This window comes from Lithobates pipiens, unplaced genomic scaffold, assembly GCF_037356315.1.
Source record: "Lithobates pipiens isolate NorthernLeopardFrog02 unplaced genomic scaffold, aLitPip1_a1.2 Scaffold_10, whole genome shotgun sequence".
In the NCBI taxonomy this organism is placed as follows: domain Eukaryota; kingdom Metazoa; phylum Chordata; class Amphibia; order Anura; family Ranidae; genus Lithobates; species Lithobates pipiens.
Window position 1 is genome coordinate 226,208,882 of NW_027507686.1, and position 72,089 is coordinate 226,280,970.

General features: G+C 46.0%; 1 protein-coding gene and 1 pseudogene across 1 annotated transcript; both read right to left on the minus strand.

Moving 5' to 3' along the window:
• Positions 1-16,701: 16,701 nt before the first annotated feature.
• On the minus strand, positions 16,702-57,944 carry LTO1 (LTO1 maturation factor of ABCE1). Its single transcript, XM_077462218.1, has 5 exons — positions 57,661-57,944; positions 30,845-30,950; positions 25,229-25,299; positions 20,095-20,212; positions 16,702-17,630 (listed from the first exon to the last, which is right to left on the minus strand). Exons 1-5 carry the CDS (start codon positions 57,708-57,710, stop codon positions 17,562-17,564), a joined length of 414 nt encoding a protein of 137 aa, XP_077318344.1. The 5' UTR covers positions 57,711-57,944; the 3' UTR covers positions 16,702-17,561.
• Positions 30,023-30,202, minus strand: LOC143956135 (U2 spliceosomal RNA; annotated as a pseudogene).
• Positions 57,945-72,089: the final 14,145 nt, after the last annotated feature.

Genomic DNA, 72,089 nt, shown 5'->3' on the forward strand with positions numbered 1-72,089 from the left:
CTATTTTGCAAAGAAGTTGGGCAAAAAAATGTCACTCTCTAGATGTGCAAAGCTGGTAGAGACATCCCCAAAAAGACTTGTAGCTGTAATTGCAGTGAAAGGCAGTTCTACAAAGTATTGACTCCGGGGGGCGCCATACAAATTCACCCCACACTTTTCACATATTTATTTGTAAAAGATTTTGAAAACCATTTATCATTTTCCTTCTACTTCACAATTATGTGCCACTTTTGCCGCGTACACACGATCAAACAAGCGGGTGGAAAAGTCCGGCAAACTCAAGTCCGCCAGACAATCCCCCCATGTGTAGCCTCTGGCATATTTTTTGACCCGAAAGTACGGCGGACTTAGAAAGAAGTTTTGCACTCCAATCTTCCCGCCGGACTCGCATTTCGGCGGACATTCCGGCCGTGTGTATGCCAGTCCACCGTACTTTTGAAATGAGCGGACTTTTCCCGCCCGGAGAAAAGTCCGCTCATTTCGAGCGGGTCTGCAGGTAGGCGGGGCCCGCGAAGGAGACGCCGCTGGCCCCGCCACCTGGTATGGACTTAAAGGGGAACCCCAACGCCGAAAAAAATCGGCGTGGGGGTCCCCCCCAAGTCCACAACAGACCCTTGTCCGAGCACGCTACCCGGCCGGCCAGGAAAGGAGGGGCGAGCGAGCGCCCCCCCCTCCTGAGCCGTACCAGGCCACGTGCCCTCAACATGGGGGGTGCCTTGGGGAAGGGGGGGCCGTGCGCCCCCCCCACCCCAAAGCACCTTGTCCCCATGTTGATGAGGACAAGGGCCTCTTCCCGGCAACCCTGGCCGTTGGTTGTCGGGGTCTGCGGGCGGGGGGCTTATCAGAATCCGGGAGCCCCCTTTAATAAGGGGGCCCCCGGATACCGGCCCCCCACCCTATGTGAATGAGTATGGGGTACAATGTACCCCTACCCATTCCCCTGTAAACTAAAAGTACAAAAAAAAACACAACACACGAGATAAAATACTTTATTGCACAGCTCCGGGGGTCTTCCGTCTTCGGGGGTCTTCTCGCCGGACTCCTCCGCTATCTTCTTGTAGCTCTTTTGCTAGCGGAGGAGTCCGGCTTTCTTCCTCGCCGCCGGCCTCTTCCGACTTTACTTGGATTCCGATAAGCCCCCCGCCCGCAGATCCCGACAACCAACGGCCAGGGTTGCCGGGAAGAGGCCCTTGTCCTCATCAACATGGGGACAAGGTGCTTTGGGGTGGGGGGGCCGCGCGGCCCCCCCTTCCCCAAGGCACCCCCCATGTTGAGGGCACGCGGCCTGGTATGGCTCAGGAGGCGGGGGCGCTCGCTCGCCCCTCCTTTCCTGGCCGGCCGGGTAGCGTGCTCAGACAAGGGTCTGTTGTGGACTTGGGGGGAACCCCACGCCGATTTTTTTTTGGCGTTGGGGTTCCCCTTTAAGTACATACCAGGCGGCGGGGCCAGCGACGTCTCCTTCGCGGGCCCCCCCTACCTGGAGACGCGCTCGAAATGAGCGGACTTTCCTCCGCGTGTGTGGGCGAGTCCGTTAATTTCAAAAGTACGGCGGACTTAGTACGCCGTATTAGTCTGCTGAAAAAGTGCCGTGTGTGGGCAAGTAGCCCGTTCGGAAAGCCCGACGGACAGTCTGTGTACACGGCTTTAGTGTTGGTCTATCACATAAAATCTCAATAAAACACATTTATGTTTTTGGTTGCAACATGACAAAATGTGTAAAATGTCAGGGGGTATGAATACTTTTTCAAGGGCACTGTATATGTGAGAGACAGTTAGGTTTGTTCCGTCATCACAAGCAAGCACATTCCAGAGACACAAAATTATTGACAAATGGGACCAGGGAGGACCGATGAACCACAGCAATGCTTAAATGAAAAATACATGCTGCATGCATCCCAAGCTTTCATTTTATTTATGATTGAAGTGTACCTTCATTACTACAAAATTCAATACATTATTGCTCACCTGTAAACACAGAAAGGGGCAGGGTTTGTGTCAATCACATAGGGAATAATGGCCTGACACAACCCTTGAGGATTTCAATGACTCCATATTTAAAATAAGATAAATGGACAGAAAGTTACATGCCGCTTCAGTTAAGTGGCTACAAGGTGATCATTACTGTTCTGTTAATAACTAAACTGCCAGTTATTGCAAACAATGCTCAGATATTGGTGTTCATGTACTAAAGGAAAAGCTTTTATCTTTCTAAAAGTGTCTTTTCACATTCCATAGTGACTGTTCATTTATCTTACAGAAGAAGGTGAAGATGGATTCACTTCAATCATCCAATCAAGTACAAGCACATATACAGTTTATTTCAGGTTTCCTGTAGTTAATTCGGCATTCAAAGCCAACACAGCTTTACCTCTAAACGAATGTATGTGTATCGCTAGCCCTGAAGGAGGCGCTGTAAATTGCCCAGGTTCTTCTCCCAGTGGATTGCCCCACCACCAGGCCCACACTCACACTCACACTTTTCCTCAAAACCCAGTCCAGGGGTGCTCCTTTTTTTCGGAGTGATTGGGATAGGGTTGAGGGAATTGAGCAGAATGCTCCAAAAAGAGAACTATATACAGGTTGAGGACAGTGAACCCCTTTCTGAAAAGCTGAAGCAGAAGTCCTGCTTCTGTGGACTTGGCTTGTAGTAAAAGCAGTTAAAAGTAGGTTTTTTTCTTAAGAAAAACAGGAGCAGAGCCCCTTCACAAGGACTGGACCTTCACAGGCAAAGCAACATGTGTCTCTCCGAGTATTTATACAGACTCCCAGCAGCCTTCAGGGCCATCCTCCCTTGGATTGGCCAGTGCTGTATAAATATTCATGCTGTCATTTGCATTGCTTAACACCTATGTTCCAGAGAGTTCTCCAGTTCTCTGGAAGCAGAAGAAAGCAGAGAAAACAGTCAAAACTAGCAACAGCTGAAACACTGAGCGGACCTAACTAATAATATGCTACAGTACATGAACTGGCTTCTGATTAAAAAAAAAAAAGACCTAGAGGCGAGCATGTATGCGAATGCTTGTATGAAGCCGATAGGAGGATGAGACTAGATTCCTTCTGGATTACGAACCCCAACTAAACTTTTACACGTGCTATGCTGCCAAGCAAGAATTTGGCATTTATTTGAAACTATGTGTCCACAATTTTAATTGTAAGAGACTTCCCTATGCTGGCAGCTTGATGGAGATTTGGACCACTACTCTCACGCAGAACAAATTGGTCTGTGTCTCCAACAGTCCCACACTCTCCCTGCACAGTGCTCCAATCAAAAATGGTGCTCAGGGAACATGAGCTTTGTTGATTGGAGTACTGTGCAGGGGGTGTGTCAGATGCTAGAGATCCTGACCACTGTGTATGAGACTGATCCAACCATCCAGCATGTGATCTGAAAAAGGCAGCCTCTTACAATTTAAGTCGCAAACACATGATAAAGAATAATAATCATTATAATAATTAAATATTCTTTACATGTTATGCAGACAGACTGCATAACAAATATAAAAAGCAAGACTTCAGCTGGACTCTGTCAAACAACACTGTAAAATGTTTAGCTATATACAGTAAATTATGACTATTAATATACTTGTATGAAACATTAAAAGAACTGATAGAAATGTGTTTCCTAGTGTCTAGCATGCATAATCCATTGCTGGCTGCAATATCAATCAGAACCAGTAGGTGGCACACATTATTTTGCAACACTTAAAAGGATTTGTAATGATATAGTGACATCTAGTGGCTGTTTAAAAGTATTGCAGTAACAGAATTGTAGCCACTTACTCTGTAAATAAACCTGATCATACTGTAGTGTTCTCTAATGAAGATCCGTTGCTTTTTGTTTTCATACATACATGTAAAAAAAAAGATGTTAAATATAAATAACTGTAACAATGTTATAAAGTTTTAAAAAGCCGATTTTTATGTATAGCTAGTAATAAAAAAAAAAAAAAGTTAAATACCATTCTAACATAAGATCTGTTGCTTTTTGTTTTCATACATACATGTTAAAAAAAAAAAAAAAAAAAAGCATTTGTTAAACGTAAATAACTGTAACAATGTTATAAAGTTTTAAAATACCTATTTTTATGTAAAAAAGGGGTAATTGGGAAGAAGGGGGATTATTGCGGTGCCTAGGTAAATAATAGACAAGAAAATGTTTAAAAAAACAAAAATTTATTCACAAAGAAAGAAAAATATAAAATGGAGCAAGATACAAAATCACAGTAATTGTCAGAGAAATTTGTGCAACCATAGACGGTCAAAAGCACATCCAATAACATAGGGCCAAGATGTTATAAGCCTTGGTGAGCTGATGGGTCAAATCCTCCCTACATGTTTCGCCGTACAAGCGGCTTCGTCAGGGGAAATGGGATGAGACCACCATAAGACAAATTTCTATTCTATTCCTATTCTATTAATTATTTTATAGAATTTGTCTTCTTATGGTGGTCTCATCCCATTTCCCCTGACGAAGCCGTTTGTACGGCGAAACATGTAGGGAGGATTTGACCCATCAGCACACCAAGGCTTATAACATCTTGGCCCTATGTTATTGGATGTGCTTTTGACCGTCTATGATTGCACAAATTTCTCTGACAATTACTGTGATTTTGTATCTTGCTCTATTTTATATTTTTCTTTCTTTGTGAATAAATTTGTTTTTTTAAACATTTTCTTGTCTATTATTAACCTAGGCACAGCAATAATCCCCCTTCTTCCCAATTACCCTTTTTTTCTAAATACTTGGGGATGAGGTGCCATATCTGAAATGGACCCCACTGCCACACTCCTCCACAAAATTGCCTATTTTTATGTGTAGCTAGTGATTAATAAAAAAAAAAAAAAAAAAAGTTAAAATACCTAACATAATTAAAAAAAGATTTATTAAAGTTTGGCAGGTGCCCGGTTAATTCACAAGCAGTGTGGATTTAACCACCTCAATATACATTTATTTATTTTTTAAATTGTCATATGATCCGTTTATTTCTCACGCACAGCATATTCATACAACAAATTACACCCCAAAATACATTCTGCTACTCTTCCCAAGTATGGCGATACCACAAGCTAAGCTAAGCTTAAGCCCCATACACACTATCAATTTTTCTGCTGATTTTTTCCTCCAGGATTACCAAAACCATGTAGTGCAAGGCCCTGCCTGATTGCATATAAATTGAAACTCCTAAGGTTTGACCTCATATTATATGGTTTTGGTAAATCTGAAGGAAAAAAAAATCAGCAGAAAATCTGATAGTGTGTATGGAGCTTAAGACTTTTACATTACATTTTTGAAGGTCCTGGAGCACCAGGACAATGGAATTGCCCACAAAATTTTGGAAAGCTAAAACCCCAACGTATAATCTATGAGGCATAATGAGTCTTTTGAACGGTTCATTTTTTCCCCAGAAGTTTTTGGAAAATGTGGGGAAAAAAAATGAAAACGCATTTTTTTTTTTTACACAAAGTTGTCAATTTATAAGATATTTCTAACACATAGCATGTATATAGCAAAAATTACACCCCAAAATACATTCTGCTATTCTTCCCGAGTACGGCGATACCACATGTGTGAGACTTTTACACAGCCTGGTCACATACAGAGGACCAACATTGAAGTAGTACCTTCAGGCGTTCTAGGAGCATAAATTACACCTCATTTGATTCCTACCCATTACACTTTTTAAGGCCCTGGAGCAGCAGGACAGTGGAATGACCCACAAAATGACCTCATTTTGGAAAGCAAACACACCAACAACATATATTCTATGAGACATAGGCTGCAGATAGGTACTCAAGTACTCTGATAGGCTGCAGATAGGTACTCGGTAACTTGATTAGCTGCAGATGGGTACTCGGGTACTCTGATGGGCTGGTGACAGGTACTCGGTTACTCTGATGGGCTGGTGACAGGTACCCGGGTACTCTGAAGGGCGGTGACAGGTTCTCAGGTACTCAAGACTCATATAAACTGGGACAGGTACTCAGATGGACTGCGACAGGTCCTCGGGGACTCAGATGAACTATGACAGATATTCAGGTACTCAGATGAGTGTGACAGGTACTCAGATGAACCGTGACAGGTACTCTTATGGACTGTGACAGGTATTCGGGTACTCAGATGGACTGTGACAGGTACTCGGGTACTCAGATGAACTGTGACAGGTACTTTGATTGGTGTGTGAGGAGGAGAACCCAGTAACGTCTCCTTATCACTCTATTTTCAGCTTTAGTGATTGACTGTGAAAGGATCACAGCTGAACACGTGGTAAACAGCCGCTGGCCAATGGCTGTTTACCAGCGTTGGTGACGAGCAATGTTCCCGGGAACACTCTGCCACCGACGTGCACGTGCAACGCGATTGCACAGCGCATGCACCGTGCAAAGTGGGGCGGTATCATCTGTGATTGGCCGTGACTTCATCACGGCCAATCACGTGGTAAACAGCCATGCCCAATGGCTGTTTACCCCCCTCGTTGGCAAGCGGTGTGTCCGTGACACTCTGCCACCAAAGGTACAGGGCTGCATGCACACGATTGCGTGCATTCCCTGTTAAAAATGGATCACATCAAAGTTACAGCACGAGAACCTCCATGTACGCCCACCTGTCTTTTGGCTATAGTGCGGGTGTGAAGTGGTTAACGCTCCTTATTCCACTCTTTAGAGAGAAAAAAACGTCTATGTATTATTACTAAAACAGCAATGCATGGTAGTACCTTGCCATACCCTATGGTGGTTGCATTGCACGTCTGTTGGAAATGTGTGTTTGGATGCCATTGATGAATGAATGACACTGCATCATACCAACGCACATTTCAGCATGTTACATCATTAGAGCAAGTGTAGCATGGCAATTTGTAGCAACAGGGCAGCTTTAGGCTCCATGCACACTGGAGCTCATAAACGGCCGTTTTTGGAGCGCTCAGGTATCAGATATGCACAAGTAAGGAAAAGCAATCACTCACAGCGCTCAGAGGTCCTCCCCAGGGAGATGGCTACACAGGCGACATGGCCCAATGCTTGGCGGATGCAGCCCTCCTCAGATGGGGGAAGGTGCAAACACCTGGTGCATTGCCCAAGTAAAAAGTTTTCATTCAAAGACAATAAAACCAATAAAATGCACTCACAAAAGTGCAGTATAAAACAGCATGCAAGTCAGAAGATGCCATAAGGTGCAATTGCTCCAACAACTTTCCATGTACGAGCAAGCTGAGGTGTTTCGGGGGTGCACCCCCTTTCTCAGAGCTGTGCTGACCTGCACTACCATAAGCCAATGCTTAAATGCAGGCATGCACAGCAAACTCTTCCCCCTGACAGGAAGGGTGGAGCCACAGTCAAAAAAAAAAAAAAAATGGATTGACCACTTAAGCTCAGGAAAATTTACCCCCCTTCATGACCAGGTAATTTTTTGCGATACGGCACTGCGTTACTTTAACTGACCGTCAAAAGAAAGCAAGAAACAAACATCCACCCACCGCAAGACAGGTGTGACATCACAAGTCCCGCCAAAAGCTAAGCTTGTGACATCACACCTGTCAAGGGGTGGGTGGGTGGATGGATGTTTGTTTCTTGCTCTCTTTTGATTGGTTGATGGTTATTTAAATATTTTACACTGTAACCCCATATTTATCACATGCCTGACGAAGGGGTCCTAAGTGACTCCGAAATGTTACACTGTTCTTGTGATGTGATCATGCAAAAAAAAGAAAACAAACAATCCGTTTGGACGCTACTCTGTTGATCCACGCCGTGCTGGCAAATATTTCCTTTGTGACTTTCTGAACCAGTTTCCAGCTGGTTGTTGCTGCAGCACCCAAACTTTTGAGAGCTTATCCAGGAATGTGTGTGATGTCCAATCACAGCGGGAGTGGGTTGCTGGCGCAACCAAGACCCGGAAGTGCAGAATTCCGCACAGGTACGTGATTCTGCCCAGAGCGGCCGTCCTGCCGCAGTAAATGTACGTGGTGCGGTCGGCATCTGGTTAATGAAAAAGGAGAGGAATAGGTGAATAATACATGGTGCATACTGGAATGTAGTACTTGCTGGTGTAAGTGGCATGTGATGTAATGTAAACCAATGTGAGCTTACCCTCATGTGTGTGTCCCCGTAGTGCCGGCAAGTGCCTCAAGGAAGACACACTGGCAAGCCGCCAGCTGTCCCTGGAATACGTACTGCCTGGACCTGCAAACCAGAAGTATGCCAGCAGGGGGCATCCATAGCTCTCAACTGTCCCAAATTTCGAGGGACTGTCCCCGATTTGGAGCAATGTCCCTCTGTCCCTCTTTCCCCCTCATTTGTACCTCATCTTGATCTGATCTATATAGTTGTATATAAAATGCACTTTTTATCTTTCAAAAAGTGTTTCCCAGTGCTAAACCTTTCATTCATTTTACTAAATTGCTGCATTTGTACATTTTAAAAGCCAATATAAAGGAATAGTATTGGTAAAAAAAAAGGCCTTGTGGATTAAATTTTTTTGTGGGTTATTCTCCTTTAAGGGGGTGTGGCAGGGGGCATGTCCTATACCTACATACATTTGCTGGTAGGTGTCCCTCATTCCCATCTCAAAATGTTGGGAGGTATGGGCATCCTGTCTTTCCTCTGGACGCCTGCCTTGAGTAGTCAGGAGGAAATACACATTGTCACCCAAAGACTGGGGGGTGTCTTATGGGCAGGTTAAAGTGAAAATCAAGACGGAATAAAAAAAGAAAACTAACGCATTTACTGCATCTTAGGACAGTGAAGTTTTAATATTTGAATTTCCTGTTCTTGGGGTTTAAGGTCATCTAATCTCGAGAACAAGAATTCTACATACTACTTCCTGCGATTATTCTCACCTTCCAAAGACTTTCTGATAAAAGAGAAGTATGAACTTACAAAGAAACAAACATTTATACTCATCTAGGAGGGTGGACATCCATCCGCCGCACTGATTTGGGAAAAAAAAATTCTGCACTATTTTTTGCGATTTCAGGTGCTACTTGCTTAGACATCTGTGGGCGAAGTCGCACAGATGTCAGCCAAATTGCAATGATCTGCGGCTTTGAAATAGTGTGAGTTCAAGTGAAGTCGCTTCAAAGCTGCATTCAGTGTGAACGGGGGCTCCATCCATAGACAAAGTGCCCCACAAAACTCTTCCTTTATCTTGTACCTCACCAGCCTGGTGGAGACGGCGTCTCTACAGGATTAGACGCGTGTACAAGCGAGTGCTGGGATAAGGGCTGGTTCACACCAAACCTGGAGCTGAATCGCACAGGAACATGCTGTGCTTTCCTGTGTGACTGACATGCGGCTCTGTGCAGTGCGATTTCATTTGTGGTATTTGTGGATGAGGCTCTTTATCTTCTCAGATGGTAAAGCTGCCCATTCCTCTTGGCAAAAAGCCTCCAGTTCCTGTAAATTCTTGGGCTGTCTTGCATGAACTGCACATCTGAGATCTCCCCAGAGTGACTCAATGATATTGAGGTCAGGAGACTGAGATGGCCACTGCAGAACCTTCACTTTATTCTGCTGTAGCCAAAGACAGGTCGGCTTTGCCTTGTGTTTTGGATCATTGTCATGTTGGAATGTCCAAGTACGTCCCATGAGCAGCTTCCTGGCTGATGAATGCAAATGTTGCTCCAGTATTTTTTGATAACATACTGCATTCATCTTGCCATCAATTTTGACCAAATTTCCAGTGTTTTTGTAGCTCACACATCCCCAAAACATCAGCGATCCACCTAAATGTTTCACAGTAGGAATGGTGTACCTTTCATCATAGGCATTGTTGACTCCTCTCCAAATGAAGCGTTTATGGTTGTGGCCAAAAAGCTCAATTTTGGTCTCATCACTTTCAATGACTTGGTGCTAGAAGGTTTGAGGTTTGTCTCTGTGCTCTTTGGCGTATTGTAAGCGGGATACTTTGTGGCATTTGCGTAGTAATGGCTTTCTTCTGGCGACTCGACCATGCAGCCCATCTTTCTTCAAGTGCCTCCTTATTGTGCATCTTGAAACAACCACACCACATGTTTTCAGAGAGTCCTGTATTTCACCTGAAGTTATTTGTGGGTTTTTCTTTGCATCCCAAACAATTTTCCTGGCAGTTGTGGCTGAAATTTTAGTTGGTCTACCTGACCATGGTTTGGTTTCAACAGAATCCCTCATTTTCCACTTCTTGATTAGAGTTTGAACACTGCTGATTGGCTTTCTCAATTTCTCAGACATCTTTTTATATCTCTTTCCTGTTTTATACAGTCCAACTACCTTTTCCCGCAGATCCTTTGACAATGCTTTTGCTTTCCCCCTGACTCAGAATCCAGAAACGTCAGTGCAGCACTGGATGAAAGATGCAAGGGTCTGTCAGGAGTCCAGAAACTCACTGACCTTTTATACACACACACACTAATTACAAGCAAACAGATCACAGGTGAGGATGGTTACCTTTAATAACTATTCGAACCCCTTTGTGTCAACTTATGTGCATGTTATCAGGCCACAATCACCAGGGTATGTAAACTTTTAATCAGGGTAATTTGGGTAGTTTCTGTTGCCATTATGATTTTAAAAAGAGTAAAACACAGTTGATTGATAATAAATGGCTTCAGCCAAACACTAACCATGAGTGAAAGAAAAGTTTTTGTGTTATCATTCATATTCTCTGAAAAATGGCCAAGAAATCATAAATTCTGCCAGGGTATGTAAACTTATGAGCACAACTGTATATCTATAAATTTATATATATTTGTTTATAAGTATTTCACGTGATTGTATTCATATTACATTTTGCACATTCACATATAAATTTGAGCCAGGCTACCCACCAGTGACTGAGCAGGCAGGTAGGTTTCTTTGCCTGCACACAGGTTTTGAAAGTGAATCTTTAGTTACACTTTAAAGGAGTTGTAAAGTCAGAAAGTTTTTCATGTTAACCATTCTATGCATTAAGATAAGAAGCCCTCTGTGTGCAGCAGCCTCCCCAGCACCCCCTAAACCTTACATGAGCCCCATATCTGTCCAGCGATGTCAACGCGTGTCTTGGCCATCCGAGACTCCCCCTCCTGATTGGCTGAGACACAGCAGCGGCGCCATGCTTTTCCACTGCTGCCAAAGTCAGTCAGCCAGCCAGCCAGCCAGCCAATCGGGAGAGAAAGGGGGTCGGGCCGCAGCTTTGTGTCTGAATGGATACACAGAGCTCTGACTCGGCTTGGGTGCCCCATAGAAAACTGCTTGCTGTGGGGGCACCCAACAAGGAGGGAGGGGCCAGGAGAGCCAAAGAGGGACCCGAAAAGAGGAGGATCTGGGCTGCTCTGTGCAAAACCAACTGCACAGAGGAGGCAAGTGTAACTTTTTTTTTTCTTTTTCAATAAAAAATAGCAAACACAAAACTTTACAATCACTTTAAGTTGCTTTAATACAGCAGAGTTACCTCTAAGGGATAAGTATGTATGCTTTTAGTCACTGGTGCTCTCTCCCTGACAGAGCAGAAATATCATTTGAGTTTCAGGCTGTGACACCGCTATGAAAGTTGACCCGTTTCCTGTCTGAGCTCAGGACTGCTAGCTGTCAAGGCTGCCAGAGAAGTGCCAAAACGATCAACAAAGTTATTTGTTTTCTTCCACGTAAACAGCCAATTTGTTATAGTTTTGAGCGTCTTGAAAGTATTATGCCAAGTTAACAAGGGGAGAATACAAGTAAAGAATATTACACATACACGTCAAAAATATTGGGACACCTGCTTTTACACACATGAACTTTTTGGCATCCCAGTCTTAGTCAGTAGGGATTTATATTGAGTTGGCCCACCCTTTGCAGCTATAACGGCTTCAACTCTTCTGGGAAGGTTGCCCACAAGGTTTAAGGTGGCGCAGTCATGTTTTAACAGGAAGGGATCCTCCCCAAAGTGTTCCCACAAAGTTGTGAGCATGGAATTCTCCAAATTGTCTTGGTATGCTGATGCCTTAAGTTTTCCCTTCACTGGAACTAAGGGGCCAAGCCCAACCCCTGAAAAACAACCCCACACCATAATACCCCCCTCCACCAAATGATTTGGAAAGGTGGCCCAATACTTTTGACAATATGGTGTGGATGAGTGAGTTTGGGGTGGAGGAACTTGACTCAAGTCCTGAACTCAACCTGATAAAACAACTTTAGGATTAATTAGAGCGGAGACTGTGAGCCAGACCTTCTCGTCCAACATCAGTGCCTGACCTCACAAATGCTCTTCTGGAAGAATGATCAAACATTCCCATAGACACACTCCTAAACCTTGTGGACGGCCTTCCCAGAAGAGTTGAAGCTGTTATAGCTGCAAAGGGCGGCCAACTCAATATTCAACCCTATGGACTAAGACTGGGATGCCAACAAAAGGTCATGTGCTTGTAAAGGCAGGCACCCCAATACCTTTGACAATTTAGTGTGTGTGTGTACATACACACACACACACACACACACACACTTTTAATCACATAATCCCTGAAAGAGAAGTCTCCACTATTGTAACAATCAATAGTTGCCCCTTGTATGAATTTAGGAGATTACAGATAGCAATTGGTAAATACCTTGGGTATATCTATAAAAGGCCCATCCAGAAAATTCTATAGAAAGTTCATGTGATGGTGTGATGTTGAGTGTGAAAGAAGACAAAAATTACACCTTTAAAATATTATTTAAATTATAAGTTCATTTATTTCATATAAAAAAAAAGAGTCCAAAATAATGCTAATGGTTTTTCTCAATTGTCCCTCTACAGCCACATTTAAATGTATATTTTTCATTTGTATAGAACGGTGGCTCAGTGGTTGTCACTTATGCATTACAGTACTGGGGTCCTTGGCAGCGGCAGCTGGTGCTTAACATTTTTGGTGAGGGGCAAACAAGCTGAAAAATACTGAAAAAAATCCATCAATTGCAGCCTCACTGTGCCTATCAAATACAGCCACTGTGGCATCAATAACCGCCACTGTGACCCCCCCCCCCCCCAGCTCACTGTCTGACCAGCACTTACCCACTGCCTGACCTGCCACGGAGATGGGGTGACAGTGGCGAGGTGTGTCCTCCATGCGTCTCCTCCCCTCCTCCTGACAAGCGTCCAATAGCATTGCCTATCCTTTCAGCCAACCAGGTGACGGGTAACAGACACACACTTCCTGATTGGCGGAGAGGCAGTTCAGTGTTACAACGTGAATATTCATTCGCTTTTCTAACACACCTGGGTGGACTACGAGCGCAAAGCTTTGCGTTCACCTTTTTTGAAGCCTATTAGAATCTATGGCTCTAATCAGGGGCTTCAAAAATACACCCCGCCGCTGTAATTCAGGCGCTTGGCGTCCGAAAAGGGGCTGGAAGGAAGGAAGAGGGGCGAACATGGATGCGGCCTCCAGTGGGGACAGTGCGGGTTTCATTTGCAGAAGTGTCACATAATGTGCTAGTATGTGATGCATACTAGCACATTATGCTTTTACTTTGCAGGGAACAAAAAGGAAATAAAACCCATAAGGGGTTTCTTCCTTTTTAGGGACTCTAGCTGGCAGCTGTAAAAATGGATGACAAACTGATGTAAACTTCATAAGTTTTTTAAAACAGTGACTGAACTGATCAAATGAACGGTCCGCATGTGTGAAAGGGACCTCAGGGTTGGTTCACACCGGTGTGCTGCCATTAGATTCTTAAAGGATCACACTTACAATAGTGCATGCTGCCTTTTTTTAAACTTGTCACACTGCAATGCAGACATTGATGACATCTGTGTGCTGTGGTACATTACAAGGCACATGCAGTGCGTTGTGTAGTTAGTGTGTTGGGATCCTATTGAAAATATGGCACTGCAACATAACACACTGCAATATATATATTGCCATGAGTTTGTGGTAATGCGCGGTAGAACGTGTGTTTTACAGTGTGTTACCGCAATGCATCAGAGGGAAAGCAGCCCTAGATGAATGCACCATTTTAGATGGACTTAAAGGGTAAGTTAACCTTTTAATTTTTCAAAAAAAAAAAAAGGTGAACGGACACCAAATATCGTGGGCACTCCTCTGGACCCCGATGTATATAGCGGCCCTGTGTGCTGCTGAATATTCATTTGCTTTTCTAACACACCTGGATGGACTATGAGCGCAAAGTTTTGCGTTCACCTTTTTTGAAGCCTATTAGAACCTATGGCTCTAATCAGGGGCTTCAAAAATACATGCAGCTGTATGTACATCACAATACACAGTCAAGGAATGAGTATTCATCACAATGCTTGCAATGGTAAGCCCTTATTGGCCAGCACAGCCATGTGACCGTGCTGACCAATGGGAACCACATCTGTCCCAGAAGAAAGAGGTGTTCTCATTGGTCCTGCTGATCAATGAGCTTATCATTATGATGGACACTCGCTCCAGAGCTGTGTATCGCAGCTTACGGTCCGCCACACCAGAAACATGGGGCATTACACTTTCTATGTGCAGCACGGTCTGGAGGTTTTTTTAATTGAAAGGTTCACCTTTATAGAAATATTAAAAAAATAAACAAAATGTAAAAGTGAACACTGTACACCCTCCTCTTCAGTCCTCGCTGTATTTACCGCCAGGGTTGCTTTGCTGTCAGCACCTCTGCAGCTGGTGAAGCGGTCAGAGGATTTGAAATTCTTGCTCTTCTCCCTCTTCTCAGTGCAGAGCTTCTGGGAGGGACCAGATCTATTCACTGTGATGGTGCTGACCAATCATAATTGCTCTGGTCTGTCCCAGAAGTGCTGCACGGAGAAGAGCGGAGATTTCAATCCCCAGACTGATGGACGTGCTGCGGGAGTGCTCACAGCACGGCAAACCCTGGAGATAAGTGTGTGATATGTGGGGGTCTGTGTGAGTGTGTGTGATGTGGGGGGGGACGCGTGTCTGTGTGATGTGGGGGGGGACGCGTGTCTGTGTGATGTGGGGGGGGACGCGTGTCTGTGTGATGTGGGGGGGGACGCGTGTCTGTGTGATGTGGGGGGGGACGCGTGTCTGTGTGATGTGGGGGGGGACGCGTGTCTGTGTGATGTGGGGGGGGACGCGTGTCTGTGTGATGTGGGGGGGGGGGACGCGTGTCTGTGTGATGTGGGGGGGGGACGCGTGTCTGTGTGATGTGGGGGGGGGGACGCGTGTCTGTGTGATGTGGGGGGGGGGACGCGTGTCTGTGTGATGTGGGGGGGGGGACGCGTGTCTGTGTGATGTGGGTGGGGGGACGCGTGTCTGTGTGATGTGGGGGGGGGGACGCGTGTCTGTGTGATGGGGGGGGGGGACGCGTGTCTGTGTGATGTGGGGGGGACGCGTGTCTGTGTGATGTGGGGGGGGACGCGTGTCTGTGTGATGTGGGGGGGGACGCGTGTCTGTGTGATGTGGGGGGGGGACGCGTGTCTGTGTGATGTGGGGGGGGGACGCGTGTCTGTGTGATGTGGGGGGGGGACGCGTGTCTGTGTGATGTGGGGGGGGGGGACGCGTGTCTGTGTGATGTGGGGGGGGGGACGCGTGTCTGTGTGATGTGGGGGGGGGGGGACGCGTGTCTGTGTGATGTGGGGGGGGGGACGCGTGTCTGTGTGATGTGGGGGGGGGGACGCGTGTCTGTGTGATGTGGGGGGGGGGGGACGCGTGTCTGTGTGATGTGGGGGGGGGGGACGCGTGTCTGTGTGATGTGGGGGGGGGGGACGCGTGTCTGTGTGATGTGGGGGGGGGACGCGTGTCTGTGTGATGTGGGGGGGGACGCGTGTCTGTGTGATGTGGGGGGGGACGCGTGTCTGTGTGATGTGGGGGGGGACGCGTGTCTGTGTGATGTGGGGGGGGACGCGTGTCTGTGTGATGTGGGGGGGACGCGTGTCTGTGTGATGTGGGGGGGGACGCGTGTCTGTGTGATGTGGGGGGGACGCGTGTCTGTGTGATGTGGGGGGGGGGACGCGTGTCTGTGTGATGTGGGGGGGGGACGCGTGTCTGTGTGATGTGGGGGGGGGGGGACGCGTGTCTGTGTGATGTGGGGGGGGGACGCGTGTCTGTGTGATGTGGGGGGGGGGGACGCGTGTCTGTGTGATGTGGGGGGGGGGACGCGTGTCTGTGTGATGTGGGGGGGGGGGACGCGTGTCTGTGTGATGTGGGGGGGGGACGCGTGTCTGTGTGATGTGGGGGGGGGGGGGGGACGCGTGTCTGTGTGATGTGGGGGGGGGGACGCGTGTCTGTGTGATGTGGGGGGGGGGACGCGTGTCTGTGTGATGTGGGGGGGGGGACGCGTGTCTGTGTGATGTGGGGGGGACGCGTGTCTGTGTGATGTGGGGGGGGATGCGCGTGTCTGTGTGATGTGGGGGGGGACGCGCGTGTCTGTGTGATGTGGGGGGGACGCGCGTGTCTGTGTGATGTGGGGGGGACGCGCGTGTCTGTGTGATGTGGGGGGGGATGCGTGTCTGTGTGATGTGGGGGGGGGACGCGCGTGTCTGTGTGATGTGGGGGGGACGCGCGTGTCTGTGTGATGTGGGGGGGACGCGCGTGTCTGTGTGATGTGGGGGGGGCGCGCGTGTCTGTGTGATGTGGGGGGCGCGCGTCTGTGTGATGTGGGGGGCGCGCGTGTCTGTGTGATGTGGGGGGCGCGCGTGTCTGTGTGATGTGGGGGGCGCGCGTGTCTGTGTGATGTGGGGGGGGGGGGGACGCGCGTCTGTGTGATGTGGGGGGCGCGCGTCTGTGTGATGTGGGGGGCGCGCGTCTGTGTGATGTGGGGGGCGCGCGTCTGTGTGATGTGGGGGGCGCGCGTCTGTGTGATGTGGGGGGCGCGCGTCTGTGTGATGTGGGGGGCGCGCGTCTGTGTGATGTGGGAAAGATATGGGGGTGTGTGTGTGAGATATGGGGGGTGTGTGTGTGAGATATGGGGGGTGTGTGTGTGAGATATGGGGGGTGTGTGTGTGAGATGTGGGGGGTGTGTGTGTGAGATGTGGGGGGGTGTGCGAGATGTGGAGGGGTGTGCGAGATGTGGAGGGGTGTGCGAGATGTGGAGGGGTGTGCGAGATGTGGAGGGGTGTGCGAGATGTGGAGGGGTGTGCGAGATGTGGAGGGGTGTGCGAGATGTGGAGGGGTGTGCGAGATGTGGAGGGGTGTGCGAGATGTGGAGGGGTGTGCGAGATGTGGAGGTGTGTGTGAGATGTGGAGGGGTGTGTGAGATATGGAGGGGTGTGCGAGATGTGGAGGGGTGTGCGAGATGTGGAGGGGTGTGCGAGATGTGGAGGTGTGTGTGAGATGTGGAGGGGTGTGTGAGATATGGAGGGGTGTGTGAGATATGGAGGGGTGTGTGTGTGTGTGATGTGGGGTGTGATGTGGGGTGTGTGCGTGTTGGGGGGTAGGGTGGGGGGTTGTCCAGTGTTAGTTCACCTTTACATTCCATCCAGGGATTTAAGGATGGTTGTAGATGACACTGCTGTAAAGTATCACAACTTCTCATCCTAAGCCATCTTCTGTCCTTGGTACTTCTCCAATAATATCACACAGTCTGGTACTTCCTCACTAATATCACACGGATTCAGAACACCCCTGACGAGCCCTTCTTTCCACAAGGCACCGCAAGACAGTTCACAGCAGACAGCTGCCATATCAGAAGGATAGTCCAGAGCCTTCAAAATTCATTTTAAAATCAGGTTGTATGTTCAACATGGAGCAAACCTGTAAAAATATTGAAGAAGTTAAAATTACTGTCATGCGAAAAAAACCTTAGAGACAGTTCTATTTAACAAGACAAAGGCAAGACTCGTTGCTTATGAAAATTGAAGGTTTTTCTAACAAATTGGATGTGCGAATATCTCAGGCACTCACATAACCATCACAAATAATTATGAATAACAACCATAATTTGTTTAATAGGCTTATTTCCCCGATTATCAGCTCCATCTAGTGGGTATATTGCAGCATTTTCCTGGTTGGGGTATTTTGGGAAGATATAGCACTATGGCCACCAGATGGAGAGGACAATCATAGGAGATAAATGCATCAGGAAATGATTGGGGTTATTTTTTGCAGCTTTACAAATACTTGAGACATTTGCAAAGAAAATGTTCTATAAAAAAAAAAAGACTATGCTCGATTGAACTGAAATTATTTAATAATCTCTGCAGTATTACATGCACAGTTCCCAGTGTGTTATTGCTTTACCTATTCTGCAATTTTAGAAAAATATATTTGTCCATCTGCCAGAAGTCCATTGAGCTCCTAACTTTCCGTTTGAGCCGATGATGCAATCAAATCCCAACCAGCTGAAATTCAGAATTACACCCGTCGCACTCCACAAGCATACAGGGATTTCCTTCCCCAGCAAGAAAATGGCGCTGCCATGAATCCCAAGAACTTGCCCACACCGCGTGTAGGCAAATTGCTTTTGGGAGATCCAGTTCTTGGGTGTGACTAAGTCAATAAGAACCAGAATCCTAGCAGCTGCCCCTGCAAGAAATGTATAAGCCTGGTGATGATGCCACAGGGTGTAATAAAGATGCTTCTCACTACAGGGACAAAATAAAAATAAAAATAAAAATAAAAAAGGGACATGCTCTAGATCAGCAGTCGCCAACCAGTGGTCTGTGGACCACAAGAAAATTTTGGTGGTCCCCAGGGGTTCTGCCGCAAATCAACATTGCGGTGGATGTATACCGCCCAGTGTTGTTTCCAGTGAATGACAGTCATTAATTGATGCTCGATACCTCATCTGTAAATCCTGTTCCTGTAAACTCAGAGGGGGACGCCAGGAGTAGTGCAGAGAGCAGGAGGTGAGGAAGTAGGGGACTTCCAATGGCAACGCTGATCACACTGTATGAGAGCGCACGGAGCTTGACCACATGGCTGGATAAGGAGGTGAGATCCAACGATGAGTCTATGCAAGGCAACAGTGCGATGCAGAGTGCAGGGGGGGGGGGGCTCAGAGAACCGAAGCATTATGTGTATAAGGCACCAGTGTGATCCAAATGGGGCAGAGAGCTGGAGCATTGTGTGTATAAGGCATGTAAAATTTATGTTAGTGGTCTGCAGGATTAAAACCTGGTCCATGAGGTTGGAAACCACTGCTCTAGATGAGGAGGATAGGCTTGGGGGGTGGGGGTTGATTGTGAGTGATGTCTGGACACATTTTGAAAAGGTATTGCTTATTCAACTACGTTCTCACGTAGAAAACTTGGGGGCAAATATCACATGGTTCTTTAAATAAATAAACTGGGCATACAAAAAGCAGAGGTACCCACGGAAAATAAATAAACTTTCTGAAATGGAAGCTAAATCACTAATGCTATGGTAAAAATTAAGAACATTGTCTTATGTGGTACAGCGAGATAATTCTTCAAGAAAGGTGCAAGTTAAACCTCCTGAAAAAGTCGACACAAGGCTAGTCTCTGCCCCCACGTTACATAGCTCCGGTCTGGCATTTAATACTTACATACGGTTCACTTAACAAGTAGTAAATAACAAGTCCTCACTGACAATTGTAGCTGTCGGCACTGTGGAGCAATTCATCTTTAAAGTTCACAGCAGAATCACTTCCAGTCTCTCAGCAATTCAGCGTCCCTTCCTAGAGATCCTTCTCTGTGTTCACACTAGAGGGCAGTTGGGTCTCTACTGGGTGGGGGAGCAGGGGAATTTTAGCTGGCATAGAAAGTCACTTCAATGCTTCTCCTGTTAACTTTAAAGATGAATTGCTCCACAGTATCTGAAGCTACAGGAGGTCAGTGAGGGCTTATTTTAAAGCCAAATTTACTGTTTTGCTAATAATATAATATATTTCTATGTCGGCAATCAGTTACATATGGAGATCTGGCGTTGTTATACCAGGTGAAGAATAATGAACAACCCCTTTTATTTGAGCAATGAATGGAAAATGGTTCTGGACAGCCACACTCGAATAAAGCCTTTTATTCAAAAAAACAAACAAAAAAAACACGAAATCCAAAAATACATGTCACAGCAGAACAGGAAACTGACGCGTTTCACACTACACACAATGCTTAATCATAGCCCATTTCTACAAAAAACAGTGGCAGGCTAAATCCACATCTATGATATACCACCTTGGTGACATTGTTCATAAAACAGCAGAGAAGTGGCATAATGACATCAAGAGCTACAAAAATTGCTACAGCGCCATACTGACCTGCTTCACCTTTCCCCGGATCTTTGCCATGTCGTCTTGGAGTTTTTCACTTGCTGGGTCATCACAGGGAAAGCTCTGGATCATCTTGATTAGGGAGTCCAGTGTTTTAATCTTCTTGCTGTAAAACAAATATTCATTGTATGAAGAATCACCTAATATAAATCCTTCCTAGTGCTAAATCTTCAATGATTTCACCCACTTAAACCTTCTCAGAATAAGCCAAAGTGAACCTTGTGTGTGTGTGTGTGTGTGTGTGTGTATATGTGTGTGTGTGTGTGTGTGTGTGTGTATATGTATATGTGTGTGTGTGTGTGTGTGTGTGTGTGTGTGTGTGTGTGTGTGTGTGTGTATGTGTATATATATTTTTTTCTCTACTGTACTTGTTGTGAATTGTTTCTTTTATCAAATATAATGCAGCTTCCCCCTCCTATGATTCTTCACTTAGCTGGGTCTTGGTTTCACCCACATTTCCAACCTTTGCAGACTCTTATTGTTGACCTACAGAAGGCCTCATTCACACAGGCGCTGAGGCCGTACAATGCTGTGTCCTAATAGACTTCAAAAGTCTGCCTGCACACAGCAACTGGAGTCTAAACATACTGCAAAAAAATGGCCCGTTCACACGCTATAGGGGGCCACAGTGCCCATGTGAACGAGGCCTAAATAAGAAACTCAGGATACAAAAGTGACTGCTGAAGTTAAAGAGAAGCTTCAGTCTGCCTCCCCCTTACATGCCATGCAGCTGTTCTTCATATACTCACCCGACCTGTAGATCCAGCACTGTCCTGCTGTGAACTACTGCGCTGCTGCCAGAGTCCCACTCCGTCATCTTTGTCTTCAAGCGCCGGGTACCTTTTTTATTTTATTTTATTTTTTTTAAACAGGCAGCCAAACAATTGTATGACACGCTGCCAGGTTCATCCACCTCCAGCCACATGAATGGAGGCTTTATGGCACAAGAGCACAGAAGACTTCATTCTGGCCTAGAGAGAAACAATAAGAGGGGCGCCTCTGACAGTAGAAATTAAAACACTTTAATAGTAAAACAATAGCAACTCACAGGTTAGGAAGAGCACATCTGTAGGCTGAGAAATCCAGGAGCAAGATGGATGACCAAATCATGGTTGTTCCACTTATCACTGGTGTAGTGGGAGACATGGCTGGCACATCAGATATCCCAGGAAGGTGGGGGGGGGGGGGGGGGGCGATGAGCTGTCAAAGCCTTGGCTGTAGTGGCAGCTGCGCTCCTTTGTCATACATGCTTGACAAAGGAGCGCAGCTGCCACTGCACACGCAGGGCGCACGCTCAGAAACGCGTCGCACGATTACGACATCACCGCCCTGTGCAACGATACCACATGCACTCCAAGTCTCGCTTTGGACGTTTCCCCGCTCAGATGTCTTCCATCCATAGTGGTTCCCAGTGAGGACTCCAGGACTTGCAATGTTGACAGCCAAGGCTTTGACAGCTCACTGCCCCCCACCTTCCTGGGATATCTGATGTGCCAGCTAATATCTCCCACTACAGCAGTGATAAGAGATAAGTGATAAGTGGAACAACTGTGATTTGGTCATCCATCTTGCTCCTGGACTTCTCAGCCTACAGATGTGCTCTTCTTTACCTTCTCCCATGTGAGTTGCTATTGAGAGAGAAACAAGGAGGCGCCCCTCTCCTTGTTTCTCTCTCAGCTTGCTGAAATTTGGCTTCTGGTCTCCTTCGGTGGCAGTCCTGAGTATTTGGATCCACTATCTACTGGACTTTATAGGGTACTCCAGAGGTACGAGTGCATTGCGCCTTTTACTTGTCCATATTCATTCTGGCCTAGGTGGGAATGGCACCTAGGAGACAGAGCCAATTTAAAAAAAAAATAAATAATGAATCTTTCATTACGTGTGACATTGGGGATAGGGGAAGCATTAAAATTATGTCTATTGCATCAGATAGGTGAATATCCACTTTAAGTAACATTTAGGTTTTGTCTGTTCCCATAATGTGTGACTTGACAGTGACAGGAGAGGCAGCAGATTGATGATAAGCACATTTCGGTCTCATTTAGTGCTCTCCTATTATCATGCTTTTTGTGCTTTTTTTCCCCCCATCCCCAGTTTGTAGTACAGGGCCTGCCAGTGATTAAGTAAAATTCAAGTTCAAGTTCTTACATTGCTTGACATTCAAAAAATAGATTTAAAAAGACACTGTCTCCAACCTAAAAACTGCAGGTAAAAAAAACACACAAAAAAAAATCTAGCGTTTCAAAATGCTTATTTGCAGGTGTTTCTCAGTTCCAAAATTATTTTTTTTATTCACTTGCAGCGTGCCTTAGTACTTGCTAGAAAAATTGACTAGTCAGATCCCTAGCACAGCCCCTCCTTCTGCGCACATCATAGCTATCTCCTCTTCTAGGAATCTCTAATCATTTTGTGCTGGCCCAGCTCCTTCACCCCTCCCCTTCATAAGCCTTTTTGTAGCTGCTGATGGAGACGTAAAAGAGAATGCTGTAATGTAGAGTGACAGCTCTGAGCCTGCTGACATCTAAGATGGCGGCACCCAGCAGCAGTTTCAGGGCTTTTGGATGTCCACCCAATGGCCAATAACATGCATAACGTACAATAAACACACATATAATCTTATGGGAAGATTGTTGAGTGTCCTGGTAAAAAGGACTCTCTGGAGGAAGTATAAATAAATACAGGGTTTCATTAACCACTTGCTTACTGGGCACTTAAACACCCTTCCTGCCCAGACCAATTTTCAGCTTTCGGTGCTCTCACACTTTGAATGACAATTACTCAGTCATGCAACACTGTACCCAAATGAATTTTGTGTCCTTTTTTTCCCACAAATAGAGCTTTCTTTTGGTGGTATTTGATCACCTCTGGGGTTTTTATTTTTTGCGCTATAAATGAAAAAAGACCGAAAATTTTGAAAAAAAACGCATATTTCTTTGTTTCTGTGACAGAATTATGCAAATTATTAATTTTTCTTCATAAATTTTGGCCACAATTTATACTGCTACATATCTTTGGTAAAAATAACCCAAATTAGTGGATATTATTTGGTCTTTGTGAAAGTTAGAGAGTCTACAAGCTGTGGTGCGAATCGCACAAAATTGATCACATCTGATGTACTGGTGGCCTATCTCGCTTCTTGTGACCCAAACAAGTCAGGAAAGTACAAATACCCCCCAAATGACCCCTTTTTGGAAAGTAGACATTCCAAGGTATTTAGTAAGAGGCATGGTGAGCTTTTTGATGTTGTCATTTTTTTCCCACAATTCTTTGCAAAATGAAGATTTTTCATTTTCTTTATTTTTCTCCACAAAATTGTCATTGTAATAGGTTATTTCTCTCACGTGGCATGTGTATACCACAAATGACACCCCCCAAAAAATTCTGCTACTCCTCCTGAGTATTACAATACCACATGTGTGGGACTTTTTCGCAGCCTGGCCACATAGAGAGGCCCAACATGCAGGGAGCGCCATCACGTGTTCTAGGAGCATAAATTACACATCTAACTTGTTGACTACTTATTACACTTTTGAAATACCAGGACAATGACACGTGACACTGATGACAGATGGCACTGATACGTGGCAATGATGACACTTATACGTGGCACTGATGACACGTGGCACTGATGACAGATGACACTAATATGTGGCACTGATGACACGTGGCACTAATACGTGGCACTGATGACACGTGGCACTAATACGTGGCACTGATGACACGTGGCACTAATATGTGGCACTGATGACACGTGGCACTAATACGTGGCACTGATGACATGTGGCACTAATACGTGGCACTAATACGTGCCACCGGTGACAGATGGCACTAATATGTGGCACCAATGACACGTGACACTGATGACAGATGGCACTGATAAGTGGCATTGATGACACGTGACACTGACAACAGATGGCACGTGACACTGACAGGTGGCACTGATGACAAATGGCACTGATACGTGGCACTGATGACAGATGGCACTAATACGTGGCACTGATGACAGATGGCACTATGTGGCACTAATAACACGTGGCACTGATGACAGATGCCACTTATACGTGGCACTGATGACAGATGGCACTGGGGACAAATGGCACTGACAACAGGTGGCACTGGGGACAGATAGCACTGCGGGCAGGTGGCACTGGGGTGGGGTGGATTGCACTGGGGTGGATGGCACTGGGGCGGATGGCACTGGGGCGGATGGCACTGGGGCAGGATGGCACTGGGGCAGGATGGCACTGGGGCAGGATGGCACTGGGGCAGGATGGCACTGGGGCGGATGGCACTGGGGCAGGATGGCACTGGGGCAGGATGGCACTGGGGCAGGATGGCACTGGGGGGGGGGCATGGCACTGGGGGGGGGTGGCACTGGGGGAGGATGGCTCTGGGGGAGGATGGCACTTTTTATTAAACTTTTTTTTTACTTTTTTTCTTTTTTACACTGACGGCTGCTGCAGCCGTTCTTCTCTCCCCTCTCACACGCTGTCTGTGTGAGGAGGGAGAGCGGCGCTGAGAGATGATCTCATATGTTTACATATGAGATCATCTCCCATTGGACACGCCGATCACGCTGTAAACGGCCGCTGTGATTGGCCGTTTACAGCGATCTGTGTTTGCCTGTCCCCGGGGGACACGGCAAACACAGAACTTCCGCGATGCGCGCCCGCGGCGGCGCGCATTGCGGAAGTAAACACCAGGCCGTCCAGGGACGGCCAGGCGTAGGAAGCCGCCCGCCCTAAGGCCGGCATTCGGCTATAGGGCGGGCAGGAAGCGGTTAACCGATTGCGCCCCTATGTGCGGGGGCAAAGAAGATGGTCTAACACCCACACGCTGCACAGAAGCATCCATGGGCTACCAGCACAGCGACCACATTCTTCTGGTCTTTTGCTCAGGAGCTGGCATGTGATCACTGTGACGGCCAATTAAAGTGGGCAGACGATTCTGCGGTCCTTCCAACCTCCCGGGCATAATGACCCCGTTAAAAGAATGCTGGGGCTGGGTGGAAAGGGGTTATTTTGTGAATTTTATATATGAATGAGGTTCTTATTGGATTGCACATATATTGCTACTACATGGTATATAAAATAGCAAAAAAAGGAAAAAAACAAAAACAAACCTTTGCTTATCATCTGAGCCCAGGGTAAGAAGGTGTCTCCATGTAGAGGCAAATCCCAGATAACAGCCCAACTGCGGGAGGGGGGACAAAACAGAACAAAAAACATTACTGAAAAGGCTTATTATTATAAAGCTACTAGCCAGGCCTCAAGGGTTACTAGCAAATAGTTGCCTCACCCAACCCCAACCCTACCCCTAATTCTGCCCCTAAGCACGCCCTCATAAATTATATATATAATATTTTTATAACTTAATTCTGCATAAAACATTTAACAACTTTATCAGTGCGGCCTACCTCTGTCCATCAGGGCGGCCTACCTCTGCCCATCAGGGCGGCCTACCTCTGCCCATCAGGGCGGCCTACCTCTGCCCATCAGGGCGGCCTACCTGTGTACCCCTCGGCGAGTAGAAAATTTGAAGGCTGGTCTACGTATTAATTCACCGAACATATTGCATACATACAAAATTAAAAATAACATACGGTATACTCCCTATAACTTTTAATTTACTGATGTGTGTATGAAACATGCAACGCTCCTAAGCCTGGGGTAAAGGTACATCTCTCACAGGGAGTATCATTACATGCATAATCATAATATGGGTGTAACATAGTGCAGTAAAGCAGCATGAAAAGATTCTTGCTCTGTATGGTTTGAAAACAAAATGTTTTCTGGAATTATTACATGTCCTCCATAGCAGTGCCCAGCTTTCCATGCCTTCTTTTGACTAGAGCTTACCTATTAGTCCTAAAAATGGCCAGAACTTACTAACAAGATGTATTATTTATTATTTCAGTTACTTATATAGCGCAATAAATTTATGCAGCGCTTTACATATACCGTATATACTCGAGTATAAGCCGAGATTTTCAGCCTCTTTTTTGAGGCTGAAAGTGCCCCCCTCGGCTTATACTCGAGTCATCGCTGTCTGCCCGCTCGATCAGCGTGTCGAGCAGACAGACAGCGGCCATTCTATAATTCAAAAGCCGCGCCTCCGGCTCCGCCTTCGCCTGTGATAGGCGGAACACTGAATTTCCCAGCAGCCTGTGTTCCGCCTATCACGGACATCGTATCATCCTCGTACTACGGACGAGGATGATACGATGTACGTGATAGGCGGAACACAGGCTGCTGGGAAATTCAGTGTTCCGCCTATCACAGGCGAAGGCGGCGGCGCAGCTTTTGAATTTTACAATGGCCGCCGAGGCGCCGACGAAGAGGGCACGGGACGGAGGCAAGGCAAGGCACGGCACGGGACGGCACGGCGGCAAGGCACGGCGGCAAGGCACGGAGGCAAGGAGGCAAGGCACGGGACGGAGGCTCGGGACAAAGGCTCGGGACACAGGTAGGCTGGACACACACACACACACACACACACACAGGGATGGATGGATGGATGGAGACACACACACACACAGGGATGGATGGATGGATGGATGGATGGAGACACACACACACAGGGATGGATGGATGGATGGACACACACACACACAGGGATGGATGGACGGACACACAGGGATGGACGGACACACAGGGATGGACGGACACACACACAGGGATGGACAGGCATGTCTCACCCTCGGCTTATACACGAGTCAATAAGTTTGCCAGTTTTTTTGGGGGTAAATTGGGGGCCTCGGCTTATATTCGGGTCGGCCTATACTCGAGTATATACGGTACATTGTACATTCACATCAGTCCCTACCCTCAAGGAGCTTACAATCTAAGGTCCCTAACTCCCATTCATACATACTAGGGACAATTTAGACAGGATCCAATTAACCTACCAACATGTACTTGGAGTGTGGGAGGAAACGGAGTACCCGGAGGAAACCCACGCGGGCACAGGGAGAACATGCGAACTCCAGGCAGGTAGTGTCATGGTTGGGATTCGAACCAGCGACCCTTCTTACTATTACTTCAATAGGAGTCACCTCTAAGATCAGAATGTCCAAGCAGCTTCTAAACAGAATTCGCTGAGCACTTGAACAGAACCAGGGCAAATTCGCTCATCCTTATGTCTGACCTGAATTTGACCTGCTTCAAGCAAGTTTGGCATTCCCGTAAACTTGTATGTCAGGGGGAGCCAAACTCAATTTAATTGCGGGCTGCATCAGCATTATGGTTGCCTTCAAAGGGCAATAAATAGTCCAGGGTTTAGTAGTGCGCTACATGCAGGGTGCAGAGTTTAGGGGTGCGATACGTACAGAGTGCAGGGTTAAGGAGTATGCAGTGTACATGGTGCAGAGTTCAGGGGTGCACAGAGTGCAGGCTTGAGGAGTGCACTACAAAGTACAGGTTTTAGGGGTGTGCTATGCACAGTGTGCAGGGTTCAGCTCTCTTTCACAGGCTGTCCACATCTCATTTCTACCCCTCCTCTCCTTGGCTCTAACCTCTGCACCACTCTCCCCCACCTCTGAACATTTCCCTCCACAGCATTTCTCCGCCACCCCAAAAGCTTATCACCTACCTGGCTAGCTCTAGTACTTCCCGTCAGTGTAGATGGCCCCCGGGGTGCCCTGCTGTGAGTGCGTGCAGGGCCAGCAGGGATCTGCGAGGACTGCGAGCCACTGAGAGGAAAGCTGTACTTTTAAAACACAGAAGCCTTCTGTGTTTATTAGTAACAGTGCTGAGCAGGGAGCGGAGGGCGAAAGGCAGAGGTAGTGAAACAGAGTTCTGCCACATTTGGCGGGTCAGATTCACCCTGCAGGCCTTATGTTTGACACGTGTTGTATGGGAATGCAAAGCCCACTTGAAGTGAGCAAAACCAGTCAACACAGGCCCTAAGAATGAGCAGGGCCAGGAAGGACTTAGCCAGGAATTTTTCCTTTGAACTGCTGTAAAGTGCCGGGCAGGACCACACAATGACAATTGGAACATGGAGGATGGTAAGTATTCTACCAGGCAGGCTGACTTCGAGTGGTGGGGGGTTTATTAAAGGACAGCTGTATTAAAAAAGTACAGCAAATGTTTAAAGCGGTAATAAACTACTGGGTGTTTTTTTTTTTTTTTCTTACCTGAAAGGCAATGTCGTAATGTGCTAGGTTGCATCGCATACTAGCACATTATGTGAAACTTACCTGAAAACGAAGCCTTCCAGCAGGACGCTGTCACCACTGAAGGTGCTTCCATCTTTTTCCATTCTTCCTTCTGGGTTCGCGGACTCCAGCTGTGCGAGTCGCCGGAGCCGCGATGACGTCACTCCTGTGCATGTGTGGGAGCTGATGTTTACAGCACAGGACGCTGAAGGAACAGCACAGGTATGCTGTTCCTTCAGAGCACATGCGCCGGTGACGTCCATGGCTGCATGTACAGTAAATATCTCCTAAATGGTGCACGTTTAGGAGATATTTACAGTACTTATCCCTCAAAATTTCCACTCGCCTGCTCACATTTGGCAAGTGGAAATGAGCTGAGGCCCAGTGAGACGGCAGGTGGGCTTGAATGGGAGCCAATTCTTCTCCTAGCGATCAGCCAGGGGAAGGTAGAGGAGAGGAGAGAGCCGGCAGGATCCTCCTGGACCGGCTCATATGATAGACAGCACACTGCTCCAATGTCGGGAAATTGAAGTAGTGCGACATCTATCATAGGAGCCGGTGCAGGAGGCGGGGAATCAGTTTGACACCGGCCGTCGTTTCAGAGCCAAGCTGTGTCACAGAAGTAGATCCCCTCTCTGTGTGTCGCCTCCTCCTCTCTGATCGCTGGGTGGAGAATCGGCTTCCATGAGGCTGCGTTGATGGGCACTGATGAGGCTGAGTCGATGGGCACCGATATGTTGTTAATATTTATTTTTGGAACTTAATTCTACATAAAAAACTTTTAACTAATTTTGAAAAAGCCCATGGCATGCAAAACATACCCAAAAAACTTCCACCGGTGCATAAAAAAAGTGCACACACATAAAGAGTGACACACTAAAAAGTGCAGACGGGTGTCTGATGTCCTCCCTAGGAAGGACCATACCCTGATCCCCCGGGGCATTAGGCTCCAGACAGGGACTGAGGTACCAGACTCATCAGTGGCCATCCAGCCAAAGCCGGACGACCTCCTTTCCCCGGGAGGTCTGCCGAAACAGAACCTCCTAGGTACTTGGTACTATGGGGCTTCCCCGAAGGTAGGCCCCCCAATAGAGGTTGGACCAAGCCAGAAGGCCTATGTCCGCCCTCCCACAGGACTTTCAGGATAGGCCTGAGGACCGACACCCTACTCATCAAAACGTGCAGTGACTGTGACATGACACACAAACACAAATAAAATAAATAAAAAGTGAGGAGAGGGATAGTGAAGAGGAGAGTGAAAAGGTGACCATTGTGTAATACAATGGCCAGGCCCTCCAGCCAGGAATCAAAAATTCCTCTGGTCCTAGCCAAAAGGCTGGGCCCTAGAGGCAGGGTTAAAAAAGCGTGTATCTGGTCACGTGACCTAGGTGCCGAATATCAAAGTGCAAAGCACAGTGAACATAAGGCACCCCTGGACTGCCACTCCAGGGGCACATCACCATGGGCTTTTCAACAGAAGCATCCCCGACCTCCCAGCCCAGACCACGACAGCCCCCACCTCAGCCAGAAAGGCATGGAGTTCCAGGAGCTTGGTGAGACCCTTTGCCATAAGGTCACACCCTCACTCCCATCACTCCTACCTAATTACAGTCGGGAAGTACAGGCCGCTCCCCTGCTGGAACAGGAGAACGAACGTTCCCTCCCGAAAAACTGACTGGAGCTAAAGCTGCCACAATCCAAGCCAGAAGGCCAGGGTCCCCTCCCCTGGCACCGACCAGTGGTTCTCCATCCCCCTCAGAAGGCTTCCCTTTCGGCTACAAACCGCTCCGGGTCACCTTTACACCAGCAGGCTTTGCATAGCAACCGCCCACCCTGCTCCACCTCGCCGTAGAGCAGGAGCGGAAGCAAGCGCCACCTCCTGGTAACTGATAAGATCAGATACTACACTTGATCTTAGCCAAAAGGCCGAGAAGCGAATTTAACAGTGTAATTTCACAAGATCATTTACGAGGGAGTGTTTAGGGGTGATATTAGGGGCGGAGCAGGGTAGGGATTGGCGTTGGGTGGGGCAACTGATGGCGAGTAACTCTTAAGGCCTGACTAGTAGCTCAGGACTTGAAACTTTGAGCCCAGCAGTATCTATGGGTAAGTCTTACCTATAGGTAAAATTCAGACATGGGAGTTTACGCCTACTTTAGCTCTCTGAAAGGCTTTATTGAAAACATATAGAGATGTTTACTGAAGTGAAAAAGTATGATGTCAGTGGAAAAAGTGGCTAGACTGACAAAGGTCAATTCCTGCCTACAATGAAAGTAAGACTGGGAAAGACACAGCCTGACACCAAGGAGCTATAATTAAAGAATGAGGAGCACATGGTGTGCTGACAAGGTATCTATTTTTGGTGTCAAAGCACTAAAACCAGCAGTCATAAGACCAACAATTGAGGAAACGACTAGAGGAGGTCAAAGTTCATTATTTCTTGAGAAAGATTTTGTTGTGCCATGCAATCTCTTCCGATCTATCCACCTCTCCTCTAAGTTCCATAACCATGCAGAGTGTTTAATCAATCATTGCTCTGCGGGGGCCAGGTCTAGGTTTAGACTAAGCTGAGAAATTTACCTCTGATCCGGCTCTTGCCCCATGAACTGCGCCATACTGTTTCCCTTCCGATTCACCAACGCGATTTCCTTCTGCAAAGCCCTCTTCGTATCCCTCCCCATGGTACCTACAGGTAACAGAAAACAAAAGAAGTTATACCATCCAATAAAAAAAATTCACCAGTTTCTTACCGAGAGTGAAAGAAAATCCAAAATTGTAGTCCCCAGAACAAGAATAGATGGTATATCCTTCAATGGGGACACTGGTTCTGGTCACAGCCAGGGATTTCTTCACTTTGGAGAAAATTCCTCTTACTTCCAGTTGTGGCTATGAGATGACAAATCTCTCCAATGGACACAGATGGCAAAAAAATAAAAATAAAGTAAAAGTGAAGAGGGTCCCTTAAGGCGGCCATAAAATGGATCAGCATGTACCTTGTGCTACCTCTCCCTCCATCTTCCTTACACGGCCTACAAAGGGAATGAGAAGTCAAAATCTACATCTGCCCTACAGTATGTGTTGCACACAGTTCTGGATTTCGAAATAGGCAGAGTAGGCACTGGTCTATGGGCCCCACGACAACAGATCAAAATAATATGGATTTGGTCTCGAAAGAAAATTACAATGAAGCTTTCTTAGATACTTTACAAAAGATAGAAAAAAAAAAAAAAGGAATCAAATCAAAGAATAAAAACTTGACATTAAAGACTCTATAGCAGAGGTCGGCAACAACACCCGGCACGCGTGCCAGAGGTGGCAGGCAGTGGCATTCATGATGGCACACAAAGGGAAACCTAGGAGGAGACCCATCTCCTGCGGTGGCTGTGCACTATACATACAAGGCAGCGGGTTGGCTCCCTCAGGTCTCAGTTCCCACCCCCCTTTTTAGGAAACAGCAGGGATGGTCACAGCTCCCGGCTCGCTCTATGCATACAAGGCAGCGTGACTGACTCCCGCAGGTCTTAGCTCCCACCCATAGAAAACAGCAAGAAGAGCGGCTTTATGCATACAGTATAAGGCAGTGCGGTTGGCTCCCTCTGCTTCACTTCCCGCCCCCCCCCCCCCCTTTAGCTCCTGTCCACCTGCATAGGAAACAGCAGGGATGGTCACAGCTCCCACCTCGCTCTATGCATATAAGGCAGCGCGGTTGGCTCCCGCAGGTCTCAGCTCCTGCCCTGCATAGAACACTGCGGGGATGGTCACAGCTCCCACCTCGCTCTATGCATATAAGGCAGCGCGGTTGGCTCCCGCAGGTCTCAGCTCCTGCCCTGCATAGAACACTGTGGGGATGGTCACAGTCTCGGCCTGCCCACCTCATTCTGCACCCGAACTGAGCCTAAAGCAATGTGGAGACCGCTACCCCAGCTGCCTGCTCTTGTGCTCTGGTTTAGGACAGGTAATTAAAGAACTGCAGCACATTTCGAGTCTTCCTGCCCACACCCTGAGGACCATTCCACTTCATTAGAAGCAGCATTAAAGAGGACATGTGGTAGCTGTACAGAATGAGGGGGGAGGGTAACAATCATTTCTGCTGAGACGAAAGGTTTGTGCAGGAGGGGGGACGGGGGCTATTTGTGCTGTGAAGGGTAATATATAGTAATAGGAGAAGGAATGGTGGGGATTTGTGCTAGGAGAGGGGGTGGGGGGGATTTATGCAAGAATAGGAGGACTTGTGCTAGGAGAGGGGATAGGAGATTTGTGCGAGGAGGGAAGATTTGTACTGGGAGCAGCGGCAGGACAGCATGGTGTCACCCCCGGGGGGCACCATGTTTTATTTTACTGCACCAGGAGACACCAACCCTGGTGATGCCACTGAACCAGTGTATTGGTAATGGCAACACAGATTGCAAACACATTACCATGTGGTTTCGGTAGTGTGTTTTTGCGTGGTCGAGTGCACTACTTTTTGCACTCTCTGGTGCATTTTGCAGCCTATTCAAATTGACTGTCAAAACACACCATACATCAGCAGCCATACATACCTCTTGTACTTATTAATAGGGCTAAGTTACTGTAGTAGTTACCAATAGCTGTTCTAAAGTAGTAGTTACAATGAACGTTTTTCCTAGAGTTAAGCTTCAATAATAAAAAAAAAAAAAATGAATGTGCCAAAAATCCCAAATTTTATGAATTGGGGCTGATCTGGATTCTGAAGCTGCAGGAATTGGAGCTGATCTGAGGTGTTAAAGTACAGAAATTGTTCCCGATCTGTGGTTTGAAGGTGCATGCACTGGGGCTCATATGAGATCTGAAGGTGCAGAAATTAGGCCTAATCTGAGATCTGGAGGTGCAGAAATTGACCCTGATCCAGCAATTGAGTCTGATGTGAGGCGTGAAGAATGTTGGGCTTGATCTGGAGTATGAAGGTGCATGCATTGGGGCTCGTGTGAGATCTGAAGGTGCAGAAATTGGGCTCGATTGTAGTCCTGAAGTTACAGAAAAAAATTGTGCCTACTCCGAGATATAAAAGTGCAGAAATTGGGTCTGATCTCTGGTGTGAAGGTGCAGAAGTTGGGCTTGATCTGAAGTGTGAAGGTACATGCACTGGGTAGTGCATGAGAACTGAAGGTGCAGAAAATAGGTCTGATGTGAGGTGTGATGGAGCAGAAATTTGGGCCTGATCTCTGGTGTGATGGTGCAGAAGTTGGGCCTGATCGGAGCTGTTAAGGTGCAGAAACTGGGGCTGATCTGAGGTGTGAAGGTCTTAAGGTTTAGGATTTGCACTGATCTGAGGTGTGAGGGTGGAAAAAATTGCTGGGGGTAGCCTTGGCAATGCCATCTGCATATGTTAATTTCTTATTCAAAGTAGTTTTCATTTACTTTATAAAAATACTTTTTTTGTGATTGAACATGTGAAGTTGACATTTATGTTTATGTAGCAGGCACTCTCAATTTCTTTGAAAACAGTTTTTGCCACACCATGCTCAAAAGGTTGCCAACCCCTGCTCTATAGAGAAAAATTGGATTTTTGACTTACCGTAAAATCCATTTCTTTGAGTTCATTGACAGACACTGTGCTCCATTATTCAGAACCATAGGGTTATTTCGACCCCTACAGGAGTAGGACCACTAGGCATAAAAAAAAAAAAAAAAAGAGTTGGCTATGCCTATGGGCATTCCTAGGTGATATACATCCCCCACCCTTCTATAGGCCTTCAGTTTAGTAACAAGCAGTGTCACAAGCATCACAACTCCTTAGAGGAGTGAGAGCTGTGTATGGTGATGAAAGGCCCAAGAAGCAGTAAGAAGCAGTAAGCAGCCAAGTAGAATCCACCGTAGCAGGGAAAGGAGGAACCCAACCCCTGATAGAATAGTTCAGAATCATCGTCTGTCTGATCCATTGAGAAAGGTCGCAGAAGAAGCAGACAGACCCTTTTTTGGCCCTTCCATGATCAAACAAACAGTGAGTCTGATCTCCGAAAAGACCCTGTGACTGCCAAATAAACCTAAATCGCCCAAACACATCCAGTGCATGTAAGGTAAAACCCTTAGTATATTTTGACCTGGGACACAGGGAAGGCAATACAATGTCCTTTAGTCAAAAGGAATCAGAGGAGAGAACCATGGACAAGGGCAAAGAACCACTTCATCTTTGTGGATCACCAGGTAGGAAGTATGACATGGTAACGCCTATAGTTCCGACAAGCAGAGGTGATAGCAACCAAAAAAGCCACCTTCTAGGACAGAGCAAGCAGAGGAACTGCCCGAATATTTTCAAAGGGAGGCTCCTGTAGAACTGAACGCACCAAGAGCAGATCCCATGGCAAAGATGGTAGAAGAGACTGTACCAGAGGAGGCAGATATCGAACCCCTTGATTAAGAGTACACACCAAGGGGTGCAAGACCAGAGGAAGCCCAAGAAAACCTCCAAGGCCGACACCTGGCCCTTGATGCCAAGTTCTGCTCAACTCCCCCGTGAAGGAAGGTCGAAATCTGAGAAAGAACGAGGGTAAATGCCAAGCGCCTCACACCAGGATATGTATGCTATCCACGTCCGGTGGTAAACCTTCCTAGAGGAAGGCTTCCTAGCCTTCAGCAGCATCGTAACTTCAGAACATGGCTCATAACAGCCAGGCCTTTAAAACCAGCGACTGAAGCAGGATGGAATATCGGCCCTTGGGACAGTAGAACCTTCCAGAGAGGCAGTCGCCAAGGGACATCAGCATCCAAGTCGGCGTACCAAGACAGACATGGCCATCTGGGCCCACTAGAATGACCGGAATCCATTCGGCTTTGATCCTGCGCAAAAGCTGCGGCAGAAGCTTGAGAGGAGGAGAAGAGGTGTAGATTTGACTATACCCACGGGGCCAAAAGAGCATCTGCAGTGTCCACCAGAGGATCCCGTGACCTTGCCAGAAACCTCAGTATCGTTCCGTTAAGCCGAAATGCCAAAAGATCTACCTCGGGAGTGCCCCATCGGAAACATATCCGATGAAACATGTCCTGGTGAAGGGACCACCCCGTGGACCAACACTAGCCGACTGAGGCAACCGCCTGCCAGTTTTCCACTCCTAGAATGACAGAGAGGGCCGGAACAAGGTGTTCTGCCCACCGGAGGATGCTGGCTACTGTCAGGGCTGCCAACACACTCTTCGTTCCGCCCTGGTGATTGACATAGGCCACTGCCATGGCACTGTCCGACTGGATCCATACCAGGAGCCCCCGAAGTCGACCTCAATGATCCATACATAGTCTGATCACTCAAAGTCCCAGGATATTGATTGTCAGTCTGGATTCCTACAGCGTCCAACGACCCTGAGCAGAACCCAGTCCCAGGACACCTCCCCACCCGGACAGACTGGCATTGGAGGTGACCACTGTCCATTACAAGGGGAGAAAGAATGTTCCCTGCCGAAATCCCGGAGAGCGAAGCCACCAGACCAGGGACCTCCAGTTTTCTGGCTCAGCCGAATCTGATAGCCCAGAGACCTTGGGCACTTTACGCCAGGATTTCACTTGAAGAGAGCTCATATGGAACTGCTAAAATAGAACCACCTCAAAAAAGGTGGATACCATCAGGCCGAACACCCACATGCAGGACCGCAGGGAGCCCCACCTATGAGACAACAGTAGTTGAAGAGCAGAATGCAACTTCTGGAGTTTGTCCAGAGGAAGAAAGACTCTGGCTAGAGATGAAACCATAGTCATGCCCAGATAATCCAATTTTCTGGAAGGAGCCGGAGCAGACTTCAGGTAGTATAGAAGCCAACTGGAATCTGTGGTCTGTATAGCGAGCTAAGTCACCCCTCAGGGTAGTTGAGGGCTATGCTCACAGAAGAAGGTTGTCCAGGCAGCTCAGGGCCACATCCTCCACTGATGTAACCATGCCAGAATTGGGGCCCAACACCTTTGTGAATATGCGAGGAGCGGAGGCGAGACCAAAAGGTCAACACAGCAAGCTGATAATGCTCTTCTCTCACAGTAAAACAGAGGAAGTGTTGGTGTCGGGCACATATGGGAGCGCGTAAATAAGCATCCGTGATGTTGACAGAAGCCAGAAAGTCCCCATGATGAAGGGACGCCACCACCGTGCAAATGGACACCATTCTGACCTTCTGTACCCACTGGAACCGGGACAAGCACACCCAGAAACAACAGGGTTTGCACAGCCCCAAGGAGAACTACCAACAATCCGATAACAGACACCTATTGAAAGGAAAAAACCCTTTTCGGGTCTGTGGGTCTAGGGAGCCCCGCTCTTGGCTCGCCAGACCAGGTCCATTGTGTGCCAAGAAGAGGGACCGCATCTTCTGCGAGATCCTTTTCCCCATTTCAGACTGTGGAAGAGATGTACACTTCTCTCCTGTGAGACTCATAATGATGTCATCCAGGGTAAACCCAAACAGACAATTGCCTTAAAATGTTAACCCAGTCAGAAGCACAATCTGCAGACCAACACTTAAGCCACAATATATGTCTGAGCACCACTGCAGAAACAGAGAGCTTAGCAACCAGGGGAACTGTATCCATGAGGCATCACATACAAACTGCAGCCCCGCAGACCAACTGGCCCACCAACTCAGTGAAAGCAGAGGGAATCAGCTCCCCTCCAGGTACGTCAGCTGGATCCTTAAAAGCTGGAGATTCCTCTACCAAAATCATGGTCGCCTTGCACAACCTAGAGAAAGGGGGGATCCACTATTGGTGGAATAGTCCACTTTTTTAAAGGAGGGACCCCTCAAACGGGGACCTCAAAGCGAAGTATTTTTGGAACCACAAAGGGTCGCTTTGGACACTCCCAGTCTTTACGAACAAATATTCCAAAATAGGAGGGGAGAAGGGACAGCTTTTGCCATGCGAGATAATTTATGGGTGTCAAGGGGACCGGCGCCTCCGCAGCCACATCTGCATCCTCCATCTTCAAAGTTTCCTCTACAGATGCAATAAGGGTGACAACAAGCACCTTCTTGTGCACCACTGCAGTTGTGGAGGAACAACCTCACTATCTGACAGGACAGGGAGTGTGGCCACCAACCCCACAAGGTGGGCCACATCCATGATGGCAGAGCAAGACATAGGATCAGTCGAGACCAATGAGGCTGGGGAAGAGTGGCATGTACTAGCCTATATGTGCCACCTGTGAAAACACAAATAACTCAGGGGTCCACCTCCTGAGACCTCCGCTGCCATAGGCACCGCACAGGGGCGTCACTAAGGTCCCACACAAGGGACGTCAACTGAGGTCCCGCACAGGAAAGGAGCACTGGCCGAGACAGATACCCTGCACAGGGGGCACCACTGGACTCCTAAAAGGGGAACTACCTCAGACCCCGCTCAGTAGGAACTGGCTGAGACCTCGCACAAGGGGCGCCTACAGAAAATCCTGCACAGGGGGCACTGGCTGAGAGCCCTCACAAGGGGTGCCTACAGGTGCCCCGCACAGGGGGCACCACTGGGCCCTTCATAGGGGGCACTGGCAGATGCCCCTCACAGGTGGCATCCACTAAGGCCCCGCACAGGGGGCACCTACGGAGGGCCCACTTAAACAATGCCCCAAAAGGGGGTCACCCTCAAGATTCCCCACGGCTCCATTCCTCTGGGAGAAGGCCTAGAAGCTGCAAAAGCTGCAACTAAAATTTTCCACCGCCCCTTACAAGTGCACAGGTCCGCGGGGGGGAACCGGGCCAAGCAGAGCCGAGGAAGGAGGGCGAATGCTCGCAACGGAAACCGGCGGTCTCCGCCACCCGCTCTGTGGCCGCCTCACCTTCGCCTGGTCGGTAGGCCGCAAAAGCCGTGGCCTAAAGTTTTGGAGGCCTGCGGGGGGACCAGACCAGGCACAGCTGAGGAAGGAGGGCGGATCCCCACAATGGAAAGCGGCGACCTCCACACTAGGGCCGCTCACATACGCCTGGTCGGTAGGCCTAAATTAGTGGAGGGCCACCACAGTGTGTGCGCAGGTGTACCTCCCCATAGTGACAACCCTGGGGGGGGGGGGGAAATGTGTAAAGGAAGCACCTAGGCTCGAGGTCTGGGCCTCACCCGGGGAAAGGGGGAGGTGTGGAGGAGAACCCCATAGGGACCGACCACCCCAGGGAGTAACGCTCCCAGACATATCCTCCTCACCACCGAAGGCTACCTCGTGAGACGTTTAACTCGTGGGGCTATGTCGCAGCCAACCTAGAGCATAGCTGCGGTTTGCACTGGCAAGACTGGGTATACCACTGGATCTTAGTGTCCAGCCCGTCGCCCAGTCCGGCAGTTGATTGTAGATCTCACAGGAAAAATTCCATGAGAAAAAAAAAAAAAAAAGTAGTTTAAAAAGCAAAAACAAAAAATTGCCAGGACCAGAGATCCCAGCAGGGAACTAGGTCCTTACTCCTGACTAGGCAGAAAAAAAAAAACGAATGCCTATAGCAGACAGTGGGGCATATATCACCTACGACTGCCCATAGGCGTAGCCAGGTATTTTTTCTGCCTAATGTCTTACTCCTGTAGGGGACGATATAACCCTATGTTTCTGAATAATGGAGCGCTGTGTCTGTCAATGAACGAAAGAAAAATACTGTATTGTAATGTACACAATAACAACTTAAAGTAGATGAACATACACATCAGGTTCACATTATAGTTTGTCTCTTAAAAGCTCATCTTTCAGCGGTCAGTTTGTAAAAAAATGTTGGTGCAATTTTGGCGTACATGTAATGTATAGTAGTGATGTCATCCCCATCTAATGGGTGACGTGCACACTACTTCATGTGCACACTACTTTATCACTATTATCTCATGTAAGAGAAGCCTTCAGAAACCTGCCAGGGGCCCCAAGGTTTTGACTGCCTAAAGGCCTCCACAGAGTTTAACCGCTTCCAGACTGCCCCAAGTACATTTACTGCAGCAGGGCGGCCCTTCAGTGTGAAATCACGTACATGTACGTTCCCTGCCATTAGTACAGTGCAATTTTTTTTTAGCACTGATCACTGTTTTGGTGTCACTGATCCCAAAAAGTGTCAGATTTGTCCACCGCAATGTCGCAGTCCCACTAAAAATCACTGATCACCACCATTACTAGTAAAAAGATTTAAAAAAAAATTAAATTTCCATAAATATATCCCATAGTTTGTAGACACTAACTTTTGTGTGAACCACTCTATGCTCATTGAGATATTTTTTTTTTTTAACCAAAAACATATATATAGTTAATCAGGTTGAAAAAAAAAAAAAAAAAAAAAAACCCATCCAGTTCAACATGGCAGGAAAACTTATTGGCAAAAATTGATGAAGAAATGTGAGTTTTTAATTTTTTTTATTGGATGTGTTTTATAGCAGAAAGTAAAAAATATTGTTTCTTTTTCAAAATCGTCAGTCTTTTTTATGTTTATATCGCAAAAAATAAAAACTGAAAATACAGTAGCTGCTGACTTTTACTATTAGGGTACTTACCTGTCCAGAGATCCCACTGCTCTCTGGTGCTGGCACCACCATCTTGGGTAAGGGAAACCAGCAGTGAGGCCTTGCGGCTCCACAGTTTCCTACTGTGCATGCGTGAATCGCGCTGAACTTTCTCAATGGACCAGCTGCAGTGAGGGCCGAACTTCCAGCTGAGTTCGCAATGGCAAACTCCGCAGGAAGTGGGAGCGTATACCTGCCAAGACCAGGTACCCGTTTGCCGTCGCCTCCCCCCCCCCCCCCCCCACTCCTCCACAAGGTGCCAAATGTAGCACAGGAGGAGCCAGACAAACAAAAGCTTCTCCTTTTGGATTGAGCTCCACTTTAATCCAGCATTGCATGCACAGTGTAATTTTGCGTGCATTCACGGAAAACTATAAATGTGAATGCAGCCTAAGGCCGCGTACACACGGGCGGATTGTCTGCCCAACTTAGTCCGCTGAACCATGTTTCAGCGGACAATCCGCTCGTGTGTGGGCTTCAGCGGACTTTTTCAGCGGACAGTCTGACGGACTTTGTCTTTCGGAATTTCTGTAATTTTGTCCGTCCAAACTTGGTTTCAGCGGACAGTCCGCTCGTGTGTAGGCAAGTTGGACGGACTAAGTATGGCGCATGCTCAGAAAGGATTTACACGGCCGAAGGTTGCATTGCAGTGTATAGGACGTCGTTTTTCTAGTCCCGTCGTACGTGCTGTACACGTCATCGCGCACGTTTTCAGCGGACTGTCTGTTCATCGTGTGTGGTCAAGTCCGTTCATTCAAAAGTTGAACGGACTGTCTGTCGGATTGTCTGACGAACTTAGTTGGGCAGACAATCCGCCCGTGTGTACGCGGCTTTAGACTTGATTTACTGTATTTATCGGCATATAACATGCACATTCATTATAACAGGGAAGTTTCAGGAAAAAAAAAAAAAAAAAACCTAAATTTTAAATAAGAAACTTTAAAGCAAAATAAGGGTCAGGGCCCATCTGCAGCCTCACCATTGCCATCAAAGCAGCAGTCTCAACCTTGCCATCAGTGCAGCCTGATGGTTGCCCATCTGCAGCCTAGAGGGGACAGGCAGGGGGGCGTGGGACGAGGCTGGCAGATTACATACAGTAAGAATCTCCTATGATAGACAGAACAGTGGTCCAATGGCGGCCCAGGAGACGGGACTTCCTATTACAGAGGCCGCCAAGTAAACAGGAGACTCTCACTGTATGTAATCTGATGGTGCTCATCCCTCCCCCCTGCTATTCAAATGCACCGATTCTTTTGTAAATGATACTGGCAGTGAAAGGGTTAACCACTAGGGGGCAGGGTAAGGGTTAAGTGTGTCCTGGGGCGTGTTTCTAACTGTGTGGCATGGCTACGTGTGACACGTCACTGATCTCTGCTCCCGATCACAGAGCGCAGAGATCAGTGACTGTCATTAGGCAGAACGGGGAGATGCTTGTTTACATTAGCATCGCCCCGTTCTTCCTCCCTGTGAGACGATTGCTGGTATCCCTGCGGCGATTGAGTCCGCGGGACCCGCGACCCCACTTATGGAGCTCCCAGCCGGCGCGCACGTGATGGCATGGCAGCAAATTTAAAGGGACGTACCTGTACACCTATTTGCCCAGCCGTGCCATTCTGCCGACGTACATCGGCGCACGCTGGTCGGGAACCAGTTAAAATAAGTTTGCCATAACTCCATCAGTATCACCAGCAAAGCAGCTTCATTATTATCCCATTAAAGAAGAAGAGAATTGTGCGCTGCATTTGGAGATTTCATAATTTGCCGTGTCACGAATGTTAATTCTCCATTATGATTGGTAGTTTACAAGACCGAACACTTCCCAGACGTTCGTTGATTCCGAGCATGCACGTTTGTACGTTCGACTTGTGTGACGGATTTCTGTACTGACCATCTGAAAATCAGACATTGAGTTCACATCCGACAAAAATGTTATAGCCTGCACATCCAGCTTTTGTCTGATGAAAAAGTCAAATCGACTGTCGAAAGCACCATACTAACGATCCGAAAAGCCGCAGACAGCTTGTCTCTTACGAATTTTCCCTTCCGATTGTCGTATTGTGTGTACGAGGCCTTAGGCTGGGTTCACATATATGAAAATTTGATGCGTTTTTAACCGCATCCAATTCTCATAACATGTGAAAGTGGCCGGCTTTCAATGGAGACGCTTCACACATGACTGGGGCAGTTGCAGTACGGTTTTGAAAAGGTTCCTGTGCATTTTTGGGTCCGGAATCGCACCTGAACCGGTGAACGGAAATGCACTGGACTCCGGAATGCAAACCGCAGACACATATCTGTGAACCCAGCCTAAAGTTTAACAATTATCTTGCTATAGGCAAAAGCCATTTACATACTTCCTGAAGCCTGACTGGAATACTCCCAGGATGTTGCTAAGTGAGGCCTACTCATCACTGCTCACCTCCACCAGCACAGGAGTGAGCTCTTTCTCTGATTCAAACCCCCTCACAAATTCTCTCTCCCCTGATCCAGTAGCTCTGAGCTCAGCATTTGAGAGCTCACTCCTATGATGGTGGAGGTGAATAGTGATGACTAGGCCTCACTTAGCAATGTACTGGGAGTATTACAAGTAATGCGCAAACTAAATAACTAATATAAATAAAGCCAAGTAGCTGCCAACAGGAAAAGGTGTTTCCACACAGTGATAATTGCATAAAGGTATAAGTGGCACTCACCGAGCAATGGCATCTAAATATTTTTCAATTGATCATAAAGTTAAAAATACAAAAGTGACAGTACTACAAACGTCCAGTAACATAATCTTCACGCACCATAAAGGTGCTACAGTGTTTAAAGTGTCAATGCAATAAATTAACCGCTTCCCGACCAGTGCACGATGATGTACGTCGGCAGAATGGCACGAACAGGCAAATGGGCGTGCAGGTACGTCCCTTTAAAATTGCAGCCGTGACATCGCGTGCGCGCCGACAGCAGCGAGCACGTGCCGGACAGGACTCCTGTGAGTCCGACCGAGGGTCCCGCGGACTCGATCACCGCGGGGATACCCACGATCGTCTCACGGGGAGGGAGAAAGGGGAGATGCCAATGTAAACAGCATCTCCCCGTTCTGCCTAGCAACAAGTGACATTGATCTCTTTTTCCTGTGATTGGAGCAGAGATCAGTGATCTGTAAATCACAGCCACGCCCCCCACAGTTAGAAACACGCCCCTAGGACACACTTAACTCCTACACTGCCAGTGTCATTTACACAGGAATCTGGATTGCTGTATAAATGACAATGGTCCCAAAAATGTGTCAAAAATGTCCAATGTGTCCGCCATAATGTTGCAGTCACAATAAAAATCGCTTATTGCTGCCATTACTAGTAAAAAAAAAAAAAAATGCCATAAAACTATCCCCTATTTTGTAAACGCTATAACTTTTGCGCCAACCAATCAATAATCGCTTGATTGATGTAGAAGAATATGTATCGGCCTAAACTGAGGGAAAAAAAAACGTTTCTTTAGATATTTTTGGGGGATATTTATTATAGCAAAAAGTTAAAAATAATGCATTTTTTCAAAATTGTCGCTCTATTTTTGTTTATAGCGCAAAAAATAAAAACCGCAGGGGTGATCAAATACCACCAAAAGAAAACTCTATTTGTGGGAAAAAAAGGACGTCAATTTTGTTTGGGAGCCACGTCGCACCACCGCGCAATTGTCAGTTAAAGCGACGCAGTGCTGAATCACAAAATGTGCTCTGGTCTTAAAGTGGTTGTATACTCTTTTTTTTTTTACTTTTACCTACAGGAAAGCCTATAATAAGGCTTACCTGTAGGTAAAAAAAATATCTCCTAAACCTTTACGGTTTAGGAGATATTCCCCTCGGTATGCGCCGCTGACTGCAGCGGCGCATGCACACGAGGGGATTCTCGGCCTGAAAATCCGGCAGTGTCCGGCCGGCCGGAATGAAATCTCCCGCGCGCATGCGTGGGAGTGACGATATCGCGGCTCCGGCCACTCACAGCACCGGAGCTGCGATACCCGGAAGAAACGCCGAGGGAGCATGTCAGCTCCCTCGGCGTGGATCGTGCCAGATGTCGGGGCCTTGTTCTAAGGTAAGTATTTCATAATGAGCTAGTATGCGGTGCATACTAGCTCATTATGCCTTTTGCTTTGCAGGTGTTAAAAAAAAAAAAATAAAAAAATAGTGGGTTTACTACCGCTTTAAGCCAGCAAAATGGTCCGGGGCTTAAGTGGTAAAAAGATGCTTCAACCAGAAAAAAAAGTTTCATAAATGAAAGTGCTTGTGTGAAGAAAAATAGAATCCAGTATATCCAGATCATACACAACTTCCACCATCCGTAGTGCATCAGTGGTTTGCCCCAGCCTCTCACCTATAATATGTGTCTCCAGGATCCAAACACTGAATTCCTACACCTTTTCCGCAGATATCAATGATCTCTTTTTAGACAGCTCCTCAAAGCTGAGAGACAAGGAGAGCACTGCAGTGGAGAGCAGAACAGTCAGTGCTGGGACTCGGGCTGCCCGCCATACTGTTGTCATGTGCCAAGCATGGAAGGAGGTTGAAAATAAAATTTAGAACCCCTTCAATTCCTGCCCAGGACTACAAGTCCCATGAGGCATTACTCCTCACACATTCACAAGTTCTCAGGTACTTACTGACATGTATGTATGGTGTACTGAGCTGTATGTGTGCTGCACTGCAATACCTGGTATGTAAGCAAATTATATTAGAGGCATGATGATAATATCCCCGTTGGATGAAACATGTCAGGCTGGCTGATGCAAGCACACTGTGAACGCGGATTTTATACTTATCATGATGGTCTTTTTTACTGCATAAAACTGTAAGTGAACTACAAATAAAGTTGCTTCATTTTGCCTTACGGGCTTCACTATTGTTTGCCGCCTTGCCTTTTCCGTCTTGGGGATTGCTGAAATGCTGAGGTTTTTATATCCTATGACTTCTGCCCGGACTTGGGAAACAACTATATGAATGGTGATGATCTCCCGTTGGATAGACTGATCCTAGAGGCTTCATTTTACTTGTTGGAGTGAGATTAGCGATTTGATGCTCATCTTAAATCATTGTCTGGTAAGCACATTCGACACATTTGGGTGTTTAACCACTTCGCATCCAGGCCAATTCTGACATTTCTCTCCTACATGAAAATTTTATAATTTTTTTGCTAGAAAATTACATAGAACCCCCAAGCATTATATATGTTTTTTTTTTTTTTTAGCAAAGACCCTAGAGAATACAATGGCGGTCGTTGCAACTTTTTATCTCACACGGTATTTGCACAGCAATTTTCCTAACACATTTTTTTCAGAAAAAAAAAAAAACAGTTTCATGCTTTAAAAAAAAAAAAAAACAGTAAAGTTAGCCCAATTTTTTGCATAATGTGAAAGATTTCACATTATGCAAAAAAATTGGGCTAACTTTACTGTTTTTTTTTTTCCTGAAAAAAACGTGTTAGGAAAATTGCTGTGCAAATACGCTGAGTAAATAGATACCCAACATGTCACGCTTGTGGAATGGCACCAAACTTTGGTATTTAAAAATCCCCATAGTCGACGCTTTCAATTCTTTTACTGGTTACATGTTTTGAGTTACAGAGGAGGTCTAGGGCTAGAATTATTGCTCTCGCTCTAACGTTCGCGGCGATACCTCACATGTGTGCTTTGAACACCATTTTCATATGTGGGCGGGACTTACGTATGCATTTGCTTCTGTGTATGAGCTCACGGGGACAGGGGCGCTTTAAATTATTATTATTTTTTTTTTTGTTTTTTATTGTTAATTTTACTTTTATTTTTTTAGTTTGACACTTTAAAAAAAAATTTGATTACTTTTATTCTTATTACAAGGAATGTAAACATCCCTTGTAATAGGAATATGGCACGATCGGACCTATTTACAGTGAGATATGGGGTCAATAAGACCCCGCATCTCACCTCTAGGCTGGGAAGCCTAAAATAAAACAAAAAACAAAAAAAGAAATAAAAAAAAAACGATCCTGGCTTCCCAGCTGAGGCGGCGCCGTTATTTGAATGCAGAGGCCAGGCGTGACGTCATAACATCGCGCCCGGCCTTCCGAACGATCATAGAGACTCTGGCGACCATCTGGTCCGCTGGAAATCTCTATGATGAACATCCAGGGGCCGGCAGATCCTGTGTCCGACTCATCGATGGAAGCGGTGAGTCGGTAGAAGCACCGGAGGGTGGCATCCCCTCCCGCTGCCCGTAAAAACGATCAAGTGGCGGAACAGCTTTTATGATCATTCTTATGGTGCAGGGAATCGCCGGCTGAAAATGCCGATATCTGAATGATGTCTGTAGCCTCAGGCATCATTCAGATATACCCCCGGAAATTCGAGGCCGTCACACGACGTACCTTGGGCGCGAAGTGGTTAATCACTCTTTTTCCTTACACACTAGACGCGGTGAAGGGCTCTTCATATTTTCTACATCTTCAATGAATGAACTCTTTCTGGTTGAATAAGCGCTGCATTTTGGACTATATTTTATCTTGTTTGGTGATCAACGAACTGTGCTGGCTGCTATTTCACATTTTATATGTTTTATTTGCTTTTTTTATCGCCGATATCCATCTTCCCTTTGTTTTGTTTTTTTTTCAAAACTGTCACTCTTCTTTTGTTTATAGCGCAAAAAAATAAAAACCGCAGAGGTGATCAAATACCACCAAAAGAAAGCTCTATTTGTGGGGGAAAAAAAAAAAAAAAAAAAAAGTACATCAATTTCATTTGGGTATAGTGTCACACGACCATGCAATTGTCAGTTAAAGCGATGCAGTGCCGAATCACAAAAAATGTCCTGGTCAGGAAGTGGGCAAATCCTTCCGGGGCTGAAGTGGTTAATGGCACCCAAAACTCACCAGCCAATGCACACATGCCATTAACTGCACCACAATGCACAGTAACAGTGCCATGCATTGTAGAACAATGTGGTTAAAAGCCTAAGTCCCCACACTTCTCTTGTGCAATTGTTGCATATGGGGTAGTCCGCTGGAATGAATGAGTGTGCCCTAAATGCGATAAACGTAAATGCACAAACATGGTGAGCACCGTCACACCTGCATTGGTGTAAACTAAGCCTTATAGGATTTGGGAAAGATTTTTTTTATTTTTTTTTTTTTATTATAGGTACTTATATTATACAATGTATATATATAAAAAAAAAATACATACATATACATATATATATATATATATATATATATATATATATATATATATATATATATATATATATATCTGTACAATTAATCGTCAAGAATCGTTATTGCAATCATGACTAAAGTGTTTCACAATTCTTTCTATGCAAAGAATTCTCTGCTCTTCTGAAGCCATCAAAAGAAAGGTAGAGAAAAACTGGGCAGTCTGCCAGGAATCAAAACATTCTTTATCAGTTGAACTTAAGTATAAACATTGTAACAATTGGTCAATGAAATAGACTTTGGGGGTTATTTACGTAAGGCAATTCCACTTTGCACTGAAAGTGCACTTGGATGTAAAGTCGCTGTAGATCCGAGGGGGACATGCAAGGAAAATTTAAAAAAAAAACAGCATCTTAGCTTGCACATGATTGGATGATAAAATCAGCAGAGCTTCCCCTCATTTCAGATCTACCCCTTAGATTTACAGCGACTGCACTTCCAAGTGCACTCGTAGTGCAAAGTGGATTTGCCTTTTAGTAAATAACCCCCTTTGTGTTCAAGTGCAAAAAGTTTCATCACTTAAAGCGGAGGTCCACCCTAAAGTGGACCTTCCGCTCATTGGAACCCTCCCCCCCTCCGGCGCCACAATTGGCACCTTTCAGGGGGGAGGGGGGTGGAGGTAACTGTACAGTACAGGTATTCTGCACCCACTTCCGGCATAGCTATCTGCGGAAAGGGGCGTAGATTCTGCAGAATCTACGCCCCTTTCCAAAAGTCCTCCGCTGCCTGCTGGGAAACACACGGATCCCAGAGACAGTGGGGTCCATCCTTATTGCGCAGCGCGGCTCGCGCATGCGCAGTAGGGAACCGGGTAATGAAGCCGAAAGGCTCCACTTCCTAATTCCCATACCCAAGATGGCGGCGGCAGCACCCGAGAGATCGGCTTCGGGAGCCGACATCGCGGGCGCGCTGGGCGGGTAAGTGTCATTATTTTAAAATTATTAGTATTAGTATTTGTAGCTGCTGGCTTTTTAAAAAAAAAAAAAACGGCGGACTCCCGCTTTAAACACTAAACCTTTTTCTGACATTTCAAGTTAAAATATATATATATATATATATATATATATATATATATATATATATTTTTTTTGCTAGAAAATTACTTAGAACCCCCAAACATTATATATATTTTTTTCTAGTAGACACCCTAGAGAATAAAATGGTGGCTGTTGTAATATTTTATGTCACACTGTATTTGCGCAGCAGTCTTTCAAATAAAATTTGGGGGGGGGGGAACTTAACCAGAAAAGTTAGCCCATTTTTTGGTATAATTTGAAAGTGATTTAATGTTGTGAGAATCGTGATCTTTATATTCTAAGCAAAAAAAAAAAAAAAATTGTGATTCTCATTTTGGCTAGAATCGTGCAGATAGATAGATAGAGAATGGGGTTTATTTACTAAATCTGGAAAGTGCAAAATTAGACTCACTTCTGCATAGAAACCAATGAGCTTCTAACCTCAGCTTGTTCAATTAACCTCCCTGGCGGTGATCCCGAGTCTGGCTCGGGCTGGGATTTCAGTACCACGAGTGGTAACCCAGAGCCAGACTCGGGATCGCATCGCTGGATAGAGGGAGAGTTACTTACCTTGTCCCCTGGATCCAGCGATGAGCTTCTAACTTCAGCTTGTTAATTAAAGAGGAAGTAAGGAACCCTGATGAGTTTACTTCCTCTTTCATTCCCTGCAAAGGTAAAGCATAATGGACTACTATGCATCGCAGAGTAGTCCATTATGTGTCACTTACCTGACACAGGAGCCAGCGATGTCACCGCTGTCCCCTGTAGTCCGGCGCATCCATCTTCTCGGTGGGTCTCCTGCTCCGCCGCTGTTATTCCGCGAAGCCACGATGATGTCACTCCCGCGCATGCGCACGGGAGCCGACACACGCTGCATCTTCGTCGTCGATGGTGCCGCGCATGCGGTGCCGTGCATGCACCATAGACAGCGGTGCCTGTCTTTCGGCAAATATCTCCTAAACCGTATAGGTTTAGGAGATATTTCTTGGACCTACAGGTAAGCCTTAATCTAGGCTTACCTGTAGGTCAAAGTGTGTTGTAAGGGTTTACAACCACTTTAAGCTTTGGTAATAAAACCTGGAAGCTCATTGGTTTCTATGCAGAAGTGAGCCTGATTTAGCATTTTCCAGCTTTAGTAAAGAAACCCCATTGTGTACTTGTATGTGTAATTATATATATATATATATATATATATATATATATATATATATATATATATATATATATATATATATATATATATATATATATATATATATATATATATATATATATATACATATACATATACACACATATATATACACACGCACACACTTTGTTGGAGGAATTTGGACTATGCTTTTGCATTCTTCTGAATCCAGTCTCGGTTTACGGTTCTGTATATGTGGGGGGGGGGTGTTACTATTTATTCATTCATTCATTTTTTTTTCTACTGGTTGAGGTGAACTCGATGGACTTTTTACCCTGTGTAACTATTACAGTGGATACCTAACCTGGCTGCGTCATGATGATCACATCGACGTTAAGTGTGACAGAAACAAACATAATGCTTAAAGAATTTATGGCAAAAGGCAGGAGCACCGCGGTTTTATAACGGCTTTGTAATGACCTGTATGGAGAGCAGTACACGAGTGCAGTCACGCTTTCATACAGGATGTTACTATACCCAGCTCCGCACATGAGCATGACAGATGATGAAGTGAACAGATAGCGGGTGAATACAAAGCTGCAAGGATTAATTGGTTTCTTATTAACTTTCAGAGCTGCCCACCCTGGTCACTGCTCTCGTGATGATGATAATGCACAGTCATCTAATCTTGACTGTCGGGTATAGAGGCAGAAGATCTACTGTCACTACAACAAAAAGGTGTCAAAGCTCATATATGGATGCCACGTGTGAGCACATACATTTGTATCACTCCTAAAGTATACCTGTCCCTGTGATGGGGAAAACTGCGCTCAGGCAGGAACAGACACACACTTATCAGCCCAACTCCCCTACCAAGGCAATACCAATTTCTCCTCCGGTGGTGGACCACAGAGTGCTAAAGCAGCCCATAGATTGTGCGACTTTCTTTCCTGCAACCATGGGTTGGTGTAGGGAGCTGGCTATAGATTGATCGGTTCCAGCTGGTTCAGCAGGAACCCCCCGAGATTCAATCCATCTATGGGCAGGCTGATTGTACCCAAGTCGATCCATCGATCGGAAAGCCTCGGGGACAGCTTGGCTGAACTCGGAAACACTTGGGAACGGAGTATTTCCGAACCGTACTGAGTGTCTCCCGCGCCCCCGCACCTTTGGCCAAATGCGGTACTGCACACCACATTAGCTCGAATTCTGCTCGTTTTCAAGACAACACTCGTAAACCGAGTCAGAATTAAAAAAAAAATAATAATAATAATAATAATAAGTTGCTCATCCTTCAAAACTCTTGTTAACTGCGTTACTCGTAAACCAAGGTTCCACTGTATTTAAATCCACAATGCTCTCTGCATTCTCTGTGCCAAAAATGCAAGCGGCAGTGGAGCACTCTCTCCCCTCCCTACCCCAAACACTTTTTTGCATTCATTGGAATGAATGGAGTTTATCTTGCCTTGTGAATCCTAAAGCAAACCAAGTGTAATCCCATAATTGTAAAGAACATCCCTGTGCCTAAATAATATTATTAATTAGGATTTATATCACGCTGACAGTTTGCCCAGCACTTTACAACATAAGGACAGACAGTACAGTTACAATACAATTTAATACAGTAGGAATCAGAGAGCTTACAATCTAAGAGGTCGGGCCAAGAGATACAAGAGGTAAATGGCCACCATGGTAATAGGACCATTGGGGAGGGTTATCGCTGCTGGCAGTTTTTTTCACCATCTGTGTCTCATTAGGGAGACTTCCATTCTTTCACTTCCGGTCGCGTTAACAGGAAGTAAGAGGATAGTTTCCAAAGCAAGGGATATCTCCCCTTAGAATGATGTCAATGAAACAAGTGTCCCCAATGGAAGCTTTCCCCTCTATTCCTGTTCTGGTGGCAAACTCTCACTTTCATTTTCGTTGACAGTGGTGATCAGGATAGTTAGAGAGAGAAACTCTCCCTAACATGGTCACAGACAGCAATAAAAACCTGACAGTGGTGCTAACCCCTCACCACTCTATACAAACGTATAATAAAAATAAAAATAAAATCTTGCCTTTAGTTAAATTTAAAGAAGGGAGATGAGATGTGTCAGCGCTGCATTCCTTGTGCTGGGAACCGGAAAAAGAAGCTCACTAGCATCCCTCTCCTTCCTAGCTGTGGTATTGGGAAGCTGTGTGGGTTATTACAGCTACCGTAGTGTTATGGGACACCTAGATGATGGGACAAAGTACTACATATATTGTGCTTTGTCGCATCGAGAATGGAGTACTGTAAAATAAAGTGATGCTTCTTCTACAAGCAGCAGTATGTCTTTTGTAAGGAGCATAGCTCCACTTTTTAAAGTGGGAGTAAATTCCCATGCATAATTTTTACCTACAAGGCCCCTTTCACACATGCGGAACGTATGTCCATATTTCATCCATCTGTTTGCGGATGAAATACGGACATACATGCATTCCTATGGGACACCCGATATCGTCCGTCTCCGCTATTGTCAGATTCTGCAGACGGAGGAAAATCCTATTTTTCAATCCGTGTGAAGAGTGGATTGGATGAACGCGGACAGACGGTCCATGTTCATCCGATCCCCCATAGAGGAGAGCGGAGAGCTGACAGGGCGGTCCCTGCACAAACGGTTCAGCGGGGACAAACGGAGCGATCCCCGCTGGGCAAGCGGATCATCACGTGGCGGATCATTACAGATCTGTCCCGTGTGAAAGGGGCCTAATAAGGCTTACCTAGAGGTACTGTAAATATCTGGGTCATTCCTTCAGAGTTCTGTGCTGTAAACAAGGAGTGACATCATCGTGGCTCCAGCCACTCACACAGCCGAAGTCCAGAAACTCGGTAGGAAGACCGGGTAAAGATGGAAGCCTTGTCAGCACGCCGCTGGAAGGCTTTATTCTAAGGTACGTTTCACATAACTTTGCATACTAGCACATTATGGCTTTACCTTGCAGGTTGCAAAAACAAACAAAAAAACTTACCACTTTAATGGGGCCCTAAGTGTTAGGACCCTTTCACATGGACGTGTCTGTGTACGGGCTCCACTTTGCTCAGCAGGAGATCGCTGCATCGGTCCATACTGAGCAGGCAGATGGCAGGTTGGTCTCTGCACACTGTCCAGGGACCGACCTGTCAGAGTGCCACTCTCCTCTATGGGGAAATCGGATGAAGACGGACCGTAGAGATCATTTTCATCCGATGACGGATGGAAGAATAGGGTTTTCCTACGTCACACTTATTCGCATCGGAGTGGGTCGGATGTCAGCGGACAGCGGAGAGGTCTATGGAGCGTCCGTTCAGGTCCGCCTAAAAAAAAAACTGACAGGCAGACCTGAACGGTCCGTCCGTGTGAAAGAAGCCTTAAATCAACCAAAAACTTTATACCAGGGGTGCTCACCTTTAGAAGAGCGAGGGCCACTTAAGTGATTTGGTAACCGTTAGCCCGAGTTCCATCAGATTAGGCGACTCATCAGATCTCGTAACGGAAGCGACGTTTCGTCAGCGTCATCTTGTTACACCCACCGTAGTTTTGCATTTTACACTTATTTTTAACAGTAAACTGAGGTTAAATAGTGAAATACAGTACATAGAACTCTGTCTTAGTGTTTAGATGTTGAATTTTAAAAGCAGCAACAAGTCTTCTGATCTCTGAGGTTTGTTAATCTGACAGAAGTTCACTGCTTTTAAAATTCAACATCTAAACATTCATACGGAGTTCTAAGTACTGCATTTCACTATATAACCTCAGTTTACTGTTATAAATATGTCAAAATAGTACTAGGACCTTGCAACCTGACCTGGAATCCGTTTTGATGATTCAAAAGCGTGTACTGACCAAACTTAATTGTGAGGTCACACGCTCTGAGGTGAGCGGCTATTACCTTGGGGTGGGGAGCACCTGAGTGTAATCACTGCTGCGGATCGCTATATTCACAGTCACCTATCAAGTCACATTTATTATCTGTGTATTAAGGACACTGAAAACTGATCCTAGGTAGTCAGAGCGAGTATCACGGACTTATATGCACTTTGTGGATCACTTTTGTATCAATGTTTATATTTTATGAAATGTGTGTGTATTCACACTATATGATGTTGTAAGCTGTATGACGACATTAGTCGCTTATATATTATCATTCCATCCTTGGATTTGATTTTATAGGCACATCACTTTAGGTAACTATTTAGTTTTTTAGGTTTTTGCTGCAGCTTCAGCAGATCATTAAGGGGATAGCGCAGCACATGATTTATCTATTTACCGTTATAAAGAAGTGTAAAATGCAAAACTCCGGTGGGTGTAACAAGATGTCCACTTGCCCCCTTCTCACTGTATCCTTACTATGGATAAGTGCGGGGTGTAGCAAGATAACGCCAACGAACCATCACTTCCGTTACACATTCTGACGAGTCACCTGACAGAACACAGGCCACAATGAACTATGGGGGTTAATCCCCTCCCCCCCCCCCCCCAAACCACCAATGTAAACTAGCCGCAGACTTCTATTACATTTGCACTTTTAGATAGCACACCAAACCCGCAGGATAGAACAGCCGCAGGTGCGCTGCACCTGCTCAGCAGTGTGAAAGCAGCCTCATAACCCTCCTTTTTTTATAGGTGCCAATATGCCCGTTTCAAAAGTGCAGTGTATGTAGCTTTAATACACGGACCTTTTCCTCTTCCAGTTTCTGCTGGAATCGCTCTCCAGGCTGTTATAAAAAATCTGGGTGAAGTGTCAGCTCCATGCACGCTGATGCTCTGAGATGACATGTTGACACCCCTTTGTTTGCAATCCGGGCTTACCGAACCGCCATCCCAGAGCATGGGCATGTGCTTCTCTGGTTTGAGGTCGCAGGCCACATCAGGGGGCTTTGAGGGCCACTGGTTGAGCATTCCTGCTTTATGCAATACCCACTGGTGTTTGCTGCCTGAACTACAGTAAGCATCCAGTTTCACAGCATGTGACCGTGTACACCAGAGATATGTCTTTAGCGGACCTCCAGCTGTTGCAGAACTACAAGTCCCATGAGGCCTAGCAAGACTGACAGCCACAAGCATGACACCCAGAGGCAGAGGCATGATGGGACTTGTAGTTTTGCAATAGCTGGAGGTCCGCTAATTGCAGATCCCTGACGTAGACCATATACCTTTTATATAATTGTGACGCTGGGGAAAGGCCGTGGTAGCGGAATATTTACTCTAACAGCAGGCGACACCTGTAGCCAGAACTTTTATCTTTAAAGCTAGAAAAACAATGACAGGTACCTGTTTAAAATGTCCCAATTAATATCTGAACTATTTACAGTAATCCCCTTCTAATTCTGAATATAACAAGCCAATTTTCAAGCGCTGCAATCAGCTTTTACTTGCAAAAATAGTAAGTTGCTTTGATCTGTTGAATTGTTTTTGTAGTCAAAAGCTGATGAAATAGCTGGAAAGCCGGCATGTGTATAGTCAGCACTACAGTCTCCATGCCCTCTATTAGATGAATCCACAATCAAGTTAAATAGCCATTAACACAACACTCAGCAGTGTGCTGGTCGGCAAGCTCTCTCTGCATTTGCACTGTCGGCAGGCAATAGGTCTGTCCCTGGCAGTGAGGTCGCATATGGAACAGACTTATAGAAGCTAGGAGCTGTGACCCATAGTAATTAAATCAGTTTTTTTTAGGTGGACCCGATCAGACCATTCATTGTCCTCTATAGAGAGATGGATGTCAACAGAGTGACATCTGATCCGATCCTATCCACCAAAAAAACTGACAGATAGGGGATCTGTTCCCCATCCATCAGGTGGATCAGATGACAGTTGGCTGTAAACAGACAGGAAATTTGTTTACATCGGACCGTCCACAGAGGAGAGCGGGCTGTGTCTACTCTGCATCAGTGGAGTGGACACGGACCTGTCATCTGCCTGATCAGCAGAGAGAGTCACTGCTGAGCAGGTGCTGAAAGTTTTTATTGCTGTTCCCCTTCTAGGAGGATTCCCCTTCTCTATTTGGTGACCAATATCACTGAGAAAGAAAGTGGTGGCAAATCAAGAAATGTTACATGTCACCAAAATGAGAAAGAGGAAATATTCCAATAATTCAGTGACAAATTACTAAGAGGCGATTTCCCCACATGTCTTTTGCGTTTCCAGGAGTAAAAGGTCAAGGTGAAATGTACTGATGACCATTAAAGACTTAGTACTTTTTGAATTTAGGGTGGCTGTGCGAGTCTTCACCCCGGCCTATTGCTATCTGTAAACAATGCAGGAGCCTGTGCACTGCAGCAGCAATGCACTGATCTTGTTGCAATACTCTGCAGGCTTCAAAGCAAATATTTCATAAATGCACAATTTTTTAATTTTATAATGTAGGTGATTTCATTAAATGACAGGGGACAAATATCAATTCCCCAAAACATCTAGGGCCTTGTGTACACGGGACGCTGAGGCAACCTCTTCTGAGTGATTTTTTTGACAGCTTGAAACCAGCATTTAAAAACGCCTGTTTAGCTGCGTTTGCATGCCGTGTTTTTTTTGCGTTTAGCAGCATACGCGTCTAGGAGTGTTTATTTTAGATGACATCATAAGACCCTCCCAAAGGACAAAAAAACTGTATTAGTTAAAGTGGAGTTCCACCCAAAAGTGGAACTTCCGCTCATTTGTCTCCTCACCCCCTCCAGTGCCACAATTGGCATCTTTCGGGGGGGGGGGGGGGGGGGGGGGTGTACAGGATACCTGTTCCCACTTCCGGGAGTCTGGGCTGCTCCCTCCTTTCCCTGTTCCCGGGCCAGTAGGAGAGAGGAGCGGGGCCTCGCGCATGTTCAATATGGTTTCCGGCATGAAGCCGTAAGGCTACACTGCTGGGTACCCTTACCCACAATGGCAGCAGCAGCACCCGACAGCTGATGGCAACATCAGCTGTGATGCCAACATTGCTGGACTCCAGGACAGGTAAGTGTCCTATTATTAAAAGCCAGTAGCTGCAGTATGTGTAGCTGCTGGCTTTTAATTTTTTTTTTTTTTTTTTTTTTTTTTTTGGGGGTGGAACACCACTTTAACTATTTCAGCCATTCTGTGAGACGAGTGAGTAGCAGCAGCTGAGAGTGTAGCAGTGTACTTGTATCTACCTCAATTTCGGTGCTTTTTACTATAGATCCCATAATGATCATATGTAAGGAAATGCTCCTGATGTTGCTGTTGATGAGGCTGGAAAAACGTCGGACATTGTGTGAGAGGACCAGAGTTCACCTGGTTCAAATCTAACATTATAGGTCAAATTCCAATTCTACTTTGGCTAACAGTAATGCTAGTGGTGTACTGGATTGGATCATGGGCTCATTAGGGGTACAGAAATGGTCTATGTAGCATTGTAAGCAATTACAAGTTTTTAAAACTTTTTTTTTTTTTTGTGGTTTTCCATCTTTTTCTTCACACAAACAGCTTTTTTGGTGGTATTTGATCACTCCTGTTTTTTGTTTTTCTTTTAGCAAAAATAAGGACTGAAATTTCTTTAAAAAAAATAAGAAGTTTTTCTTAGTTTCTGTCAGTAAATTTTGTAAATAAGTAATTTTTCTCCTTCACTGATGTGCGACAATGTGGCAGCACTGATGGGCACAGATAGGCTGAACTGGTGGGCATTGCTTAGGTGGCACTTATGGGCACTGATGAGAAGACACTAATATGCCACACTGATGGGCACTGACTGGCATCACTAATGGGCACTGATGGGGCTTTACTGTAATCAGTGCCCTGATTACCTTCCTGGTCTTCCCTGCGAGGAGATGCCACTGATCGGCTCTCCTCGCCACACACACTGTCAAGCGCAAGGAGAGACGATAAACTGACCAGCCGATCACATGGTTAAACAGCGGTGTCATCGGCTCTTTACTAAGAAAGGGGTTGCGCCATATCCTAGGAACATGGTGCGGCCATGATTGGCGTACTGCATGCCCACACAAGAGTGGCCGTTCTAGGGTAGATCAGCAGATCGGGGTAGAGAGCCAATCACAGCGGCTCTTTACCATGTGACCAGCTGTCAAATCACAGTGTAAACAGGATTTGCTTGTTATCAGCAGTCCTCCCCTCACACTGACAGCACAAGAGGAGAGGAGAGCTGGTACCTGGCCAGTGTGAAAGGGGACATCTACACTGATAATCAGTGTCCTGGTGATCAGTGCAGGCAGTCAGTGCAGTTTATCCATGCTGCCTTATTGGTGCCCGTCAGTGCCGCCTCATCAGCGCAGAAACTAAGAAAAAAATATGTAATCTTTCAAAAGTGATTTTTTGTTTAGCAAAAAATGAAAACACAGTGAGGATTAAATGTCACCAAAAGAAAGCTATATCTGTCGCAAAAACAATGATAAAAATTTCCTATGGGTACAGTGTTGCATGACCGCGTAATTGTTATTCAAAGTGCGACAGCGCTGAAAGATGAAAATAGGCCTGGGCGGCAGGAAGGGGGTGAAAGTGGGGAACATGTATGTGTGATAATAACACACAGCAGTGTGAATGGGTTGGAAGTCACACTTGTGACTGACAGAGCAGATAACAATGAACAATCCCCTTCATATTCGCTCACCTCTCCTCACTCATGACGATGTCTTCAAACAGATCCTCTGCAGATCCCATCGTGGATGGTGAAATCGGTGACAACAGCAGAGACTTTGCAGCAAGCTTTCCTTTCCTGTGACACCGCAAACCACACTGTGACTGTGCTAACCAAAGAAACAACAAATCACCGACAACACAACACTTCCAGCACTTCTCCAGCGCCCACACTATACCGGCTATTTCCAAATGTAAACAAGACCACGTGTTGTGTGTCCTTCCTAAGAGCGACACCCCCCTTCTGTTTCCGTAAACCAAGCCTCTCTCTGAGCTCCACTACTGGTCTCGTGCTTAGACAAGCCTCATTCTGAGCTCTACTAATGGGCTCTTCCTTAGACAAGCCTCTCTCTGAGCTCCGCTACTGGGCTCTTCCTTAGCCAAGCCTCGTTCTGACCTCCCAGCCACTTGATGAGTTCTGTTTTGTATAACGATGAACACACACTTCCTCTGATGTACTTTTAACTGTCAATGTCTATACAGCACTCAGTTGTTACAGAAGTCCAACTGTCACATCAGGATACAATGATGCAAATCTCCCTTGGGCTGGGCTGGCAGCACACACAGCAACAATCCATCTGCAGAACATGTTATTAGTCTCCTGCACCCATACCTTACAACTAGGGATGAGCTCCAGCGTGTTTGCATGCTCCACGTGCAGAGCCCGCGAGGAAGTCAGCGCTGCGCTAATCACAGGCAGTGACACATTGCCCCGATGCGCGGCTGCAGAGATCGGGCAATGTCTCACTGCCTGTGATTAGCGCAGCGCTGCGCCGACTTCCTGGCGGGGTCTGCACGTGTTCCATGCGAACACGCCTGAGCTCATCCCTACTCCCAACTAAGGATGAGCTCCAGCGTGTTTGCACGCTCCACGTGCAGAGCCCGGCAGGAAGTCAGCTCTGCGCTAATCACAGGCAGTGAGACATTGCCCCGATGCGCGGCTGCAGAGATCAAGCAATGTCTCACTGCCTGTGATTAGCGCAGCGCTGCACCGACTTCCTGGTGGGCTCTGCACATAGAGCATGGAACACGCCGGAGCTCATCACTACTCCCAACTTTTTAAGATGGGAGCGAGGGACTCCTATCAGCAAAAGTATGCAGGTGTTTCGTCACATATGGCGACCCATCATATTTGGCTACCTGCTGGACTGCGCATGCGTGACGCCGCCATATGCACTCCGCCCCTGAGTCCAGGTTCAAGCCCCACCATCCAAGTGGACATAGAGTTAGATTAGATTGCCCGAAGCATGGCAAGCGAATCGAGCCCACGAGGGGCCCTGTGTTGGAATGCATATAGCGGCGTCGCACATGCGTACTACAGCCAGCAGCCGAATGTGATGGGTAGCCGAATGTGACTTTACACAGGCATAGGACACACCCCTTATCACGCCCCCTTAAAGGAGAATTGTGAAAAAAAACAAGATTGGTTAAACCCACAAGTGCTTTTTTTTTTACCACTACTATTACTTTGTATTGGCTTTTGGAATTTACAAATACAGCAATTTAGAAATCAGATGAAAGGTTTAGCACTGGGAGACACGTTTTGATCGATAAAAAGTGCATTTTATATACAACTATATCGATCAGACCACAATGAGGGACAAATGAGGAGGAAGGAGGGACATTGCTCCAAATCAGAGACAGTCCCTCGAAATCAGGAACAGTTGGAAGCTATGCCAGTGCCCACCAATCCTCAGTAGCTGTTCTTCAGGGGGGAGAGAACAGAGGGGTTGATTTTACTAAAGGCAAACTGCACTACAAGTGCTCCCCGAGGTGCAGTCGCTGTAGATCAGAGGGGGACATGCAAGGAAAATAAAAAAAATGCATTTCTGCTTGCACATGATTGGATAATAGAAATCAGCAGAGCTTCCCTTCATTTCAGATCTTCCCCTCAGATCTACAACAACTGCACTTCCAAGTGCACTTGTAGTGCACAGTATATTTGCCTTTAGGCTGGGTTCACACTATTGCCGCAAGCACGGCGCCTGCGCACTTAATAGTACCTTCTGCCCTGAGGCTAGGTTTAAGCCCCACCATCCAAGTGGACATAAAAAATGTAAAACAGCACTTAGTAACAGGGCCCCTCATGGGCTCACTTCGTTCGCCGTACTTCAGGCACGGCCTTGCTATGCTTGGCAAATTTTTATTCTAACTCTATGTCCACTTGGAAGGTGGGGCTTGAACCTGGACTGCAGAAGGTACTATTAAGTGCGCAAGCGCCGTTCATCTTCAGAGACATTTGAAAGCGCAGTACAGGGCGGACACTATCCGATGAGGGACAGTAGTCGACAAGACAACGGCTCCATAGAGAGCCGGTCAAAATCTCCTGCTATTGTGAATTGGATGCTGGGAATCCGCATCCAATTCGCAATAGTGTGAACCCAGCCTTAAGCCCTGTACAATCAATCAGAAAATTGTACAAAAAAACACAGATTTCGGAACGATCGTACGATAATCGGACCGTTAGTACAGAGCTTTTCGAAGAGCCAATCAGGACTGTTCATCGAATATTATTTGATCGGAAATGCACAATTTTTTTTTTTCGTACGATGCCAGATCGTACAATTTTCGTTTAATCAGTACAGCTGTCCTTCAAAAATGCAATACAAATGCATCACAACGCAGGACATCAGTTCCAAATTTTTATTTAGTTGTACGAGACTTTAGTAAACGCATCAGTTTCGATCTGAGATTAGCATGCAAAAAAAAAAACACGGACGATCATTCGTCTGATAATCTCATTGTGTGTACCAGGCATTAGTAAATCAACCTCAGTATTTACTTCACATACTTTAACCCTTTACTATATAATTCAAGTGGTTGTAAAATATATATATTTTTAAAATAAACATTTCTATACTTACAGGCTCTGTGCAATAGAATCCTTCTCCTCCTCTTCTCGGGTCCCCACCAGTGCTCCTGCTGGTGCCCCCCAATAGGAAACTGATTCCTTTGGGGGCGTTCGTGCAGACTCGCTCCCGAAACCCGCCGCTGCATCCATTGACACAGACAGCAGGGTCCAGCCCCGCCCCCTCATCACTGGAATTGATGGACAGGAGTGGGAGCCAATACCCCCCACTGCTATCAATCTGCCCGACGAGGAAGGAGACAGTGGCGAGAGCTGCTGCTTTCATACACGTCGCTGGATCGGATCGGGCTCAGGTAAGAATAAGGGCCACTGGGGGTATCCTGCAGCAGAGAAGGTTTTTTACCTTAATGCATAGGATGCAACCTTGGGGCTTTAGAACTGCTTTACAGACTTCAGCCCCAGAAGAGTTGGCTGCTCAATGACCAGGCCATTTTTTGCGATTCGGCACTGCGTCGCTTTAACTGACAATTTCGCGGGCATGAGACAAACACAAACAGAGCTTTCTTTTGGTAGTATTTGATCATCTCTGCGGTTTTTATTTTTTGTGCTATAAACAAAAAAAGAGCGACAAGTAAAAAAAAAACACAATATTTTGTACTTTTTGCTATAATAAATATCCCCGTTTTTTTTTTTTTTTTTTTTAAAGCAAATTTTTTCTCAGTTTAGGCTGATATATATTCTTCTACATATTTTTGGTAAAAAAAAATCGCAATAAGCATATATTTATTGGTTTGCGTCTACAAAATAGGGTATAGATTTATAACATTTCTAAAAAAAAAAAATCTTTTTTTTTTTTTGGTAGTAATTGCTGTGATCTGCGTTTTTTTTTCAGGACTGCAACATTGGACACTTTTGACACATTTTTGGGACCACTCACTGGCATTTATGCAGCGATCAGTGCTATAAAAATGCACTGATTACTGTAAAAATGTCACTGGCAGGGAAGGGGTTAACACCAAGGGGCGCTCAAGGGCTTATCTGTGTTCCCTGTGTGTGTTTCTAACTGTAGGGGGAGGGAACTGACCTAGAGGAAGTGGCGGATCGTGATTCCCAGATATTAGGAACTCATGATCTGTCTCTCCTCATGGAACAGAACAGGGATTTGTGTGTTTGCACAGCCCTGTTCTGCCTCTCGTGCCCACGATCGCGATGACCGCCAGGCACGAGCATTGGCACCCCCACAGTGCAGCGGATGCGTTTCGGTGGCACGCGCGCCTGCTATCCCGCTTAAAGGAGCCGACGTATAGCTACGACGGCTCACGGGATCGTGCCGACCTGCTGCAGTACAATGACGGCGGCTGGTCGGCAAGCAGTTAAAGTGACTAAACTTTGGTTTAAAAAAAACAATATTTTTCTAGTATGTACTCTGCTCCCCCTCACCACCATTATTGAAGCGCATGTGCAGATGTGCTGAAGGTCTCTGCCCACCTTTTAGGTACTGACAGGGGCAGGTTTACTAAAACTGGAGCACACACAATCTGGTCCAGCTGTGCATAGTAACCAATCAGCTTCTAATACCCGGTACACACGATCCAAAAATCGGATGACAAATTGTTCCTACATTTTTCGTCTGCTAGTCGCAAGTAGAAAATGAAGAGGTTACTGAAGTTACGAAAATTTTCGCACGACAGAATTTTTTTTTGGAAGTGATGTCATGTATTGTGATGTATTTGTATTGTGTTTTAGGACGACAACTGCACTGATTAAATGTAAATCGTACAATCTGGTATCGTGCAAGAAAAAATGTCAGATTATCATATGATCGCTTCGAAAGCGGTATTTTTTCCTTTACGATTTTTGGATCGTGTGTACGGGTCATAACTTCAGCTTGTTTAACCACTTAAGCCCCGGACCAATTTGCAGCCAAAGGACCAAGCCCTTTTTTGCGATTCGGCACTGCGTCGCTTTAACTGACAGTTGCGCGGTCGTGCAACGTGGCTCCCAAACAAAATTGACATCCTTTTTTTCCCACAAATAGAGCTTTCTTTTGGTGGTATTTTATCACCTCTGCGTTTTTTATTTTTTGCGCTATAAACAAAAATAGAGCGACAATTTTGAAAAAAATTCTATATTTTTTACTTTTTGCTATAATAAATATCCCCCAAAAATATATAAAAAATCTTTTTTTCCTCAGTTTAGGCCGATACGTATTCTTCTACATATTTTTGGTAAAAAAAAATCGCAATTAGCGATTATTTATTGGTTTGCGCAAAAGTTATAGCGTTTACAAAATAGGGGATAGTTTTATAGCATTTTTATAATTTTTTATTTTTTTACTAGTAATGAAGGCGATCAGCGATTTTTATAGTGACTGCGACATTATGGTGGACACATCGGACATTCTTTCCACAGTTTTGGGACCATTGTCATTTATACACCAATCAGTGCTATTTAAATGCACTGATTCCTGTGTAAATGACACTGGCAGTGAAGGAGTTAACCACTAGGGGGCAGTGTAGGTGTTATGTATGACATTATGTGTTCTTTTTATTGTAGGGGGCGTGGCCTGGCATGTGACGTCACTGATCGTCCTTCCCTATAAAAGGGAACAGACGATCGGTGAAAGCCACACAGGGAAGCACGGGGAGACGTTTGTTTGCACAGACCTCTCCTCGTTCTTCAGCTCTGTGACCCGATCGTGGTACATCAGCGGCGATCACGTCCGCTGGTCCCGCGGCCACGGTCACGGAGCTCAGGACTGGGTTGGGAGCGCGCCGGCACTTAAAAAGCAACGTACAGGTACGTGCTTGTGCCCAGCCGTGCCATTCTGCCGACGTATATCGGCGTGAGACGGTCCTTAAGTGGTTAATTAAGCTTTGACAATACTTGGAAGCAGATTGGATACTATGCACAGCTGCACCAGATTCTGTGTGCACCAGTTTTACGCAGGCCATACATGGGTTGAATTCCTCACGATTTGTCGATCAAAAATTCTGTGGGTTTTGTATTCTGATGATGCCACCATTGATTTCGAAATTCGACCAACCAAGGCTTTAATTTCATCTCATGTTGTTACCGAAAAAGACAATTTGTGGCCAGGAATCTTCTTTTCTTTCCACCTCACAGCCCATGCATATTTATTTTCTATATTATGTTTCTTACACGACTCTCCTATCATTGATTAGAAATGTGTTTCCAACATGGCCGATTATGGAATTTGATGGCCACACGAAAATTGGCCCGCTAATGGTTGAAAAGAAATCAGTTATTCAAAGGTGCGATTTTTGAATGAAAAATCGTTTGGAATTGATACAAGTATGGCCGTCTTAAGTAAATGTTCCCCACAGAGTCCTTCAGCACCTTTGCACAGGAACTCCCTGCAAATTAAGGAAATACATTGGGTCCCCCCGGGTTACAAGGATTAGTGTCCCCATTGGAGGATTTCCCCTCTATTACTGTTCTTGGAACAAGAGAAGAGGAGAAGTGGAGGATCTCTTGGAGAAGAGGAGGATCAGGGCTGCTCTGTGCACAACCATTGCACAGAGCAGGTAAGTATGACATGTTTGTTATTTTTAATGAAAAAAAAACGTTAGTATCCCTTTAACCGGTTCACACAGATATACTGTGGCAGAATGTCTCCCCTTAGCGAAAACCTGTACGGGTATGTCCCTTCCTTTTTCGGCCACCATAGGGTGCGCGTGGGGGACCTGACTGTGTGGACACGAACGCCGTCGGCCAAGCACTAGCGCCAGCACGGCATTTGTGTGTGTAAACACACAAATCCCTGTGCTGTCAGGGAAGAGGAAACATATTACTTGTTCCTACTAAGTAGGAAAAAACTATATGTCTTCTCTAGTAGTCTCTCCCATCCCCCCCACAGTTAGAATAACAGTAGAAGGGAACAACAGTTAACCCCTTGATTGCCCCCTAGTGTTAACCCCTTCCCTGCCAGTGACATTTACACAGTAATCAGTGCATTTTTATAGCACCGATCGCTGTATAATTGTCAGTGGTCCCAAAAAAGTGTCCAATCTGTTTGTTGCAGTACCTCTTAAAATCGCAGATCACCGCCATTAATAGTAAAAAAATAATAATAAAATGCTATAAAAATGCCATAAATCTTTCCCATAGTTTGTAGATGCTATAACTTAGCTTATTGCTTATTGCGATTTCCCCAAAAAATTTTTTACCAAAAATATGTAGAAGAATACATATTGACCTAAACTGATAAAGAAATTAGTTTTTTAAAAAAAATTTGGGGGATATTTATTATAGCAAAAAGTAAAAAATATTGTTTTTTTCAAAATTGGTCTCTTTTTTGTTTATAGAGCAAAAAATAAAAACCGCAGAGGTAATCAAATACCACCCAAAAGAAAGCTCTATGTGTGGGGAAAAAAGGACACAAATTTCATTTGGGTAAAGCGTTGTATGACCACACAATTGGCAGTGCAAAAATGTAAAAAGTGCTCTGGTCAGGAAGGGGGTAAAATCTTCCGGGGCTGAAGCAGTTAAAGAACTTCATTAAAACACTTGAGGGCAGATTAGCGACCAGCAAATGCTGATAATATAAGTACTTTAGTAACATACAGCGAAACATACAGGGTACAGCGAATAAGACTATAAAAAATTGCAACAATAGTCATTATATTCTCTAGGGGTCTATGCTAAAAAAAAAAAAAAAGATATAATGTTTTGGGTTTCTAAATCATTTTCTAGCAAAATATATAGATTTTTACCTGAAAACAAAAAGTGGTCCATGGGGGGGGATAAACTCTTCCCAGATCACCCCCTCGTTAAATTCTACTTCAGACCGAAGATCACCCCCTCTTAACCTCTGGTGTCTGATCTTAGGTCAGTCCCGTTTAAACTCCTTTTCAGACCCCAGATCAGCCCCCTTTTCAGACTCGGACCTTCTGCCTCCCCCTTCCACAATTCCTTCAGACCTCAGAGTAGTGTGGAGCCTCAGTGCACACCGTGTCAATGCTAGCCTGCTCTCTCATCTCTGAGTCAAGTGACATTTTCTCATATGACCAGAAACAGGAAGTGGTCAGGCATGTACTGGCCATTGAGACTACAGGGAGTTTCCCGGTGGGCCGATGGCTCAGTGGGCCAGTTTCAGTGACAAAGTAATGGCTGCGCAGCTTGCCCTCAACTTCATGTTGTGATGTGAGAGAGATGAGAAAAATACAGAGGAGAATAAGTGAGATAATAAAAGAGGTTAGTGAGGACTTCTTTTGTTATGCTACTTATGTTTTTTTGCACAATTACGTATAGTTTTATATACTGTTTTTGTGCTTGTTTGTAAAATTAAAGTGGGCTGGTCTGGATGAAGTTCAGGGCCAAATTTTTGTCCCAGTCCAGCCCTGGAAGTTGAGAAAAGTTTTCCCAACTCTCCTTTTTGAGCAGCGGTTAAAGAGGAGCTGCACCTTTAAAAAAAATATTAAAAGCCAGCAGCTACAAATATTGCAGCTGCTGACTTTTAATAAATTGACACTTACCTGTCCCAGGGTCCAGCGATGTCGGCGGCAGATGACGAGCAATCGTTCATCTCTCTGCTGCCCCGCCACCATCCTCTGTCAGGGAATCGGGAAGTGAAGCATTGCGGCTTCACTGCCCGGTTCCTTACTGCGCATGCGCGAGTCACGCTGCACGTCTCTACTGGTCCCCGCTGTGTCCTGGGAACTGTGTGTTTCCCAGAACACAACGGGGGGGGCGGGGCATCTGTGGCAAGCTTGTCCCGGAATTGGGTGCAGATACCTGGATTATCCAGGTATCTGCACCCCCCTCCCCCCTGAAAGGTGCCAATGAGCGGAACCTCCACTTCAGGGCTGGCCTCTGGTGCTGGAGCGTTAGTTCCAGAACCAGGCACTGGGACATGGGATGGGTCTAGAGTTGCCACCTCATTCCTTTAAACCCGAACACATATGAATTACACAGGTTCTGTGGCTGATTAAGGTGGTAAATAAACTCAATTGTTGCCTTATCTGCATTTAATTAGCTTCAGAACCTGTGCAATTCATATGTGTTCTGGTTTCAAAGGGATGAGGTGGCAACCCTAGATGGGTCGGTGGGATCCCAGAACTTGGTTCAAACCCAGCGAATATCCAGTGGAAATCAGAACAGTTTGGGGGTATGTATTACATAGGGTTGCCACCTGTCACCCGGACAGTCCGGGTTTTGAATCATGTGTCCGGGTTTCAGGCGGACTGAAACCTGGACACATTATTCAGACCAGGCTGTGGCTCCCCAAGTAACCAAGATAGTCACACACAAATCTGTTTCCATCTGGGAGCTGCGAGCAGCCATCTGGGTGCAGGTTCGCCATCACTGGTGGGCAGGATGTTGATGTCAGCAAGAGCAATTGGGCCACACCCACTGTTTGCTGTGGCACGCTATGCGCACCGCATTACTACTCTCCTCGGGCACCCAAAAGTCTCCCAGGCTGCTAAAGTGTTCGGGTATGGCTGGAAGAAAAGGTGGCAACCCCGGTACTACAGCATAAATCTTAACCTTACAAACCATATATATAGTTTCAGCAGGGATCTTGTAAAAATTAAATAATGCTATAATACCTTTTTAGTCCATATTGAATCCCTGAAAATTGATTGAATATGCAGTATCAGAATAGAAAACATAACATTTCTGCAAATAATTACAGGTGAAGTTTGGGTATGAATATTTTTGCATAGTTACATTGGTCCAGCTTGGTAAGCATGCCTGTACCATAGATGGCCGATCTTTGTGGAAGCTGCAAATCTCATTTCTGGATCTCATGCTGGGCACCATTCAGAGAGCATTTGACATGTTCTCAATGAATGTAAAACGTTCTCTGATTGGACAAGGTTGCTGTGTCATCAGGACCAATGTAACTGTGCAAAAATATCCAATTCTAAACTTCAGATAATCCAAAAATGTTAGAATCTTTCCCAGAACAAGAGGCACGGGAATACCTGTTCCACTTTTGGAGTTTGCCTTTAACTTCCTGCTGCATCACTGGAATAAGAAGTGAAGGAAAATGTTCCCAATGGTACAAAAACCGCAAAAAAATTAAAATATAGTGGAATCTTGGATTGCGAGTAACGCAATTAACGCAATGCGAGCAATTTTTTTTTTAAATCCTGACTCGGTTTGCGAGTGTTGTCTCACAAAACGTGCAGGATTCAAGCCTCTGCAGTTTGCAGTACTGCATCTGGCCTGAGGTGCGGGGCATCGGTGACACTCAGAGGCGTTCGGAAATACTCGGAAATACTCCGTTCCCGAGTGTTTCCGAGCCTTTCCAAGGGTTTCATCCAAGTACATCCGAGCGGTCTCCGAGTATTTTCTAATCTCTTTGGCGCCCCCCCGCACCTCTGGCCATGTGTGGTATTGCACGTAATAGAAATCAATGTGCAACGAATTATCTTTGTTTCCATTGACTTCTATGGGGAAACTGGCTTTGATATGCTTTGGATTCCAAGCATTCTCCTGGAAGGATTATGCTCGTAATCCAAGGTTCCACTGTAAAATAATAATAATAACCTAGTAAGGGTTTTAGCCCTTCCATAATATCCAATAGACATGTGCAGAGTAAAATATTTCGTTTCGGAATTTCGTTTTCGTCCGAAAACTTAATTTATTTAGTTACTCCCGAAATTCGTTTTTATTTATTTAGTTTTTCGTTCAAAAATTGCATTCGTCCGAAAATCCACATGAATTACGGTCGAATCTGTCTTGGAAGGCTTATGGTGTCTGTTGAATGTATAAAGAAGATTCGACGGAGCTAACTATATAGCATACTTTAGAACCCTATTAAAGTCTATGGGACTCCAACGTTCAAAATCTAAAGTGCTAATTTTAAAGGGTAATTTGCAAGTTACTGTCCTAAAAAGTGTTTGGGGACCCGGGTCCTGCCCCAGGGGACATGTATCAATGCAAAAAAAAGTTTTAAAAACGGCCGTTTTTTCGGGAGCAGTTATTTTAATAATGATTAAAGTAAAACAATAAAAGTGTAATATTCCTTTAAATTTCGTAGGGGGGGGGGGGGGGTTGTCTATAGTATGCCTGTGAAGGGGCTCATGTTTCTGGTGCTTAGAACTGTCCCTGCACAAAGTGTCATTTATGCAGGAAAAAAAGTCCTTTAAAATCACTCGCAGCTATTATGAATTGACGGCTCCCGTAATACAGAGAACACTCATTGAAAGTCATTGATAAAAAAATAAATAAATAAATAAATAAAAAAAGCGTGGGGGTCCCCCAAATTCAATTACCAGGCCCTTCAGGTCTGGTATGGATATTAAGGGGAACCTTGCCTCAAATTTAAGAAAAAATTTGACGTGGGGTTCCCCCTAAATATCCATAACCAGACCCTTCAGGTCTGGTATGGATATTAAGGGGAAGCCCGCGTCAAATTTAAAAAAAATTGACGTGGGGTTCCCCCTAAAAATCCATACCAGACCCTTTATCCGAGCACGCAACCTGGCAGGCCGCAGGAAAAGAGGGGGGGACGAGAGAGCGGCCCCCCCTCCCTCCTGAACCGTACCAGGCCACATGCCCTCAACATTGGGAGGATGCTTTGGGGGTCTGTGACCCCTCAAAGCACCTTGTCCCCATGTTGATGAGGACAAGGGCCTCATCCCCACAACCCTGGCCGGTGGTTGTGGAGGTCTGCGGGCGGGGGGCTTATCAGAATCTGGAAGCCCCCTTTAACAAGGGGACCCCCAGATCCCGGCCCCCCCCTGTTTGAAATGGTAAGGGGGTACAAAAGTACCTCTACCATTTCACAAAGAAAGTGTAAAAAATTGGTTAAATAAAACAAACACACTTTTGGAAAATTCCTTTATTAAAGAGGAAGTAAACCCTTCCAAACAACTTGGACCTATAGGTAAGCCTAGATTAAGGCTTACCTGTAGGTCCAAGCAATATCTCCTAAACCTATATGGTTTAGGAGATATTTGCCCGAAAATGGGCACCGCTGTCTACGGCGCATGCGCTGTAGACAGCGGCGCGCAGGCGCACTAAATGCGGCAAATCCAAGAATGGATTTGCCAAATTTGTCGACTCCCGTGCGCATGCGCGGGAGTGACGTCATCGCGGCTTCGCCGTATGACAGCGGCGGAGCTGCGAGGCGTGACTCCCGTGCGCATGCGCGGGAGTGACGTCATCGCGGTTGCGCCGCTGTGATTCGTCGGAGCTGCGAGACGCCACAAGCAACATGGATGCGGCGGACTACAGGGGACAGCGGCGACTTCGCTGGCTCCTGTGTCAGGTAAGTGACACATAATGAGCTACTATGCGATGCATAGTAGTCCATTATGCTTTACCTTTGCAGGGAAAAAAAGAGGAAGTAAACCCATCAGGGTTTACTTCCTCTTTAAAAATGAAAAAATAAAAAAAAGATTCCAGCGGCGGTAATCCACTCTTGCTATCCAGCGACGGACGGTCATCTCTCCAGCGATGTCTCATCTCATCCAGCGCAGCGAATACATCCTTCTTCTGTCTCCGTGGGGGAGACACTGCAGGCATTCCGGCGGCTGACGTTTCTTATATACGGAGGGCGGGGCCACCCGTCACCTGACCCCGCCCAGGGCGGGGCCACCCGTCACCTGACCCCGCCCCCCTCTGACGCAAGGGGAAACCCGGGGTTCCCCGTGACGTATGGGTGACCACGCCTCCCTCTGATGTAACGGAAACCTGCCTGTGTTACATCAGAGGGGTGCGGGGTCACCCATACGTCACAGGGAACCCCGGGTTTCCCCTTGCGTCAGAGGGGGGCGGGGTCAGGTGACGGGTGGCCCCGCCCTCCGTATATAAGAAACGTCAGCCGCCGGAATGCCTGCAGTGTCTCCTCCACGGAGACAGAAGAAGGATGGAGGATTCGCTGCGCTGGATGAGATGAGCCATCGCTGGAGAGATGGCCGTCCGTCGCTGGATAGCAAGAGTGGATTACCACCGCTGGAATCTTTTTTTTTATTTTTAATAAAGGAATTTTTCAAAAGTGTGTTTGTTTTATTTAACCATTTTTTACACTTTCTTTGTGAAATGGTAGGGGTACTTTTGTACCCCCTTACCATTTCAAACAGGGGGGGGCGGGATCTGGGGGTCCCCTTGTTAAAGGGGGCTTCCAGATTCTGATAAGCCCCCCGCCCGCAGACCTCCACAACCACCGGCCAGGGTTGTGGGGATGAGGCCCTTGTCCTCATCAACATGGGGACAAGGTGCTTTGAGGGGTCACAGACCCCCAAAGCATCCTCCCAATGTTGAGGGCATGTGGCCTGGTACGGTTCTGGAGGGAGGGGGGGCCGCTCTCTCGTCCCCCCCTCTTTTCCTGCGGCCTGCCAGGTTGCGTGCTCGGATAAAGGGTCTGGTATGGATTTTTAGGGGGAACCCCACGTCAATTTTTTTTTTTTGATGCGGGGTTCCCCTTAATATCCATACCAGACCTGAAGGGCCTGGTAATTGAATTTGGGGGACCCCCACGCTTTTTTATTTATTTATTTATTTATTTTTTTATCAATGACTTTCAATGAGTGTTCTCTGTATTACGGAGCCGACAATTCATAATAGCTGCGAGTGATTTTAAAGGACTTTTTTTCCTGCATAAATGACACTTTGTGCTGGGACAGTTCTAAGCACGGGAAACATGCGCCCCTTCACAGGCATACTATAGACAACCCCCCCTACGAAATTTAAAGGAATATTACACTTTTATTGTTTCACTTTAATCATTATTAAAATCACTGCTCCCAAAAAAACGGCCGTTTTTAAAACTTTTTTTTTGCATTGATACATGTCCCCTGGGGCAGGACCCGGGTCCCCAAACACTTTTTAGGACAGTAACTTGCAGAATCTTTTTTCTCTGTCGAATATTTTCTCTATATAATCTTGGACTAATAGAGGTAAGGTTAGGCACATTCGAACACAGGTTCTATAGACACAGATTGTTGTCAGAGTCATGTCGAATCTCCTATTCTATATCGAACTGTTGTAACAATGAAAACGAAAATAAAGCATTTATTTATGTCGGATCTTTCGTTTTTCGGATTTTGTGCTTTCGTTATCGTTTGTCAAAACGAAAACGAAAATAGCTGAAATTCGGACGAAAACGAATGCACATGTCTAATATCCAAAACTAAAAAAGAAATTTTGGCTATACACGCTCCCAACTGTCCCTGATTTCGAGGGACTGTCCCTGATTTGGAGCAATGTCCCTCTGTCCCTCTTTCCTCCTCATTTGTCCCTCATTTTGGTCTGATCTATATAGATGTATAAAAAAAAGCACTTTTTATCTATCAAAAAGTGTTTTCCAGCGCTAAACCTTTCATCCATTTTCTAAATTGCTGCATTCGTAAATTCCAAAAGCCAATATAAAGGAATAGTAGTGGTAAAAAAAAAGCACTTGTGGGCATACCTCCCAACATTTTGAGATGGGAATGAGGGACACCTATAAGCAAAAGTATGCTGGCATAAGACAAGCCCCCCTGGCACGCCCCTTAAAGGAGAATTTTACAAAACAAGATTGGTTAAACCCACAAGTGCTTTTTTTTTCCAACAACTATTCCTTTATATTGGCTTTTGGAATTTACGAATGCAGCAATTTAGAAAATGGATGAAAGGTT

What these genes read in the sequence shown, in the direction of transcription:
- LTO1 (XM_077462218.1), bottom strand. Translation starts at nt 57,710, where the DNA reads ATGGGATCTGCAGAGGATCTGTTTGAAGACATCGTCATGAGTGAGGAG. An exon ending in GGCTCAGATGATAAGCAAAG is followed by an intron (nt 20,213 to 25,228) that starts GTTTGTTTTTGT and finishes TTTGTTTTACAG; the next exon opens with CAAGAAGATTAAAACACTGG. An exon ending in TCCGGGGAAAGGTGAAGCAG is followed by an intron (nt 17,631 to 20,094) that starts GTCAGTATGGCG and finishes ATATTTTTACAG; the next exon opens with GTTTGCTCCATGTTGAACAT.